Source organism: Protopterus annectens, chromosome 4.part0, assembly GCF_019279795.1.
Source record: "Protopterus annectens isolate FY-2018-M chromosome 4.part0, PAN1.0, whole genome shotgun sequence".
In the NCBI taxonomy this organism is placed as follows: Eukaryota; Metazoa; Chordata; order Ceratodontiformes; family Protopteridae; genus Protopterus; species Protopterus annectens.
Window position 1 is genome coordinate 513,877,603 of NC_056733.1, and position 72,089 is coordinate 513,949,691.

A 72,089-nucleotide genomic window follows, 5' to 3' on the forward strand; every position below is an offset into this window, starting at 1 on the left:
ACTGGAATAATGCTATTAAACCTGTGGCAGTTCCTCCAGTTTTGAGAACTCTACTGGATACATTCATAACCACCTGTAAGAAATTACTCAGTTTCCTACCACTAAGAAGCTACCTTTGCCAGAATGAGAATCAGTGTCATCAGGAAATGTATTCTTCAAGTATTTTGTCCAGAGTTACTCCACAGATTTCAACAGATGCTTCATTCAGTACATATTAGACACACACACACACACACACACACACACACACACACACACACACACACACACACACACAAAACACAACACACCATACACATATACAAACTTATCGAGTGAATTAGACTTCACTCTTCAAAGAATTTACTTCGGATTTATCCTGGTTCCAGAGAAAGGCAGATCTAATATGTACTATCTGTTCAGTATAGTAACATTGAAATTCATTCTTCCAGTTACAGAAAAAGGACTTTTACACAGCAGCAGTGGACATGGAAGACTGGTATTTCAGTTTTCATATTTAAAAAAACTCTCTCAGAAAATATCTGAGATTCCAAGTAACTCATTATTTTTTCCAGTTTGCAACTCTTCTCTTCTGTTTGGTCTGCATTTACCAAATGTTAAGCACCATTATTTGCTCTCCTCATGAAAGAAAGTACCACCATTTTTCCATACCTTGATGATTTTCTGATGATAGCTGCAAATGAAAATCAGATGTAGTAGGGCTTGTTCCATCTTCCTCTATCTATTTTACTTGAGACCAACAGGACTCAAGCATCTTAGCATCTAAAATTTTCCACCACCACCAGCCTCGTCACCTTTACACACAATCCTTTGAGGAAGGACCTCTTGTCAGATTTCTTTTGGCAGGCATCAGTGCAGTTGTAACTACTGGCTCTCTCAGGCTGCCATTCAGGTTTTGTATTATGTTGAGGGTTTTTCTTTTGTGAGTCTCTTGGATTTGTAATTTATAACTTCCATTATCCTCCCAGTTGCTTCAAACGTCTGATGTCTCTACATTTAAGGTCAGTATTTTTCTTGTTTAAATTCCTAACTGAATACACTCACCATTTTGCTTTTTTGGACATGATTCTCCTTGGCATTTCCTCTTCTGCATGGTAGTCTAGCTATGACTTAAGTTCTGCTTGTGCTTTGGCATTTTCATCTGTGTCGGGGAGTTCTTTGCTTATTGTGTATATAGGATCTTCCACTTGCATGTGCTTGGCTTAGATAATATATTGCACAGATATTTTCTCCCTTTAAACTTCATTTGTCAACACAAGTGTTATTTTATTGGGATGCTTGCCTCTTTTCCTAGAATGCTCTGAACCTTATATAGTACTTGTGTGTGTACCTCCTTTACTTTAACTTGATGATTGTATATACTGGATAAATACTCCCTTTCACTTTACATGTCCTAGCAGTGTTAAGGACAGAAGTAGGTCTTTTACCTGCTATTTTGATATCACCTTACTCCCCTTTTTTATACAAACATTCTGTCATTGCTCTGAGATGATTAGAATGGTATCTTTCAGACTATTTACAAACCTGGTTACATATACTAGCAATGTTAAGAGCAGATGATTTTTTACCTGTATTTTGATGTCATCTCAGACTCTGTGTTGTAATTAAATTATGAACTTGGATTTGTGTATGTTCTAAACTAATTAAAACTGTGTCTTTCAGATCCTCTTACAAGTTCAGTCTCGTCTCCACTTGTGGTCTTCCCTCACTTGGGATCATTCCATTCAGAAGTCGTACTTCCTTCTAGGACTCTGGTCATGGGTCTGATGCAGGACTAGCTGGATCCCACCCCGTCACTAGGACCATGTTTAGGTGTCTAATGCAGGGTGGAAACAACATTTTTGCTTACTCCCTACTTCAAGGGCTATTGTATCTGTCCTTGAGACTTTGACCTTCTCTGAGGGATAGAGGTGTCTTCAGTCCTGACCTCCATCGAGTCTGTACTGGTTGATGTGGTCTACATGTTTTATCAGGGGCAGTCAGCAGGCTTTCTTCCTTACACTTCCTCAGGGCTAACCCTTCCGAATTAAAACCTTATGTCATTAACTTCTCTTCCTTTGATGTTGACTCCCACCTTTAGTGCTGAGTAGGGGCCATTTCCCTTTTGGAGTTAACCATCCTGTGCTGTCATGTATTGGTCAAGACTAATGGCTGGTTGTTCCTAATGTATGCCCTGAGCATCTAGTCTCTTGATACTGTAACTAGCCTCCTAGCCCATGCCAAATCTTTTGTCCACAGCACCGACTTTATATTTTGGTTTTAAAATAGATATTTCTGTTGTTATTTATATACCTGCAGGCAGCAGCCTTACATCTCACATTCATCTTGGATTTTATGGATTGATTTAATGACCAGTGTTGAATTGTATCTAGTCTCATTAACAGCATCATTTCTTACCATACATCTTATGTATCATAGGTTGGTTGATCATTGTGGTATCACCTATTGCCTTAGAACCAGCAGGCTCATATTTGGTCTATAGCCTCAGATTTCATGGAAAGTTGTTTTATAAGCATTGAATAGTGCATGGCCTTAGAAACAGTGGGCTTTATCTTATGATACCAGTTGGGGCTGTGGGCTCATAGCTCACTCCAAATTACAGATGTTTGTTTGTTTGTGTCTTTCGGCTTTTCCCGGTTAGGGGTCGCCACAGCGGAACTCCGGTCCGCTAATGATTGGTAGTTGATTTTTACGTGCCAAGTTACCAGCCCTGATGCACAACCTTCAACGAAGGTACGCCCATTCACGCATGTCTCCACGCAGATGACGCTCTAGCTGAGAATCGAACCGGACAACGCCTTACTGTGAGGCGACAACAATGTTATGAGTTGCTTAATCCTTGATGGTGCGGTTGTGTATAACTTTGTTACAACAGGTTCATATCTTGCCATACTTCTCAAATTTGGGGGTAATTTAATTTAAGTGCTAGCACATAGCCCTAGAGTTTGTAGGTTTATTTCTTGCACTATGTCTCAGACAGGATTTGGTAACAGAATTATAAGTCTTGAATTGTGGATGGTCTGAATGAAGGCTGGGCTATATTTTACCATTTCAAGGAAACCATGCTACAAATACTAAATTATGTATAAGCTTAGGCACGATGAGCCAGTATCTTGTCCTGCATCTCAGACTCTGTGTGGTAGATAAATTATGAATTTGGATTTGTGTATGCAGTTGGTAGCAGTGGGCCCAGATACTGCAGAGTACCCCTTTTGTCTGTGTAGCTCTGCTCCCAGCAATGACAGCAGATGGCTGCCAGATCACAGAGAGTGCCAGATATACCTTGTTTAAGGTTTTTCATTAAGGATTTGCTTTAACTTTTCCTGCCTGAATTTCAAAAATAACTGTGACTGGGTGATATTTTGCTTCTCTTGATGGTGTTTTAATTATGCCCCAGTGATGGTTTCACAGAGCTGTGGAAGGAGGAAGGCCTGTTTTGGGTGTTTGCAGCCTGTGGTCCTAGGATGAATGCAGAAATGGAGTGTAAGCAGTTTAGTGAAGACTCTAAAAAGGTTTTTGCTATCTTGTTTTAAAGAATGAAGAATGAAGGTTCATTTGTCGATTCATTTTATAGACTGTTCGCTGAACCATGTTTCACTTTGGGGTATATGATTTTGTGATTTTGTCACTTGCAGTCAGTGCTCCGGAAGAATAAAGCAGTTTGTGAATATTCACAGCTTGGTTTAAACATTTGGGGCGTTATTTTATGCTGCCTTTTGGTCTTTTATCTTTTTGGTTTTGGCAGCTGTAATAATTGTAACAGCTTTCATATTTTTATTGTAGTAATCTTTACATTGTAATTGTAATTTTTTCAGTATTACATTGTCACAGTTTTTGGATAAATCATTGCAGTCTTTATAACATATTTGCTAAGCTTAGCAGGATTATTTAGCAAACTACAGCTTGATTGTATAGTTATTTTCTGCATGTTTATTACTGTAGATTGTGTGAGTACTACGTTAATGTAAAGTGCTTCGGGATAAGCAGTGTAATAAACTTGAACTTGACTAGAGTAATAAGCTTGTAACAACTGCAGTATGCATAGTCTCAGAGAAAGCACACTTATATCCTTTTCTACTATCCAGATGTTATGAGATAGTCTACCCCTTCACAACCTCAATACAGCTCAGGTTATTTGGTCTGGTCAAGCCACTGGAGCTGTCTATGTGGAGTTAATTTTAAAGCTGCAGGTATTGATTCTCATGAATCTTCTGTAACTCTGTCATAATGTTGAGGCAGTTATGGGATTCTTCTTTACCCACTTGACCTTTTAGGGTTTCATTGACCTGCCATGATTCACTCTGTGTTTTATGTCCTCGGTTCCCACATTACCCTGATGTTCGTGGGTACATTTATGAGCCAGGCAGTGCTAGGGTTTTGTTATTCCCTCCAGACAGCCCTCTTCTGGCTTTATCTCAAGGGCAATTGTCCCTCTGTCTGTGTGCAGCCTTCACTTTCTAGATTATCATTCCATCTTTATCTAGTCATTTGTTTACTTTTTGTTTGCCTTTGATGGTCAGGGCACTCAGTCTGATTTCCAGAAGTCATGACTGTTTGATCTTTATAAATATGAATTGCTGCCAGAAGCAAAGAAAGGCTGTATCTGCTATTCAGTTGTATGATGTCAAATCCAAGGGCTATAACTGTTACCCTTTTAAGATCACAAAATATGTTACACTATATGAAAGTGTATACTTTAGTTCTTTTCCTTGCAGATAAGGCTCTGTGTGTTTTTCAGGCGTCCATTATTGTATTATTATGGGATCAGGAATGACATTCTTTTTCTTCTCTGGCTATAAGTTTGAATAGTATCTCAGGTGACATTCCTGTGACCTGCATGTGAGTTTGTCTCTGTTTCCCCCACTCTTCTTCTTCTTCTTTCAGACTGAGATTTGGACTCCTGGGCTTTTAATTTGAGGATGTCTTCCACTTGCACTTTGCAGAGCAGGCTTTCCTTTTATAGTTCTTTAAAAAATATGTTTTAATTAAATGGCACTATATATTGTCTGTATGTGCACACCGTTTACTTATATATCATATATATGCATAGGTATATACATACATACACACACACATATATATATATAGATATATATATATATATATATATATATATATATATATATATATATATATATATACATATATAGATAGATAAATGTAAGTATGTATGGATGAGAGAGTGTGTGTGTGTGTGTGTGTGTGTGTGTGTGTGTGTGTGTGTGTGTGTGTGTGTGTGTGTGTGTGTGTGTGTGTACACCACTTGATTGATCACAAATGCTCAAAACCAAAATAATCAAAAAAAAAGGAAAAATTCTTATACATTTTTAGGGGGCAAGCCCCACTTTTCCTCCCACACCTCCTGCTAATTATGCATAACAACTCTGAGATCACTCTACAGTGGGGGAAAGGGCAAATTCCCTGACCTGACCCCTGTTGTACTGCAGGCTTATGTAGAAAAAAAGCTAGTATGTGTGATCAACTGATTTTTAATAACACATACCAACTTTTTCCCTGTGCGACAAAGTAAACTTTTGACTCCATGAATGTACTCTAAAACACAAATGATTGAATCACATTTAATAAAAAAGTGTGTAAAGCTGTAGAAAATCACTGCTGCTGTAGTTCTGGATCATAGGAATTACAATGCAAATTAGTGCCTTGCTGATGTCCACTGTTATGTTATCCCTTTTCTAGACGTTTGTGTTTGTGCATGTGCAGTGATTCACTGTGTGTGGGGTTTTCTGTTTTCTCTGAGGTTGTGTGACTGTGGAGTTGGGGTGGGAGAGGTAAAGACCCTCACATGGGGTTTGCAAGGGGGGCTTGTACCCCTGCAAAAAAGAAGTGTTGGAGATGTATTTGCTGTATATGATGTTTTAGATGTAATGTGATTCAACTTAATGTGTTTTTGATTAAATGAGTATTACAAGATTTTTTAGATATTTTGTGATTAGATGAAAAGTGTCTTAGATAAAAAGTAATAGACTCAAATAACTATCTGTATGTATGTATATATATATATATATATATATATATAGAGAGAGAGAGAGAGAGAGAGAGATAGCTACAGCTAGATATGTATCCATACGTACAGGCATACATGTGCACGTTCAGACTATTGCACATGTCTACATTCGACCACTTTGTTTCTCTTCCTGTTGGTAGTCCTACCTTTGTCCTTAGTCCCTTTCAGAGGTAAAGTACTTTCTCTGCCAAAGGATTTTCCATTACACTGTTTTCTTGTATCCTTCAGACCTGGACTTCCATTCGTTAGCCCTTGAGAGTTCATTTGGACTTCCCCTTCCTGACCAGAACTGTTTGTAGTGGTGATCCTCTTTGCAGCTCTTTATCTACCCATTTGCTCTCACCTGTTGACACAGAAAGGAATTTGTTTAGAAGACAGTATCCTTTACATAGGGCTGTCATCTGATTTCTTAGTCCAGCTGGATATTTGTGGACTTATAACTGATAACCACAAGGTGAAAAATACTGAGAGCAAAATCCAAAACTCAGAATTCCCTAAGTCAGGCACACTGGTTATGAGGAAAATCAATGACTCAAGATGTACAAGGTATTTTAATAACAGCAAGACTCCAAATTCTCAGTACAAAACTCCAGATTTAGTGCTTTCATTCCACAAGGGAACTTCATCAGAATAACACATTTCAAAATTCAAAGCACTTAAATAGTATCATCAATTAACATACACTTCCAGCAATAGGTTAATTGCATGATTACAAATAATTACATATTAAAATGTGGTCTGAAATATCCTAAAATCAAATACAATGGTAAAATGGATAAACATTATGGACGAAAAATAAAACTAGACATAAAACTTATATCTACATACAACGGGTCTACGTTAAATCATCGAATGTTTAAAAAAGCGAACAATGATTTATTGAACCCATGTAAGCGAAAACTTACAATTCTGAATGCTTAGAACAGAGATTTTTTTTCCAAGGGAAAAAAAAAAATTTATTCCACAAAAAAAAAAAAAATTTTAAACATTACATAAAGTGGGGGAGCTTTGCCCACCCCCTACTTAAATATACCAACTCCGAGATCGCACTACAGTGATGAAAACGGCAAAGTAACGGAAGCGGCCATGTAAATTCTTTCCCTGGGAAAGAATTTGCTTATATGCCATTTTGCTATTTTACCTTTTCGTGCTTTCAGGTTTGATCAAGACGCATTCCAAAGAATGCATCTTCGATCATTTAATAGGAACCCCATACAACAATACATCTTCCAAGAAATGCCCAAGTATTCCAGGAGAAACAAATTATCAGCCAAAGTTTTACTTTAAGGCTGTTCTTCAAGCAGGGATAATGGAACAGTGTTTGTTTAACTCTGGCGGTGAAAAAAGATCCAGCTTAAGCTGCCACATAAGTTCACAGAACTCAAGGCTGTTTTCCCAATCACCACCCCTCTCAAATTGTTTAACGTGTTCCAACACCCAAAATTTGAAACAGTAATGTACACATACCAAAGCATGTTTAAAAACAGCATTGGTGTCTTTCTTTCTAATGATTTCATAAAAATGCTCATAAATCCTCTGATTCAGCTTTCTTTCTGTTTTGCTAACATAATATGCAAAACAGACCAAACAAAATGCCAAATAAACAACTCCCCTTGTCTGGCAGTTAAAATAGCCTTTGGCTTTCAAAATCCCACCAGGGTGGTAAAAATCAAGTTTGTCTGTGTCAGCAATAGAAGAACACTGGGTGCACATATCACACTTATGTGTGCCTCTCCTCCCTGTCCCAATAATGTTGCTATTAACCCTTTCAAAAACATTTTTAGGTTGTAACCCCTTCTCAAACTGAATTTTACATGCCTGGAAAAAATGTTCAAAGTGTTGGGCATACTGGCAAAGATGTCCAAGTAAGTCATGATAATGTTTTTCATAACGTGGGTGCCTCCATGAAAATCCATCACAAAATAGATGTCCCTACCTTGGTGAGACTTGCCAACACCCATGTGCCTGTCATAATCCACATCCTTTGTTGGAAAACCACCATCCATTGTTCGTGAACAACCCACTGGGTTTTCTATAGATAAAATAGGTTTAAATCTAACACCCCATCCTTCCAATATTACATCTGTAATCGAACTCACCATAAATTTGGGGTACCCTCTTCTAACAAAAAGGTCTCCAATATATTCCAACTCAGATATTAAGTCTTCCTTAAGAGTAGTCATACGGTCAGCCCTAACCATCTGCCCTTTAACAATGTTCCTCTTTTGGAAGTAGGGGTGTTCACTTTTAAAATATAGGTATAAATTAGAAAAATGTTTTTTCCTGTATAAACGAGAAACATATCTATTCATACTCAAAGCCTTCCTAATGTCCACGTCCCAAAAAATGGGATTCATTTTCTCCCACATTGGATGTAAATTCCAGAAAATTAGTGGTTTTATTTGTAATCATGCAGTTAACCTATTGCTGGAAGTGTATATTAATTGATGATACTATTTAAGTGCTTTGAATTTTGAAATGTGTTATTCTGATGAAGTTCCCTTGTGGAATGAAAGTGCTTAATCTGGAGTTTTGTACTGAGAATTTGGAGTCTTGCTGTTATTAAAATAACTTGTACATCTTGAGTCATCGTTTTTCCTCGTAACCAGTGTGCCTGACTGAGGGAATTGTTGTTTCTGATATTTGTGGACTTAACCTGCCTGACCACTGCATTCTTATCTTTGGGTCAGATTCATTTTCTTGTTCACTTTTCCTTGCCAAGCTACCCTGTTATTGCTAACTAATTATCCTTTCCCTGGGCTATGATACATCTTTCAGTAGGTCCCAGGGTGGATTTGTTATGGCAGCACCAGTTCTCTGTCTGTCGGCTATAATATTTTGATACTCCATTTGTGTGGCTTCTGGTTCCTGTTACTTTCAAGGAACTCCATCATGGTATCTGGACTTTGCCTATGTTTTTGCAGTTCTAGTTGCCTTAGCCTGTCAAAGCTTTGCACCATTTGTGCTCAACTTTATGACTTTTACTAATACTGATTTCTTAACTGCGGTGGTGGTGCTGCGGTAGCATTGTCGCCTCACAGTAAGACGTTGTCCTGTTCGATTCTCAGCTAGAGCGTCTTCTGTGTGGAGACATGCGTGAATGGGCGTACCTTGGTTGAAGGTTGTGCATCAGGGCCAGCAACTCGGCACATAAAAATTTACTGCCAATCATTAGTGGACCAGAGTTCCACTGTGGCGACCCCTAACCGGGAAAAGCCAAAAGACAAACAACAACTAATACTGATTTCTTGCACCTTTCATGAGCTGATAGAGATCTAGAGAGGGTGTATAGGGAGGAGTTTGTTAATCGGGGAAACTTTTAGGTGCTGAGCTACCCGAGTTCTGCTAGCATTGAGTCTTATAGGTATATGAAGATGGACAATAGTCCTGAACATATATCATTATGATAAGTGCATCATTTTTTCTTCTCTTGGAAAAGTAAGAAAAGTTTTGTTTCAGACATTTTCTGTCACTAAAGAAGTACTGCCCTTGGTGACTCACCAAATACAATGTGTTACTCCCCTAGTCTCTTTTCTTGTTCTTTTTACCAAGGGCTTTGTGTGTCTAGTTTAAAGGATGTGTACCTTAACACTCCCATCCATAGAGACCACATAAAGTATCTGAGATTCTGGGCATGGCAGAACACTTTTAGTTTATGTCCTTGTCCTTTGATCTATCTAGAGCATTCAGTGTGTTCATGAAATGCTTAGCTCCAGTATTTTCCAACTAAGAACACAAGGGATCCACATCTACTCTTATATGAATGATTCAAGCAGCCTGCCTGGAACACATGTAGAGGTCTCTGATGTACAGTATACACTGTTTAACCCCTCTGAGGCTCTTCTTGAATTTGCAAAATTCAAGTCCGACACCAGAAGGATGAGATATTTTCTTGTCAGGTCTTACTGGACCAACATCAGAGTATATCGTTCAAGCAAAAAAAAAAAATGGGGCTCTCAATTGAATGTTTTACAGCCCTGACTCAAAGGATTCACCTATCATCCAGAGTGTTCCTGACAGCTTTGGCCCATATCTCTACCTCCATCCTTACGGTCTTCTAACCAGACTATATGCAAAAAGGGCAGTGGTATCTCAGAAGTCTTTGGCAATTGTGTAACCAAGCTGTACACAATATAATACCCCTGATTCCCACCATTAGATGGGAGATTGAATGATAGTCCCAGAAAGTGATGAACAATCAGAGGATGTTATCTCTGATCCCAGAAAGGACACAAGCTCCAACCATGGATGCCCTGTCTCTAGCCTGGCATTGCATTTAGCCTGTCTAAAGGTACAGGGCACATGATCCAAGTGATATTATGGCCATGATTGTGGGGCAGAGAGCCTTCAAGTTATTGTGTCAACTGCGAGTCTTGAGGGTGATACTGACAATATCCCAGCAATGTGCTAGGCATTTATTTACTTATGTATTTATTTAAAGTTTGTTAACTGGGGTGGTAGGCTGGTACAAGACCCCTTTCAGCTGTTACCTGGGCCATAAGGCTACACAATACAGAAATAGTTATAAGTACAAAAAGAGTATACATTCAACTTTGCACTTTAAGAAAAAAAAACAGATGTACTGAAACAAGCAAGGTGGTATGCATTGTGCAAACTGACTTTATTTATCTGGAAATTATTTTTTCCATCTACACCAGTATCTGCAAACTTCATGTATACTATAAACCCTGCAGATGGTGATAGAAAATTAAGCAGGACTAGATCTGATAACTACGTAGCACATAGCTCACAAAGTCAGTGTGCCACACAGTCACAGCCCTTAAGGTAAACAACACACCTAATACACTTGTAATAGGTGACTCTATTGTCAGACACACTGATGTCCCACTCACCAGACTGAACAAGGAGAAGGTCACTGTAAGCTGCCTGTCAGGTGCCAGGATCCACCACATAACACATGCACTCAGGTCACTCCAAAGCAAGGACAAATATGACTCCGTCATTTTCCATGCTGGTGTGAATGACCTGAGACGTACCTCCCTGGACTACATGAAAAGAGACATAGAGGAGCTCTCTGATCATGTAGCCCAGGCCGGTATGACCCTGACCTTGAGTAGCATCTTGCCCTCACCAAGAATGATGCCACAGTATAAAGACAAAATGATCAATTTTAACAATTGGCTAAAGTATTGGTGTAATTCAAAGGGGATCCAGTGTTGTCAGCCTGGGATGACATGCTCGACAAGCCAAGTTGCTTCGCTAGGGACGGCTTGCACCTGTCACCCTTGGGTTTTCGAATACTGGCAAAGGCTCTTGCCTCCCCCATAGTGCATTTTTAGGCAAGGCTCAAAAGACAAACCCACCTCCATAGACAACACAAAGAAAAAAAAACTAAGGGTAATGCTGCTCAACGCCAGAAGTCTAAACCTCAAGATGCACGCACTCGAGACTCTCCTCAGTATGGAGAATATCGATATCTGTGCAGTAACAGAAACCTGGTTCAAGGCTCCCGAAAGCACCCCAGCACTACTAGGTTATACTTCATACCATGCTTTTCGGCCCCAAAACTCGGACCGAACCACAAAAGGAAGGGGAGTATCCATATTCATCAAAAATACCCACACCTCCAGGTTAGTGGCACTGCACGAAGCATCGGAGACCATCCATGTGCAACTAACAGTGGGCAAAACTGCCTTTCAGTTTGTAGCCTGCTACAGACCACCCTCCCAAACACAGGAACCCCACTCGGCTTTCCTGAGAACACTGGAGAATATGAAGGTCTCTCCAAACACCATTATTTTGGGTGACTTCAACTACCCAAACATAGATTGGGAAAACTACTCAAGCCCCAACACCCTCACCCAACAGTTCCTAGAATTTATAAACTCAAATGCTATGGAACAACTGGTCACCACTCCCACAAGAGGGGAAAACATATTGGACCTGGTCATCACCAACATGGGGTCTCTATGTTCCACACCAGAGGTATACCCCTCATTGGTAAGATCAGACCATAAATTAATCTCACTGGACATCCATATTCTGTCCCCACCCCCAGCCAAGGAAACCATGGTGAAGAACTTCTCAAAAGCAAACTTCACACTTCTCAAAACCGAGGTGGAATCCTTCAAAGCCCCTGGGCCAGTGGAAAATACGGCCCAAAATGCAGAATCCTTTACAAAAGCATTCTATGGACACCTACAGGAATGCATGGAGCATGCTATCCCAAATAAAACCAAGACTCACTCCTCCAAAGGCAGGAGACCTGTCTAGTGGACCCCGGCCATAAATAAGCTATACAACAGAAAGAGGAAGCTACTACATGATAGAGCAAAATCCCAAAAAGGGAAGGCATCTCAGATCAGTACTAGCAAGAAACTACGATCCCTCATAAAATCATCTAAGGTCAGCTTCGAAAGAAAAATTGCACAAGACACTAAAGATAATCACAAGGCCTTCTTTAGTTATGTCAGGAACCTGGGAGGCAACTCCCAGATATGCTCTGAGTTAGTGCAAAATGACAAAAAATACACTGAACCCACAGACATTGCCAACATCCTGGCAGAAAGGTTCAGTACAAACTTCTCCCCCCCCCCCCAAAAGAGCAAATGTCTATCCCAACAGAGTGTAGCCTTCCTGAGATCACAGATGCACAGGTGAGAGCTGCCCTCTCCAAAGCAAAAAACACAGCATCAATGGGACCAGACGGTGTCCCGGGCTGCTTCTTACACGAGCTCCAAGAAGAACTAAACGCTCACATAAAGTCACTGTTCAATCTCAGCCTTACTACAGGATATGTACCCAAGGAATGGCGTACAGCAACAGTGGTCCCGCTCCACAAAGGTGGTGCCACAACGGACCCCGGAAACTATCGCCCTATAAGCCTGACTAGCCTGGTCTGCAAGGCTATGGAGTGTATCATCATGGAAATCATAAACAAAGACATTGGGAACCTCCAGACACTGGATCCTACCCAATTCGGCTTTGTTAAGGGCAGATCTTGCCTCTTGAACCTGGTCGACTTCTTTGAAACAGTTACCAAAGCTATAGATGAAGGGAAGGTAGTCCAGGCTACCTGGACCTCGCAAAAGCCTACGACACAATACCCCACTCAGGCATCATAAATAAGCTCACCAGCTTAAATATCAACCTCTATGTCACAAGATGGGTTGCAAACTGGCACAGGGATAGAACCCACATGGTCAGAATTGTAGGTGCCATGTCAGACTCTAAACCAGTTACAAGTGGCATCCTACAAGGCTCAGTCCTGGGACCTCTCTTGTTCGGTATATATTTCTCCGAGGTACAGGCTAACATTGGTGGACTATGGCTGACCAAGTTCACAGATGACTGCAAACTGGGTGCCATAATCGACTCTTCGGCTGACACAAGCATCCTCCAAAAGGGTCTCACAGAGATGGATAACTGGTGCCAGAGCCATGGCCTAAAGCTAAATGCTAAAAAGTGCATAGTCATCCCCTTTGGGAAAAACAAAGTGCCCACAAATTACCACATAGGTGGTAATCCATTAAGTACGGAAGAAGTAATTAGGGACTTGGGGACCCAAGTAGATAGTAATCTCTCCTTTGACAATCACGTTGTCAAAGTGGTTAGAAAGACCTTCTATATAGCTCACCTTATCACAAAAGGGTTCACATCTAGATCAAGAGAGGTCATTGTGCCCCTCTACTCATCACTTATCAGGTCCATAATTGAATACAGTGCCCCATTTGGGATGTACCTTACCCGACACCTGCAGCAACTGGAAAGACCCCAAAAGTACCTCACCAAGAGGATCAAGGGACTCATACAGATGCCCTATGCAGTTCAGCTAAAGAAACTCCAGCTCTACTCAGTTGTGTACCGTCTACTCAGAGGCGATCTGTGTCTGACATATAAAGCCATGTCCAAGCCAGAATTAATGGACATGCTCCACCTCAGGAAATCCAATTCCCTTAGAGCTACACGCTCCAGGGACTTGAACCTCAGCACAGAAATAAATAGGACATGCTGGCGGGACAGATTCATATCCCAGAGGCTCCCCTCACTCTGGAACAAAATCCCAATCCATGTTTGGCAGAGCCCCTCACTGACCCTCTTCAAGAGAAATCTTGACGAGTGGATGGGAGATCATACGTTTACCCCTGGGATCTCTTCTGTGTCCCTGCTAGACAGAGGTACAGTAAACTGACCTTAATAGGGCTACCTTCTGTGACCTACTATACAGAGGCACAGTCAACTAATCTAAAAGGGTGGCGAAAGCCAAGCACACTCTGGCTAGGCTTATAAATGCCCTAGGGCAGATAGCCTAGTATCAACCTATGAACCTATGAATGGATATTGGATCCCAGGGTCTTCCAGTCTCTGAATAAGAGACAAACTCTTTCATTGACTGATCTTTCTAAATTAGAGAACTGCCAGCCAGAAAGGTTCTGCACCAGGTTCACATGCAAACAGGCATGGGCAGTGATTGCCTTCTCTATCACTTGGGTAGGTAAACTCCTGTATAAATTCCTTCCATCACTCTGATTCCTAAGATGTTTCAGAAAATCAGGACAAACAAAACCAGAGCTCTGATAACCCCTGTTTTACCAATGTAGCCCTCATTTTCCCAGCTGATACAGCTGTACCGTAAGAGTTTTCTATGACTTCTACAGCTATGTACCTACTCACCCTGGATGAATGGACACTGGTACATCTAAATCTGAAGAACCTCAGGTTGGCAGATCAGACATTCTCATTGTAATACACTTTAAGGATCACTTTTCTGAGAAAGTGCTGCACATTTTGAAAGAGACTAGCACACCCAGCATTTGGAAACTATATGTATCCAAATAGAAGAGGCTAACATCATGGTGTGTATCTAAGGGAATGGTATCCCCAGACAGTACAGAATCTGGTGTCCCACACTATCTAACATCATGGTGTGCATCTAAGAGAATGGTATCCCCAGACAGTGCAGAATCTGGTGTCCCACACTATCTAACATCATGGTGTGCATCTAAGAGAATGGTATCCCCAGACAGTACAGAATCTGGTGTCCCACACTATCTAACATCATGGTGTGCATCTAAGGGAATGGTATCCCCAGACACTACAGAATCTGGTGCCCCACACTATCTAACATCATGGTGTGCATCTAAGAGAATGGTATCCCCAGACAGTACAGAATCTGGTGTCCCACACTATCTAACATCATGGTGTGCATCTAAGGGAATGATATTGCCAGACACTACAGAATCTGGTGTCCCACACTATCTAACATCATAGTGTGCATCTAAGGGAATGGTATCCCCAGACACTACAGAATCTGGTGTCCCACACTATCTAACATCATGGTGTGCATCAAACGGAATGGTATCCACAGACACTACAGAATCTGGTGTCCCACACTATCTCAAGACTTTTCTTAAAGGGTCTCTAGTAAGCCTCTGTTAAAATACACCTTTCAGCCATTGCTGCTTGCCTCCTCATGGCCTCTGTTCCTTCCTATACTACTATGATACAATTTCTGAAGGGGTGCATTTAACCTCTTTCAGGAAACTTGTACCTCCACAATGGAACCTTAATTTGTCGACTAAATTACTAACCTTGACCCTTTCAAAACAAACTGCTCAGTGGCTGTCAGGTTCTTGTTCTGAAAAACCTTAGTCAGGGTAGAGTTCAACTTGAAGAATCTCTGAACTACAGGTAGGAGCTTTATATAGTGTTTCATAAGGGCAGGGTGAGCCTTATGGCCAACCATGCCTAAAATGCTCTGTGAACTGATGCTTATCAAACTGGTTTCTTTTTAGACTTAGAGAGCAAGGGAAAGGCAATATTACATCCATTGGTTGTATATAGACATCTTAGGTAATTCATAATAAGAACGGACAATTCTAGGCTGACATATCAACTCTTCATATCCTCCATACCAGGCAGTGGGAGTAAGCAAGTATCCAGATGAATTCTTTTGAAGTAGTTGTTCAAATTTATCACTTTGTGATGTGAAAGTAATGGAAAACACAAGAGGGGTCAATGCAAGTTTATTACATTAAGGCAGCAGCCACCACAGCTGCTTTCTTTAGGCAGTTTTTAGCTTGTGATATTTGTGAACCGCATGGAACAGGGTAGGGTTTGCCAAACAGTCTTGTGGATTACATTGTGACATTCTCCGCTCTTTGGGGGCAAGGTTTGCCATACAATCTTGTGGAATATATTGTGATATTCACCTTTCTTTGGAGGCACCTAACTACTTTAGTACTCTATCCTTGGATAAGTATTCATACTTATTCAACCAAAGCCTGAGCACCGGCTTCATCCCAGCTGAATGGAGGACAGCCACTGTCATCCCTCTACACAAAGGTGGAGCATCCACTGCCCCAGGCAATTATAGGCCCATCAGCCTAACTAGCCTGATCTGCAAGGCCATGGAACGCATTATCATGGACCTTATAAACAAGGACATTGGCAATCTCCAAATACTTGACCCCACACAGTTTGGTTTTTTCACAGGGAGATCATGCCTGGTAAACTTGATTGACTTCTTCAAAACAGTCACCAAAGCCATGGACTAGGGGAAGGCAGCGCATACCACCTACCTTGACCTAGCCAAAGCCTTTAACACTATTCCCTACTCAGGCATAATAGATAAACTCTCCCAGCTAGGTATCAACCCATATGTTACCAGATGGGTAATTAACTGGCTCACTGATAGAACCCACTCTGTCAAAATAGGGGAAGCCACCTCTAGTAGTACATCTGTAATGAGTGGTGTACCCCAAGGATGGGTCTTGGGACCTCTACTGTTTGGGATATACTTTTCTGAGGTGTAAGCCAAAATCAGTGGTCTGTGGCTGACCAAGTTTGCAGATGACTGCAAGCTGGGCACTGTCTTAAATTCCCCTAGTGATGTGAACATCCTCCAAGAGGGCCTTATCCAAACTAATGACTAGTGCCAGAAGCATGGTCTCAAACTGAATGCCAAGAAATGCATCATTATCCCCTTTAGGGAAAATGGTATCCCCACTAATTATCACATCAGTAACAATGTACTAAGCAGGCAATCAGTCGTGAGGGACTTGGGCACCCATGTTGATATCAACCTGACTTTTGACCACTATGTTGCCTCCTTTGTATGGAAGGCTTTCTACATGGCTCACCTCATAAATAAGGGTATTTCATCCAGGAACAAGGAGATAATAACATCCCTGTGCTCCTCCCTTATCAAACCCATTATCGAGTACAGTGCCCCCTTTGGTATGTACCTTGCCAAGCACATGCAGCAACTGGAGCGACCACAGAGGTTCCTGGCCAGGAAAATCCAGGGTCTCAAACTCCTATCCCATACAGATAGGCTAAAAGCCCTGTCCCTCTACTCAGTCTCATACAGACTGCTCAGAGGTGACCTGTGTCTGGCATACAAGGCCATCTCAAATCCAGCCTTGATGGAGTTGCTGCATATATGTAAGTCAAACTCCACTCATGCAACCCACACGCAAAGCCTTAACCTGGTCTGTGACATTAATAGTACTTGTTGGCAGGATAGATTTGTGCCCCAAAGACTCCTCCATCTGTGGAACAGACTCCCTCTCCATGTCAAGCAGAGTACCCCTGTATCCCTCTTTAAGAGAAACCTGGATGACTGGATGGGAAACAGAAAATACACCCCTGTGATTCCACCTGTGTCCCTGCTGGACAGGGGAAACAGGTGCTGACTTTGAAGGAACATGGGCCAAAGTTTTGGCTAGGCTTATAAAGGCTTCCGGGCCAATAGCCTAGTATCATCCTATGAACCTATGAACATATACTGTAGCAGTGGTCCTTATGATGAATGTCGTAGAGATGACTCAGCAAACTCAATATGGAGTAAATATTATCTTAGTAGGATTACTGCTGCAGTATAAGATCACTCCCTGCTGCTCCTGATTAGTTACTTCCATAAGTGATTGGGAGGTGGTGGAAGTTATGACTTCACCTCATTTGCCAGAGGAGGTATGAATATTGAACCAGGGTCTATTCCTTTATGAGTTAGAGACCAGCTGGCATAATGCTCAAGATCTTCACCGCCCATGCACAAGGTACAAAGTTCGATCCTGACATCCAGCCAATGCCTGTTTGCGTGTTCTCCCTGTGTCTTTCTGGGTTCTTCCCACTTCTGAAATACAAGCTGAATGTTTCCATCTCAAACTCACCAATGAATGGAGCTGTGGGCAGTAGCACAGATTCTACATGGTGTCCTATAGGGGGAAGAGTTGTACAGCCCAACTACTTTGGGCATCTACTGTGGTGCACAGTATCCTCAAGATAGGAGAACATGGATCACAGACTTCACTTTGTGACAGGGCTAGCCACGTGATGGTGTAAAATATTCACTCTAGGTGATTCTGTTACATTGACTAAAATGGGCATAGGTAGTTACTGGTGATAGGTGAGTTAAGGACCCATCCTACTCCAACCTACCACAGGGACCCATGCTAATGGTGGGAGGGTTGTATGTGCACCTATTGGCAGCCCTGGGTCAATAAGCTACTGGCTGGCCAGTGTCAAGTTGCCCAGCCTGGGTTATCTGGGATAGTGTAAACTGAAGGTAAAACCAATCAACCTGCCAAACATGAATTAAGAAGTGCTACGCTCAGTGTAGGTTCACTGACAGGATGTAGCTTTGAAGTCGATGACATGATGGTATAGTGAAGGCTGGACATCCTATGTATCCAAGAGACATGATGGAAGGGCAGTGCAGCAAAGCCACTTGGCTTGGGATCCAGAGTCTACTACTCAGTAGGAGGACAGGCTAGAAATGGTGTCAGAATTGTGGTGAGAGAGAGGCTTCAGAAGGCAGTGAGGGATATCATCAGAATTAGTGACAGACCCATGGCAATCAGACTCCAGTGTAATGATAGGGTGGTATTCATAATCTCAGCCTATGCCCCACAGCAGGGTTGTGATAGTGAGGAAAAGAGTGCATTCATAAAGCAGTTGCAGGACATAGTAGATAAAAGCAGAACAACATGAATTGGTGTTGATAATGGGTGACTTGAATGCACATATCAGGACAGACAGAACAGGATATGAGAATTGCCCACATGGGTGGGGCAACAAGAATAAAGAAAGAGAGGCCATTCTAGACTTCTGTCTGCCAAATGGCTTGATAGTAGCCAATACATGGCTCAGAAAAAGAGTCAGTCACAAGATCACGTACAAGAGTGGCCAGCATGCAATGCAGGCGGACTTCCTCCTAGTAAGGAAAAGGCACTAGAGTAGAATCAGTAATTGCAAAGTCATTCCCAGTGAAACAGTTGGCCCACAGCATAAACCACTGGCTGCCACAAGCAGTAGTGAGAGAAGGCTCTAAGGTCAACAGAGACCAGGCTGAAGACCTAGAAGTTGACTGGAGAAAAAGTTCAATAGTTCAAGGAGTTACTCAGGGCTCTGGCACCCCAAGAAGAGGAGGAGATAGGTGGAGTTAAAGAAGAATGGCAGCACCTCAAAACAGCATCTGTGAGGACTACAGAACAGATATGTGGCCAAAACAGGTATGGAAATAAGCTACATAAGGAAAGCTGGTGGTGGAATGCAGAAGTCCAGGAAGTCATCAAAAGAAAGAAGGAGAGCAGGAAAAAGTGGGAGATAGAAAAGAGACCAGGCTAGGAAGGACTACTGGTTGTCTAACAAAAAAGCTAAGAAAGGAGTTGGCAATAGCAAAGAATAGGGCACTCTACCAGCTTCTGGAAAAATGACTCAGTAGGTGGCACAAAGAAACTATATCAGGTTGCAAGGCAAAGACAGAAAAATAAAGACAGTCAGACACCCTTCATAAGGGATTCCAGCACCAACCTGCTCAGCAGCTCACAGGACATCAAAGGCAGATGGAAGGAGTACTACCAGCAGCTTCTAAATGAAGAAAATTCCACAGAAGCTGTACTGCCCCAGACACAGCAAAGTCTAAAGTGAGAGAAGAAGAGGACCCCACCCTAGAAGAAGTAAGAATAACACTAAGGAAAATGAATTCAGGGAAAGCAGCAGGCTCAGATGAAGTCACAGCAGGTATGATAAAGATGCTGGGTGAGATGGGGGAGAAATGTCTCCTGAGGGTACTCATAGCAGTGGGGAGAGAAAGGCATATCCCAGATGACTGAAGAATAAGCTTAATAGTGCCAGTGTACAAGAACAAAGGGGACATTCACAACTGTGGGCAGTACAGAGGCATCAAACTCCTGTCACATTGCATAAAAGTTCTGGAGAGGATGATTGATGAATGGATACACATAGTAGAAAGTAAGATGGGAGATGAGCAGTTCGGATTCAGATCAGGATGCAGCACAACTAACCCGATGTTTGCAGTGAGACAGATAATTGAGAAGAAGCTAGAAATGAGGAGAGTCTAACTGGGCATTCCTAGACTTGGAGAAAGCATACGACAAGGTCTCAAGAAAGCTGATTTTAGCAGTGCTGCAGTGGTTCAAAGTCCCAGAAACATTGTTAGAATTAGTGCAGGCTATGTACAAGGACCCAATGACTCAAGTACGAACAGTGTTCGGTCTGACAGAGGGGTTCCCAGTGGGAGTAGGTGTGCACCAGGGTTCACCTCTGACCCCACTGCTGTTCATACTGGTGATGGACTACATTAGCAAACAGGTCAGAGGGGACAGATGAACAAAGTTGCTCTGTGTAGAAGATGTGAGATTACAAGCAGAATCTGAGTAAGAACTCCAGCAAAGGATAGGGGGAATGGAAAGCAAAACTGAAGGCACATGGAATGAAACTAACTGCAGATAAGACAGTGGTAATGGCAGCAAATTGGGGAAATCAGAAGACGCTCCGAATGAAGATAGAAGGGAAGACAGGTTAACAGCTTCAAGTATCTGGGAGGGGTAGCTGAGGAAAAGGGAAGCCTGAATGATGAGGGCAAAGCTAGAATCAGGGGAGTGGCAGCCAACTGGCATAGAGTGTCAGATGTAGTGTATGACAGAAAAATGCCAAAGAAGCTGAAAAGTAAGGTGCACAAAACAGTGGTGTGATCAGTAGTACTGTATTGTACAGAAACTTTGGTAATAAAGGCAGAGTATATAAGGAAGCTAGAGGTGATGGAAATGAAGTGCCTGAGATGAGTGGTAGGATGCACACTGTGGGACAGATGAAGAAATGAGGATATAAGAGCAGAAGCCAAAGTAGCTCCAATTGCAGAAAAGATCAAAGAGAACAGATTAGGGTAGTTCGGGCACATGTGCAGAAAAGCAGAAGACAATCTGGTGAAGAAGATTTGAGACAGACAGGAAGAAGGTAAGAGGAAATAAGGGGTGTCCAACAAAGAGATGGATGGATTGTGTGAGAGAAGATCTGCAACAGTCAGGTTTGAGTGTTGAAGAAGGCAAGAGTGTAGCACTGAATCAAGAGAGATGGCGAAAGGTAACATGACATCCCAACCCCATGTAGAAAAATGGGTAAGGGGTTCGATGATGATGATGATGTCTATTCCTTTATGAGTCTATCTACCCAGGGGACCCAACAACAACAAACAAAGCCACAAATTGTTAGGCTTAGGTAATCAAGGCAATTAAAAAATGAGGAACATGGGCAGTATGTGCCTCTAGCCACAGCACACTACCCTTTGCCAAAAAAGAAATGAAACGTAGCATGGACTGCTCTTCTTTTTAGTTATACATCAGTCTGACATCCTGGCTAAGGGGAGGGCATCCCTTTTCAGTTCTGATATGGCGACATGCCAAGTTAGGAAGTTAGACCAGAAAAATAGACATCCACCTGTGTTATGTTCCTAAGGCTAAGTAATCATACTGCAGCAGTGATTCTACTACTCAGACTTTCACCGTTTTATGATGTTTGCTCACACAATCATAGCCTCATAGCCCCATCGCAGGCTTTGTGCCTGCTAAATGGCGCACAGCGACGGTTATCCCACTCCACAAGGGGGGAGCCACCACAGACCCCGGGAACTACCGCCCCATTAGCCTGATGAGCCTGGTCTGCAAGGCCATGGAACGTATTATCATGGAACTTATAAGCAAAGACAGTGGTAATCTCCAAACTCTGGACCCCACCCAGTTCGGGTTTGTAAAAGGCAGATCATGTCTCCTAAACCTGATAGACTTCTTTGAAGCAGTCATCAAAGCTGTAGACAAGGGTAAGGTGGTTCACACAGCCTATCTAGATCTTGCCAAGGCTTTCAACACCATCCACCACTCTGGAATTATAGATAAACTCACTAAACTAGGTATAAATCCCTATGTCATAAGATGGGTTGCCAAATGGCTCACTGATAGAACCCACACTGTGAAAGTAGCAGACTCCAAATCCGACTTCAGACCAGTGACAAGTGGAGTACCACAGGGTTCAGTCCTGGGTCCTCTCCTGTTTGGTATCTACTTTTCTGAAGCACAGGCTAACACAGAAGGTCTTTGGCTAATGAAGTTCGCAGATGACTGCAAAGTAGGAGCCATAATCAAAACTCCTAACTATGTGGACATCCTACAAACGGGCCTCACTGAGACAGATGCCGGGTGTGAAAGCCATGGCCTCAAGCTCAATGCCAAAAAGTGCATTGTCATCCCCTTTGGTAAAAACTCTGTACCCATGAACTACAACATAGGCGGTAGTATACTTAACACCGAAAGTGTGATGAGACCTTGGGACACAGGTGGACAGTAGTCTCTCCTTTGATAATCACATTGCCACAGTAGTCAGGAAATCCTTCTATGTGGCACACCTCATCACAAAAGGTTTCTCATCCAGAAAAAAAGAGGTCATTGTTCCCCTCTACTCATCACTCATTAGACCCATTATAGAGTACAACGCCCCTTTTGGTATGTACCTCACAAGACATCTACAACAACTGGAAAGGCCGCAGAAATACCTCACAAAGAGGATTACTGGCCTCAAACAGATGCCCTACGCAGACCGTCTCAAAAAACTCCAGCTTTACTCCATCGCATATCGCCTACTCAGAGGTGATCTCTGCCTAACATACAAAGCTATGTCAAACCCAGAGCTGTTGGACATGCTCCACTTAAAGAAATCCCAATCCCTCTGAGCTACACATTCTAGGGACCTAAACCTTGTCACCACAATAAACAGAACATGCCGGAGGGATAGATTCCTGTCCCAGAGACTTCCCATACTCTGGAATTAACTACCCATCTATATCAAACAAAGCTCCTCATTAGCACTCTTCAAGAAAAATCTTCATGATTGAATGGGAAAAAGGAAATTCACCCCTGGGATCACCTCTGTGGCTGTGCTTGACAGTGGCACAGGAAAATAATTTTCTTAGGTGGCAAAAGCCAGGATACCTTTTTGGCTGGGCTTGTATAGGCCTCAGGGCCAATAGCCTAGTACCTACCTATGAACCTATGAACTGTACAATAGGCATTTTGCAAAGTTCACATCCTTTTGCCTCAGTCAAATGTTATTTGTATAATATGCATAAGAAATTATTATGGCCTCATTTGATTTTCTATAGGCATAATGTGTCTAAAAGTGTTCTTTGCTAGTCTGTCCCTTTTCTCAGAAGAACTGGAGTGTGTAAGCTGATATTATTACAGCATAAGGTAGGTGTCAGGCTTTCAAATTCTTAAAAAATGAAGGCTTGCAAAGAATGATGCAGCTACTGATGGGACATTTTCAGGTGCATAAAAGGCCAGTTAAGGGAAGACAAATGTTTTGAACACCACAGTCTCTGCCCCCACCCCCTTGAGTCTGATTTTAAGATGTACCTTGCTTATTGGCCCATTGCAGTTTGATTAGTGAGCATGATTTACTATGTAATCAGGTGTATTCCCAGTCACATCATATTCACACTTTTATACTGAATTTATCTTACCTTCATACTTTTCCCCTGCTGTTTTCACAACACAGAAATGGAAGGATTTCCAGTGCTTTGTGCATACCAGGTAGCTTTCCCATTCCCAGGCTTTCTCTTTCCCCTGTAAATGCTGTACAGTTTGTGCCTGGAAAAAGTTATTGCAGGACCAATTATGCTTACTGTTTGAAAAAATAGATAAAAGAAATCAGATTATATAAATAGATAAAAGAAATCAGATTATATAATGTGTTCATCTTATTACTTGTAGAAATATGTATGTTTCCCAAAAGTCCTTACTGTCTGACCTTGACAAAAACAAATGAAAGAAAAACCCCCCTCGTCACCAAAGGTGAATCTTAAAATTATTAAAACGAAAAAAAGTAGGTTAAGATCCACCACCAGCGGCTGTTTAAAACGTAACTTTTATTATCAATGACAGCTGCTCAAAGTAAAATTTGTGTAGAGTAAAACTCAAATGGACGTCCCTCTCAAACGGTAAGTACTTTCAAATAATCGTCAACAGATCGTTGTATTGGTGGGAACTAAAAGAACTTTTATAGATGCAATAATCAAGGAAAAAAGTACATCAGTTGTGTTCAGTGTTTCGAATAATCCTATGTCTCTTGACCAATAGGAATCTTTAGAAAGACCTCTTGTTTCAATAAACAGGCTCAACACACTTTCTTTAAGGACCTATCCTAGGTCTCCTTGCCTTTAATATAGGTTTCAACGGAACTACGGCATTTAGCCCTGGTAAGCGATCCGCTCTCATATTCACTATCCATTTGGTTTCTCGTTGTTCAGTGAGGTTACAAATATCTCCTTTTCTCTTGTTTGGGTAAATAACCTCCAACACTTTAAATACAAAGGAGTGCTTAGTATATTGTATAATATGTGCAGCCAGAGCATTATGCTCATCTTTATTTCGAATGTCCCGAACGTGCCTTTGGATTCTTTGCTTGAGCATCTGGTTGGTTTTGCCAATATAAAATGCAGGGCAAAGTTTGCATGTAGCTAAGTAAACTAAATTGGATGTTAAACAGGTGGCTGTACAATTAAATTCATATTTATAACCTGTGGTGGGATGTATGAATTCTTGTTGATTGTCTATAAGATGGCATGTTATACATTTGCCACAAGCTTTAGTTCCCTTGTGTAAGTCGAATATTGGTTTGTCAAAGCCATCTTTATTACAAAGTAGTCTCTTTATTTTTCTTGTTCTTATAAGTGAAATGTGGAGTGTCTCCCACTATTGATAGTAACTTTGGATCCTGTGTTAATATCGGCCAATACTTTCTAATAATGCTACTCACTTCTTGATTGTCTGTTGCATAAGTCATAAGAATCCTGGTCACATTATCTTTCTGTTTCGGTGCATTACTTTGATTGGTAGAGGTGTGTTTACAATAAGGTCGTCCGTTGCTTGTTCTTATTATATTTAGATCTTGATCAGTTAAATGCAAATCTTGATTGGTGTAGCCTCTTTGTTGTAAACATTTCATAAGTTTCTCAACTTCTTCTGTAAAGATCTTGTCCTGTGTACATAATCTGGATATACGAGTCACTTTATTATGCAAGATGTTTCCAGTTATGTGGTGGGGATGCATACTGCTCTTATGGAGGTAATGGTTCCTCCACGTGGATTTTCTATGCATGCTGGTTTCTATGGTATTTTGTTCTGTTAAACTTTTTTTTTTGACAATAAACAAATGGCTGCCAGAAGCAAAGAGTTTGTGCTTGCTATCCTTTTTTTACAATGTCAAATCCAAGGGCTAAAACAATTCCCTTTTAAGATTGCAAACTATGTTACATTATATGGAAGTGCATGCTTTGGTTCTTTTCCTTACAGATAGGGTCTGTGCATTTTTCAAGCATCCATTATTATTGATTGCATTTTCATTATAGGGATGCCATAGATACAATAGGTTTGGAGGATTTATTTATTGCCCTGTACAAAAATGGCACAATTAGAGCCGCACAGGATTTCATGTATAGATATAAAACATTTCATTAGACATTTTAATCCTGTGTCTTGTCTTTATTATTTAAGGACTGTACACATGTAGCACCAAACCTACATGTCTCTGTCCAGAACTAAGCTTGTCTTTGGGTGTATGTGGACATGGGAGAGCCAAAAAAAATGCCTTGATCTTTTGCAGTAAGATACTGTGGGCTGTTATTAGCCAACTGGTGGATGTAGGTGCTTATAAGGGATGATTAACAATTTTTCTTCCATCTTGGAAAGTAACCAGACCTTTTTTTAATAGCGTGCCACTCTGACATTGCCTGCCAAGGAAAGGACAGCTAATCAGCAGTAAAATAATGGAAGGAGATAGCATTTTATTATTCTAACTCTAGACATGATGTTGCAAGTGGATGACGGAGACAAATGATCATAGATCCAATTGCAGCACATCTATTTCCTTTGCAGGGCTCTTTCATGAGCTCCTTTAACACTGGTAATGTGAAACTGAGTTCATCTATTTGTTCAGTGGCTTGGATTTGAAACCAGAGCCCTTCTAATCAGACAGCTGTTTTAACTTGGCATTTTGTTGCAGTTCTTAGTGTGCCACTCAGAAGAGACATATCACATTTCTGCGAAAGGAAGGAAGGACAAAGTGTGCTGTAAGAAGCAGATAATTTTATCAATAAATGTTGAATGGTGTGTGGTTGAATAATACCCTGTCATCGCTGTTATCTCACCCAGACAAATTTATTAGATATTATTGTATTTTCGCAGGTTCTGGGTGGTGGCAGAGCATACAGCTCAGTCTGACCCCACATTTTGAAATTAACTTGTCATTCTACATAGTCTGATATGTATTGCTTCAGGCATTAGCTGTGTTGCACTGTGACACTTCTGTTATGTGACTGAGTTATGCAGAATGAATCACAAAGCATTACAAGTGTCTTCATTTTGAAATTGTCAGCAGTGCTGTGGTGAGGAAGTAAACTATTGCAGATCTCCTCTCTTGCATATAAATTTTTCCCAGCTGCTCAACTTCTGTGATACATACAGTGCAGAGTGGCAGGGCACATAAGCAAATTATAAACATTGACCCACTACTGTTTACAACTTTAATAAATGAAATGAGAAATCATTTTGGAAACTCAAGGACAGTCAGTTTGCTGATGGTTCTGCTATTGTTCTAGCAGATAATACCATTGAAAAAACTATACTATGATTTCCAAGTCAGCAGATTTGGCTTGCTCAATGCTGCATTGTAATTCTAACAATACAAAATCCATGCTTTTTACCCCAAGCACTATTTAAGCAACTCTGTAACTATGTCTGATCTTGAAAACATTAATCCCTCTACATTTCAGATGACTAGACTTATTTCCAGTTGAGGAAATCAGCTCCACAAATCTTAGTTATATCCTTGACAACCAATGGTGGTGCAGCGGTTAGCATTGTCACCTCACAGCAAGAGGTTCTCCAGTTCGATTCTCAGCTGGAGCGCCTTCTGTGTGGACTCTGCATGTCCTCCCCGCAGTTGAGTGATGTTTAAAGACATGCAGATAGGTGAATGGGTGTGCCTTCTTTGAAGGCTGGGTGTCGGGCTGGCACCTTGGCACCATAAAAATCCACTGCCAATCATTAGGGACTGGAGTTCTGCTCTGGCGACCCCTAATTGGGAAAAGCCGAAAGACATTAGTTTTATCCTTGATAACCAATTAAAATGTTTTTTGTTTTTTGCATAATTTTTACTTTTTTTCTCTGTCATGTTTGGCCCTTGTGCCTCCTGACCAAGAAACTTCTCTGTCTCCACTCTCTCCCAGTTCTTCCCCCCCACAATAAATCTTTATGTGGACTGCCCTTGTCTCACCAGCGTTTGGAATACTAGGACAATAGTTAACTGGAGGTCATGAACTGATATTCAGATGTCCTGAAGGGTGTACAGCTACTCCCCTGACCTGCAGAGTCCTCTATCAGCAGCTCAATGCCTCCTTCTCACTATGACAGCCCCGTGGGATCATGCATGGTTCCACACAGGGCCCAGTGCTCCCAGCAGAACAGAGCTATGCTGCCTGGTGGGTGAGTTATGGCCCTGGCCTTGTCCTGATTATATGCTCATAAGCCTCTGCCTGCTGTTGGCATTGCAGCAGATCATGCTGCTATCTCTCTTTCCCATCCAGCATGGCCACACCAGACTCATTCATTGTTTCTCACCCTAGCGCCCGTATCACTGATTAAACCTTGCTCATCTGAGTCACAGTCAGAGTTTTCTTTCTGTACCTCTTAACTGAAATAACCAGCTAAATTTGATCTAGATGTGAATAATGTCATCAGGACCATCCAAAAATTTAGAAGATTTTATAAGACTGGACTATTATTCCATAGGACAGTGCTAGACTTCCTGCCTTTCTATACTCTGCTCACCTCTTTACTGGATTGTTGCCATGTTTTTAGCATAAAATTGAGCGAGCATGCAACACAATTATCTGCTTCCCCCACTAGTCACTATGATAAGATCAATCATTGTTATTTCTTGTATAAGCTACACTGGTTAGAGTCTGATTACCATCTGTTACTAACATGACTTCATTTGACCATAAACATCTCTGTAGTCCAAACTGTCCCTCACACTGCTTGGCAGCAGAAGATGAAAGTAAGCTGTACTTGTGCTCAAAGGATGAGTGGGGAAGAAGACATTTATACCTGAAACCAAGAGCATATTTGATGATGCTAGATATTGTGTTGCTACAAGGAAACATTCAAATGAACTTCCTTATAACTTCCAGTATACCACTTAGGAGTGTACATTAATGGTGGCATTAAAACTTAGCACAATTAGTTTGCTGTGCTTTATATTATTAGGTTTATGTTTTGTAAAATTGTACCTTTACATTACTAAATGACTGCTGTTATGTTTTATTTATGCCAGTGCCATTTTGCTTTATTTTTGTCTGTAACAGCAGTAGGCAACTCTGGCAGCACTCAGTCATATTTTGCTTAGTAAATTACTGGGATCAGATGAGGGCAGAATCTTGATCAGTGGCACTATAATCTTAATTTGTTTTCACATTCTGACAATTTTTTTGCAGACGTGACCAGATTTATTGACCATACTAATAATAATCACAGCTTTAGTTAAATCGGTTAGCTCCCTATTGACAAAAGTTGAGGATCAAACACAAAAAAGTTCTCCAAAACTGATGACCAAAACCAAACACTTTTCAGAAACTGTAGCAAAGAGCTGCTATCTCCTTGCTGCAGTTACTAACACTTGTTCAGTCAGAGCCATAGCTAGGTATGCCCCTTGAAGTTCCCCAGTCTGGTAACCACCTCAACTCTATGTCATGGATCAGAAAAATGTCCTTTACAAGTTTAATTCTTCTCCTTTAAACTTCTCCTCTGAAAAAAACTGTAGCAAACCATTTGCTACAAATGTAACAGGCAACTTGCTGCAGCTATGTATCACATACACAGTGCTGAAGAACTTCAGCCCTGACCGCAAATGTAGTGCCATCATTCATTTGTGTGTGCCAGTACTGCACTACCACCCAGCTGGCATCTGCTTATTGCACCCACTAACACCGTGCACCCAGGATGACAACCCTTTCACCCCTCCCTAGCTATACTTCTGTATAGGTTCATAGCTTTATAGATGTTTACTATGCTAATGACCACAAGGGCCTTTTTAAGCCTAGCTGTGCATCCCAAATCTCTGACAAGTTCTGGTACCTTTCATAAGTGTAAGCAGGGGCTTCGGACATGAAACTTTTACAAGCAGGGGCCTGGGAGATGAGCCATTTACTGAGACATAGGTGCCAAACCAGGGATGAATCTCTGGTTCCCCATCCAATTGTACAAGTTGCACTAGAACTGGGTTAAGGAGAAACTCCGCTTCATATGGATGGGGAGTCTGTTCCAGAGAATGGATAGTCTCTAAGATACATACCTGTCTCTCCTACAGGTCCTATTTATATCACATACAGAATTTAAGTCTTTAGAATAGGTAATTCTGGTGCTGTTTTTTTTGCAGATATGCATGAGGTCTATCAGGGTGGGGGTCTGACAATGCCTTGTACTCAAGGCATAGATATTTCCTCAACAGCCTGTAGGAGACAGAAAACAGGGATAGGGCCTTGAAGTGGTCTGCATAGGACATGTTATTTAAACCCTGTATTCTTTTAGTGAACAACCTCTGTGGATGTTCCAGTTGTTGGATATGCCTGGTTAGGTACATACCAAAGGGGGCATCGTACAGAATGATATGTCTGGTGAATGCTGAATACAGTGGAACAATGACCTCCTTGGATCTGGATGCCATACATTTGTTTATAAGTTGCACAACATAGAATTATTTTCTCACTACTGTAGACACATGATGTTCAAAGGCTAGATTACTGTCTATGTGTGTCCTTAAGTCCCTGACTACTGGGTTGACTCTAAGGGGTGTGTTGTCAATATGATAGTTAGCAGGAGTGGATGTCTTCCCAAAGGACACTATTATGAATTTCTTTGCATTTACTTTTAATCCATGCCTCTGACACCAGTTATTTGTCTGTCTGTGTCAGTCCTTCGTGGAGAAAATTTGTATTGGAGGGGGATTCTATAACCCCTCCTAATTTGCAATAATCTGCAAATTTAATCAGCCAGAGGCCATTGACATTGGCCTTGACTTCAGAGAAGTAAATGCCAAAAAGGAACAGTCCGAGGACCGATACTTGAAGGACTTCGCTTGTGACTGGCCTCTTTATAGAGTTGGACTCCATAATTCTAACTTTCTGGGTCCTGTCTGTGAGACAGCTGGCTATCCACTGGGTGACATAAGGGTTTATACTTAATCTATTGAATTTGTCAACAATGCCAGAGTGAGGTATTATGTCAAATGCCTTGGCCAGGTCAAGGTAGGCAGTGTGAACCATTTTGTCTTCATCCATTGCTTTGGTGACCTTCTCAAAGAAGTCCAACCAGTTCAGAAGGCATGACCTGCCCTTGATGATACCAAACTGGGTTGAGTCCAGTGTCTGGAGGTTTCCTATGTCATTATTGATCATTTACATGATAATTTTTTCCATGGCTTTCCATATGAGACTAGTGAGACTTATGGGTCTGTAGATGGCCCACCTTTTTGTAGAGGAATGACTGTTACTGTTCTCTATTCATGGGACATGAAGCCTGTTTGGAGGCTACAGTTAAATAGCAATTCCAGAGGGCGTGATAGGTCATGTTTCATGCTATTTAGACGATATCCTAGGTTATTGTCTGGGCTCATTGATGCAGTGTTCTTGGCCTTAGTGAGAGCATTAAGGACCTGTTCTCTAGTGATAGCAATGGGGGTTAAATTTGATGGTATTTCCTGAGAGAAGGTTGAGGGGAAGAGAGAGGTAAAGTTGGAGCTGAATTTGTCAGCCAGTACGTTTGCTATATCTTATAGCTCAGTATCGGTGGCTCCATTAACAATGAGCTCCGCACACAATCGTATATTGCCCTTGAGGTTGCATACATAGCTAAAGAATGCACTTTGGTTGTCCTTGGCCTAGGAGACTTTATTTGTCCTCTAAGATGTTTGTATAGTTTGATGGGACTGCTTTTATCCGGCTGGGTGCTGCATCTCTTAATTTTTGCCATGATTTTCTTCCTTCTGTTATACAGCCTACTGATGCTGTGATTTCACTAGAGTGGCTTATTTTTTTTTAATTAGTTCTGTACTTCTTCATGGTGGGTACAGCTTGCCTCTATGCAGCTATTAACATGCTTGTATGGGGTTTCTGTGAACAGTTCTGCATAGGCAGCAGTGGTCTCAGGGTATATAGGGGCTTGAAATTTTGCCAGGTTATCACTTACTATTAGGAAGTTATACACTGAACACAGTTCATTTAATCAGCTGTTAACTCAAATGCAGTTGCTTACATGACTTCAGATACTGCTAATCCTTCACTTACTCACTGCACCTCCATTAAACAATTCTGTTGCAGGCAATGCTCAACACCTCTTCCAAGGTGATGATTGTGCCTCCATGACAGCTTGTGCCCAGGTCATCCTCCCCCTTTGCTCACCCTAGCTACAGTCCTGCTAAAGATACCTCTCAACTGTACAGATTTTTGCAGAACGTCCAGATTTTTGTCTCATATTTTTGGTCTGTTTCTCATAAGACTGAAGTCACTAAATAATGACAGACACTTGAGTTTCAGACTTTATATCCTTCAGAAAATATATAATAATGCAAAACCTGCTATTCTAGCAACTTTCCAACTTTATAGGAGCAATATTTAAATTCTGTCCCTATTTTTGGGCCTTTGTACCCCCTTTCTTTCTGGCATTGTCCAGATTTCTTGCACTGAGAGGTTGAGAGGTATGTAAAAATATATGTGCACATCCAGTGTCAAGAATATTGCTTCCTCCACACATCCACACTTTGTCTCCTGACATTTGAGCATCCTGCAAGAGTAGAAGTCATGATGTTTTGTACTCAAATTAAAAAAGGTTGCTTGTTCTTGATGTATGGTATTTATTTAGTGCTTGGTTTATGAAAGTCCTCAGTAAAGATTTTTTTGTTTATTACTACTTTTGTTTTTTTTTTTTTTGCATACAGTTATGTCTAATTCAACTGTCCCAAATCATTTGAAATGTACTGTGCTGCTACAGGTTTTTAATTTAGCACAATTAGTTTCTTGTTTTGTTCCCTCTGGTCACATCTATATATGGTATGTTATTTGTATGGTGATGCTTCATTTTCAGCTTGTCTACGACAGAGTGTAATTTTGACTATTTCTAGTAAGCTGTATTAACTTGCAGTGTCTTGGAGTGCTTCTTCTTGATGTACTTGTGACAATGGCCTCGATTACAAAAGAATTGTTCTCATTGTAAATGAGCACTTGTACTGAGAGCAGGCCAGCACTTATACTGAGAGCGCCAATGGGAGGGTGGCCTAATGGTTAAGGTGTTTGCCTTACAAACACAAGGTGCAGGGTTTGAGTCTAACAATGGATAATTGGCTAGGCTTAAAATGGTTTGCAAGGGCAGTTAGCTTAGTACTAACCTATGAACCAAGAGTAGGTGTTTTGGAATCTGGTCCCCATAGTAAGCCTATTTATAGTTAGGCCTATAACCAAACCGAGTCACTTACATTGAGAGAACGTCTTTCAGAATCAGAACGGACTTGCACTGAAAGCAAGTCTTTTGGGTTCTGGCCCTATATCTAGTAAGTAGCATTGTCTTGCACTGCGTTCAAGCTTTTCTTCTGACACTCCAGCTAAAATGTTGCTCCCAAATGGACATTCCCTGTTATCAAATAAAGAAAACAAATCATGTATGTATATTGCATTATGTATTTATGTAGTAGAATATTTAAAAAAATAGCCACCTAAGGTGGAGTTAGGTAAGTGCTTATGAAAATAGTGAAACATTTAAAAATAACTAAGTAAATACGTAAGCAAAATAGATGACCTTTAGACCAGGTTCTTACTGACAACATTGAGAGTATCTGTTACTGAAAGGCAGTTTCTGACCAAGATCAGAGTGATAGCACCAAAAGCTGATTACCTGAGGGCAGTATCTGATCACTAGATATAATGTCTACATTTTAGGACCTGATAACCATCACTGGTTTGCTTGGCAGCTAGCGTGATATTATTGAATAAACGGGCATATGTCATATGTCAAGGTACAAGCCAGAAGGCTAAGGCCTACAGAAGAAACTCACATTCTTGTTGTGATGATAGACTTTTCATCACCCATTAATAAATCAGGCTCTGCTTTGAAACTAATGCTGATTTATACATTTGTGATATCTTTTAAGAAAAATGTTCCATTCTTCAGTTATTCTTTTTGTAATAAACTGTCGCCTTTTCTATGTGTGCATTTGTAAGTAGTAAAGTAAAAGCATGGAAACTTAATTTTATATGATTTTTCTTTCAGTTCTAAACACAAACGTAGTAAAGCAGAAGCATGAGAACCTAATTTTGTACAGTTTTTCTTCCAACTCTAAGCATAGTGTATGTTGAAGTTAGTGATCAATATACATTCTTTTCATATTAATTACAGCTCAGAGCACTATTATCTGTATATTGTCAAATAAAGACCTGGCTGTCCTTATCTGTCCTTATATGATTTGTGGTGGATTCTTTGTCACAGCACAAGCTCCATCGTTATTTACAGCCTAAATGTGTGGACTTTGGTAAAAGCTGCTCCAGGTAAAATCAGCACTGTAATCCTAACACAGGGACTAATACAAATGATACCCTAAATTCTTATGTCTGCTTTCAAAGTGATTAAAATCTGATTCATGATGTAGTAACTTTATAACAATTCTACTCAAATCAAAAAAAAGATGAACCCCTTCTCAGCAGAAGCCTGTTTATCTTGATGCCTGATACTGTTGTGTCTCCCTTTGTACTCCTTTAATTAAATAAAAACCTGTATAAAGTATTTTGCTAGTATAAGTAATGAACTGGTAAAGTAATTACTTTTAACTAAGCCAGAAATTGAGACTACATGTTGATATTCATCATATAGGTCCATTTTCCCACCACATAGTAACTTGCCCGGGCTAGAGTACATAGAAGAAGCACTAACAGCATGTATTTACAGCCTTTCTCTCATTCTAGACATGAATGCTCAGGAAGCCAGATGTACTTTATGCACCATGGAAATTAAATAATTTTGTAGATTGAGATCTCTAATTTGTGAGCAGTTTTGATGAATTTCACTGCTCAAAGCAATAACAAATAAATAAATACTTTATTTTTGTTTGGAATGGAGTCTAAAGCCTAAGCAGGAGTTGTAATCAAATTTATTTTGAATGCCATGTACAGTTTCTGCTTACATTTCATATTTGTAATGAATTGTGCAAATTTTGTTGTAGAAGGATTTTTGAGGCAGTATTCTACCAAAATTCCCACTGAGTTACATAAAGCAGTATAGTATATCATTTCTGTAAATGCCATATGTGTATATACACTTAGCATATAGTTACAGTATGGAGATTTCTGCCAATTAATGGATGTACCACATGCTTATATCCCAAAACTTTCAATGTATCTATTTTTACAGTTCTTTTTAGTGTGAAATGCCAACCATGCTCATCTCCATGTCTGGTGTAGATGCCTTCTTGGAGATGGTTTCAGAAGAGAGAGAGAGAGAGCACATGGCTAATTAGAATCTGCCTCTCCCTAGACTGCCACATTAGCATTTAGCATGGCTGCAGGGCCAGCCCTATATGGTGCTGCACATCTCTGTGTTAGAACACCATGATGCACCATGTTTAGGTGTGTTTCTGAATTTAAAAAGGTTACCGCGGTGTGTATACAAGATGTACAAGTCACAGTAACCTTTATGAATCCCCCCTAAGTCACTACAATGTGACAAACGGAAACAATTTTAACAGAATAGTCAGCTATACACATTTTTTACCATCACCAAAGTTTAAGAAAAAAAATAGTTGAACTACTTAGGAAACACACTATAAAAAATATAGGAACTTCTGAGAAACTTTCAGAACTCCAATAGAAATATGCCTAAGCTATTTGATAAATGAGTTATGCTAAATCTGTCAAGTCAAATAAGAGTTTTGCATAAAAGGTGCAAAAGTGTAACCAACTAACCTCTGAGAGGAGGAGGTGAGACTTCTGGAAGTCTGCAATATATATATATATAATATATATTACACCAATACAAGTTAGGGATTTTGCATTTGTCAGTGGTCACCAGGATATATATATATATATATATATATATATATATATATATATATATATATATATATATATATATATATCCTGGTGACCACTGACAAATGCAAAATCCCTAACTTGTAGTCAGTCGAGAGATGTAGGAAGTTAGTGGATGAAAAACATATCCAGCATTATGCTGAGAGAGGATGATAATGGTTGAGCACATCACATGCCGCTGTAGCTGCTGCATTCTGCTGAGACAGAGGAATGATGGTCGAGCACACCAATGCTGCAGTAGCTAAAGCAGACAACACTTTTTGTACATAGGGACAATGCCAACATTCATGATACAAGTCTTGATTTTTAAAGCTGCGTTTACACATAATTCTATAAGTTTTAAATCCATTGAAATACTTGAACATGGTGTCTAATAACCATTATGTATACATTTCAATTGGTGTTCAAATAGCTGTGGCCAATAATTTAATTGCTTAAAAGCCCAAAGCTGAAGAGAGGAGTTGTAGTCTAAATTATTATCTGACAAAACTTGTCTTACCTCTTTAAAACCCTTTTTAGCCTTATCTGTTAGAGGCAATAATAAAATGATCAGGATATAAGATGGACTGAGAAAGGTCCATTTACTCACTTCACTGGATTTTTTTTTTAACTAACTGAAAAATATTAGTGGGGTCATTGCCTATAATGTGAGAGAGGTCTGAGGCAAACTAGTTGAAAATATTTATATCTCGCCTTCATTGGTAGCACAAATTTTTCCCTCAAAAAAAAAAAAAGAACTGAAAACTAACTGCCCTGCCAAATCTTGCACAATATTACCAATCCACCTAATTCTCATACTTTGCCAGTCTGACCAGACATGAAGTATTCCTCCCATTGTCATTTGGGGAAGACCCCAAATGGATGCTTTCTATGGGTACCCAAATAAGGACATGCTGTAGCTTTTCTCAATGCTCTTGCAGGCAAAATGGTGACTGCTAAATAATGCCACTCCCTGAGCTGTCTTGGTAAGCAAGATTTATACCATAAAATGCCTAATGGTGAGTTACTATGAAATATTTTACAATTCCAAAGTTACCCATAGTGGTAGGGATTCCCTGTCATATGACAAAAATGTCTGTAAAGTAAAAGGTAACACATAATTTATATATTGGGACAGTCTGATCCCCTGTTGTGGATAGAAATACTGACAGTTCTAAATGGAATTTTTGCAGTTTTCACTCCCATACATAATTTAAGAAGAGCCTATTAAACTTAAAAGTCAAGGACTAGTCGGGTTGAGGTAGGTACATGGTGTAGTAAATAATATAGTTTGGGGCATAGCACCATTTTAAGAGCATTTATTCTCCCTAGAAGGTGAAGATACAATTTCTTCCAGATATGCAGAGTTACAAAAAAAAATCCTCCCATAGCTTTTTTAAATCAAGGGATCTTAAGGATTATAGTATAGCTATATCCCTAGATACGTCACAGAGTTAGATGTCCAGTTTATCCCCAATAGAGGGCCTGACCTCATTAAATATTTGCTGCTAGATTAGCAGACAATATTTCTGTCTTTCCTTTTTTAGCTTTCAACCCAGATAAAATCTCAAATTTCTTTTGTAACTGCAACAGAATGTGAGAGTCTTCCTGCAAATTTTCTGAAAATAATAAACAGTCACCCGGAAATATCATGATTCTAACTGTAGATGTGAAGGCAAAGTCAGGATTTGTTGAATAAGGGGTTCTACTGCAAAAAGAAAAAACGTTGAGAAGAGGGGACACCCATGTCTCATGCCCCTTTGCAAAAGCATGGGAGGAGAGTGTATATTGCCAACTAGGACTCTTGTCCAAGGTAGTGAATGAAGATTTTGCACTGATCTTACAAACTCATCTTTAAAGCACATTCTACTTTTAACAGACCATGAGTAACCTCAACTAACACAGTTAAAGGCTTTTTCAAAGTCTACTAATATACACACAGCTGGATTAGGATTTTTGCTTTGACTTTGTAGTAAGGTGATTAAAGAATGTGTATGATCAGGACTGGATCTATGTTTATCAAAGCTAGCTTGAGTGGGGTAGGTTAATTTGGGTGCAGGAGGCCAAGAGCTTAGCATATAACTTAACTTCCTAGTTAATCAAAAAAAATCGGCCTGTAGTGACATACATCATGAGGGTCCTTCCCAGGCTTAGGTAATATAATTCTACATTCCTTCACACAATCCTGCATTTCACCAGTATTAAACATGTAGTTGAATAGCACTGTAAAAGGAGTGTATAGTTCTGGTTCTAAGATTTTATAAACTTGTAATGACATCCCATCTGGTTCTGGAGCTTTACCCAAATGTGTTGTTTCAATAAATGTCTTATTTTGTTGAAATATGTCTTCACAATTTAATGCTATCCTTAAGGAAGGGAGAGTTTTATATGTTAAAAATCAACATCAAGAAGGGCTTCTGTTTCTGTGCTAAAGCTCAAAGTATTCACTAAGTATCACTGCAGTCATAACCAAATCCATAATGTCTCTGTTTTCATACCATATAAGAGGAATATGGGCTTTCTTTTACTTCTGCCTAAGCTTATGAACCAAAATTTTATTTGGAAAACTTTCTACTGCCCACGATTGCACAGCTGCCCTCTTTAAATAGAGAGAAGCCTTTTCCTTTTGAAGTTGGGCTGAGTTTTGGAGACTTAACTTGCAGTCCAGTATTAAATGTTTATCTTTAAACCTACTCTTCTGACATGTACTCCTTGATTTTACTGAAATCTCAGCCTCTCTTAAGCCCTTGTCCAGTCTTTTTTAAATAATTCACACTGGCTGTTGACAAAGTGTCCTTGAACCCAGATTTAAAAGAATAAAACCAAACAAATGGGGGCATACTGTTTATAGGATTGGCACTAAGGTACATTTTCTCTGCATTTCTAGTGAAAGTGGCTGACTCTTAATCTTGCAAAATTAGGGGTTCAACCCGCCACTACTTATCCTGATCTGTAGGGTGGGTGCTGAAAGAACTCTATTTTAATTAACATAGCATAATGGTCTGAGAAGGAACAAGCTAAGGTGCTGACCATTTCAACACACTTAACTAAAGTGAAGAAACCAATTAATAATCTAAGTAACTCACTGTAAGGTGAGAGCTATCAAGAAAAGTGAAATTGCACGTCACCATTAAGTATTCTCCCTAGGTCCCATAGGCCCAAATTGGCCATTCCATATTTTAATTGTATTATTAGCTTTCCAGTGTGTCTCACTTTGTGACTTCCTACTCTCTAAAGTGGGATCAATCACTACATTAAAATAGCCTCCTAACAATATCCTCCTGTAATTTCCACTAATTTCACATAACTTAGAAAAGACTCAGTAGAGAAGAGTGGGGCATCAAAATTAGGACCATATATATTATCCAGTAAAATGGGTCCTGTTTCTGTTTGCATTTCTACTATGACACACGTATCTTCATGACTTTTTGAGAATTTTGCTTGGCCTCCACTGCAAGGAGATGCACAAGTAGATAGCATTTCTCATAGATACTTGTAAAATAATTGTATTCGTTTACTTCTAATTTGCATTTATTTGCTACACATTTTCACATATTTTATTTATTTTTTTCACTATTTACTCACTAGTTAAGCTTATACATATTTGAATAAATTAAATTAAATGCTTTCTAATTTAAAAACAGGAAAAGAAGAAGTACTTCCTGAAGGCACTACATTCAAACAAGAAACTGAGCATGTGACTGGATAACAGAGAAGGCTTGTCAAACACATGACCATTACATTCTTATTTAAAGAATTGTTTGTGAATTGTGCTTTATCTGAAGACGTTAATACTTCATTAACGAAAGTGCTCATCCAAAATTTAAAATTAAGGATGTTTGCCTGGAGATAAATGACCCATAGTGCTAAGCTCATTAAGAAAAGAAGCGTAGTCTAAACAGTTCTAGGTGGCCCTCTGTTATGTCAAAACGGATGGGTAGTCAGAAACAGGATTGTCAGTTGAAGGTACTTTAAAGACAGAAACTACTGAGGCAAAGGAAATGCAAAAAAAAAAACTAAACCAGAAGACTGTCAGTGGCATGAGTTAGTTTTTGTACAGGAATGAGTAGGAGATGAAGAAACACATATTCCTACCTTTATAGGTAAAAAGGTTATACTCTTTACTTCATCTATTTACTGATGAAGTGTTCTTGATTTAGCAAAGATAAGCAATGAAAGTTCTACTCATGTTACAGATTAAACTGTGATGATTTCATTAAGATGTTAAAAAAGTATGAACATTTTTTGTCAAAAATCTTTAATGTGAAGTTGTCCTATCTCGCCTTCATTCTTTACTGATGGGTTCAAAACTGATCCTCGGTTCCGACTTGGCTGTTTACAAAAGCTTGAGGTCTTCAACTAGCTCGTGGCTTATTCCCTATCCCATGATGCTCTAGTGCCTTCCCCAGATCTCATTTGCTGCTGAAACAGATTGGGTGATTCTTCTAGCTCTGGCTAAGTGGAAAACGTCTTTTTTCTGTATTTTCTCTAGCTTTACAGTAATAAGATTAGATTTACAAGTATGTTGTGTGAATTCTTTGATGTGCTTAGTTAGCTTTTGACTTGTTGATTAGTGTGCATTGTTCACTTTTTCTGGCCGTTTTTTTTTTTTTTTATTTAGGCCTAAATACTTTCCTATCCTGTTTTCTATATTAGTTTAGCCTATATTCATTCTCCTGTTTGCTTTTAGAGAGCTTTACATTAGCAAAATAGTTCAAAGTAGTTTAAAATAGTTTTAAAGATATATATATAGATATTTTTTCTGTCCGTCCATAATAAGTTTTTTCAGTATGTGTGTGACTGCATAGTTTGGTTAGTTAAGCAGTCATAAATGCATTATATCTTAGCGGTGTCGCTTTTTTCTATAGTTACCTGTTCTGTCTAAACTAGCTTGTTTTTTATTAGAGAGCAGCTGAGCCTGTTTTACTTAGAGGGCTCTTCCTTCCTGGTGTGATTGTTGTTAGTTAAACATATTTTTACCTATCACTTAAATAAAGGTGTGTTGTTGTTGCTACAGTTGTCATTAACATTATATATTTTTATAGTAAAGCTAGTTTATTTAAATTAGAGAGCTGCAAAGCCTGTTGTTAATTAGAGGGCTCTTCTTCCTTTGATTTTTTCTGTGACTGATTGTTGTAATTGTTGACTATTGTAGCTTGTACAATGTCTAAGCAAGGTAAAGAGGTTAAACCGTCTGGATTTAAGAAGTGCCCTAAGTGCAATCAAAAGATGTCAATCACTGATGGCCACACTGAATGTGTTTACTGCCTGGGGGCAGTTCACTTACAGGAGTCATGTGCTATTTACCATTCCTTTAGCTCCAGTGTACTTCATGAGAGCAAGAACAAATTAATTTTAAGAGGACTGGTGAAATCTTCCTTTGCAGATGCCTTGGAACAGGGTCAAAGTCCTCCAAAGAAGTCCATTTCTCCTACACAAGGATCTGACAAGACTAAAAAAGTTCAAAAAGGTCATCCTCTACTGCTTCAGAGGGGTCAGATCCATTAAAAAAGTCAGCAAAGATGTCTCTGGCAATTTCCAAACCTGTTGGGTCCAAAAGACCATCCACCTCAGCTCCACTGGCATCGGAGCCATTGGTTTTCCAAGTAAGGAGCTGGTCCCCTGATCTGGAGCTGTATCTCCTACATTAGGGTTCCCCGTTTTACAGACCACAGCATCCCCAGCCCCTCCTCTTGATCCTCTAAAAGCCTCTCTGACCTTGACGTGGATCGTGTGGTGCAGAGACTATTGAGGATGCCAGTGCTGGCAAAACATTTGTTGGAACCAACTCAGAGGGCATCGGAACCGACCAGACCTGTCCCTTCCACATTGATTCCTCTTCCGACCCGAGCTACGGGCTCGGAGCCGGAATGCATAGAGCTGAAAGTGGTAGAAACATCAGAGCCGAGACCTGCTCCAGGATCTTCAGCTCTGACTCCTCCGACTACCTCGGTGCCATTCGAGGGGTCTAGGATCTGACATTCTCAGGTTGGGTCCAGGGAGGAAAGTCAAACCAAGTTTTTTTCAGATCCAGTCTTGCCTCTCGGGGCCTCAGTGCATGTGAGTTTAGCTCCTACCTCAGCTTTGGAGCTGACTCTTGTGGTGCCAGGGGACCTTCTGGTTCTTTGGAGCCAGGGGGTTTCTTGGATCATGGGTGGGGGCTTTTGAGGCTATGAAGAGAGCACTGTCCCCATGGGCAACCCCACTTTTAGGTCTGGCCATTCCTCCCCCAAAGGCACCGGTGTCCATCTCAGCACAACTGATTCCACACAGACGTAGAGACCCAGAGCCTCAGGATGCCCCAGCAGGTGAACCCTTGTCTTCCGAGACTTCTCTAGAATGCCCTCCTGAAGAGGTCCCTCAAAAGACATTATGCAAAAGGAAGCATTTGGACTCCCCACAGAAGCCAATCAAGTCAGACACAGACCTCGATGACTCAGAAGGGTCCCCATGGTTACCCTCTGAGGATGTCTCCTTTGTGGACATCCTAGAGATCCTTAAACAGAGAGGCAGCTGGAAGCCCATCACCCCTTCTGACGAGGAATCTGTTTACCTGAAGAGTTTCGGTTCTCGCCCTTCCGCCACTTGGGTGTCTCCACCTTTCGATGAGCTTATGGAACTAGTTTGTTGGAAGGCATGGGAGTCTCCAGACACAATGGAGCCTATTCCTAGGAGGCCAAATAAATTTATCACTTTGCTAGAAGATAAAACTTTTCTGACAAAAGGTGTCCCGGTAGATGCTACGGTGGTGGCGGCAGCCACCAAGAAGGAGTTGTCAGAAACGTCCATATCTGTTCATCCCCCAAACAAAGACTCACGTACAATGGACAGATATGGAAAGTGCATGTTTTCTTCAGCAACCTTTACACTCAGGTCCCTGAATTACCTTACCCATTTCACTAGATTACAGAGAGATCTCCTGAAGGAGCTTGGAGACACTCTCCAGGGTTCAGTAGCTGTGGGGGTAACAGATAAGGTATCATCCCAGCTCTCCACCCTTAATTCAGTAGTGAACTCATCCATGAGGTTCATTTCTTCCGATGGAGTGAGTAGGTCATCAGGTTCAGAAATTCCCCTTAGGAGACATTTCTGGATGCACTTGTGTAACTTCACGGAACCCTTCAAGTCATCCTTTATTAACACCCCTTTTGATGGCTCATCTCTGTTCATGCCTAAAGTCAAAGAAACACTAACCAGGTGTGAACAGGAAGGAAAAGCTCTCTCTGCTGTTGGAGTCCATTTTTCCACTCCTTCTAAACCCTACCCCAAGGGTTAAAAGGGGGAAAGATGTGGTTTTGAAAATCCAAGAGGACTTTTCAAGACACATGTGGTAAACCTTCCTCCAGGGGCAGAGGAGGAGTTAATAATGGAAGATTCTGTCCACACAGCAGAGGGGGTCCGCAGAACCAGAGCAACAGAGAATCCTTCTTTGGTAACCCCTTTCAGTGCTCCTAAAAGGAGGCCCACCTATCCCCATCTGGAGGCAGTCAAGGGACACTTATTTTTTTACCTAGACACCTGGCTAAAAAAACAAAAGACAAGTGGGTACAAAGCATCAGATTCAGAGGTTACTCCATACCCTTTCCATGACCCCACATATCAAAAACATTCTGTATGTTCCACCCAGGCACAGGAAACAAGCAACCCTAGAGATACAAAAGTTGGTAGAAAAAAAGAGTCATCCAACTGGTCCCTGCAGACCAAATAGGATCTGGGACTTACTCAAGGTTCTTTTTAGTTCCAAAGAAAACAGGGGACTGGAGACCCATACTGGATCTCAGCAGACTGAACAAATCTGTAAAATAGACAAAGTTCCGGATGGTAACACTGCACTCGATACTTCCCTTTCTGGGAAAAGACAATTGGATGTGCTCTATAGACCTCCAGGATGCGTTTTACCATATAAAGATGGACAGGCCATCTAGGAGTCATCTGCACTTTTGGCTGGGAGCCAGTCACTACCAGTTTCGAGTTCTACCCTTTGGTTTCACCACAGCCCCCAGAGTGTTCACCAAATGCATGGCAGTGGTTACAGCTCACCTGAGATGTTCAGTGTTCCGAGTGTTTCCATACGTAGACGACTGGCTCCTAACCACCACCACCAAGCATGTACTAACACAAGCAAGAGACATCACCTTGCAGCTCTGTGCTCATTTAGGGATTACTATAAACTATGAAAATTCTGCCTTATTGCCATCTCAACATATCATTTTTATAGGCGCAGATTTAGACACTACTACAATGATGGTAAAGCTTCCACCAGAAGGGATACGGGCCCTTCAAGCACACGTGTTAGACCTCCTCATCAACATCAAAGACTCAAGCATGGAAAATACTTAAATTGCCGGGCACGATAGCAGCAGCAATCAACGTAATGCCCCTAGCTCAGATGCATATGAGAATTCTACAGTGACTTCTTTTCACACAGTGGTCCATGCAGGAACTTGCAATGTCTCACCAGATAATAGTAACAGAATCTTGCAGAATAGATCTATGTTGGTGGGTTCATTCAGACTAAGTGTCATTAGGTCGACCTTTTGTTCTCCCATCACCACTAGCCATGGTGACCATGGATGCTTCCCAGATAGAGTGGGGGGGGAGCATTATCAGGGAAGAACAGCCCAAAGCACATGGCAGGATCACGAGGCCCATTTGCATATCAGTGTCCTAGAGATGAGACCAGCGCTTCTGGCATTGCAAGCATTCCAAGACTCTCTTCCATTAGGAACAATTGCAATCCAGACAGACAATATGTCAGTTGTATGGTATATAAACAAACAAGTAGGAACCAAATCTTACCTCCTTTGCTGAGAGGCCCTGAGAGTATGGCAGTGGGCATTGTCCTCCCAACACTTTCTGGTAGCAACGCACATCCCAGGGAAATCCAACGTGATATCAGACAAACTCAGCAGAGCAATACTGATGCCCCACAAGTGTTCCCTGAAGCAAGAAGTAGTGGAAATGAGTTTCCCGAAAATGGGGCAAGCCTTGCTGCAATCTCTTTGCCATGTCCATGAATGCAAAATGCAGCAGCTACTTTGCCCTGATCCCCCCTCCAGGGGAACCCCCAGGGATGCACTTGTGCATGATTGGCCCCTGGGTCTCCTCTACACATTTCCTCCCTTTTCATTGATACCCAAAGTTCTTCAGAAAGCCAGAACATTGGGAAGGACCTTAATACTTATAGCCCCTTACTGGCCTCACCAAATTTGGTTTCCCTTCCTGCGGCCTCATCTTCAGGAGGAGCCTTGGATTCTGGACCCAGACCCAGATCTTCTGATCAATTCATAGGAGGCTCCCCTTCCATCCCTTCAGACTCTCAAGTTGACAGCTTGGCTGCTCCAATTCCAAATATAGCCAGGCTACAAAACCTTTCATCTGCAGCACAACACATTCTGATCTCTTCTCACAAGACATCAGTGAGAAGATTATATCTCAGCAAATGGAAAAGAGTTTGAGTTTGGGCCTTAGAGAATCATATTGACCCTTATTTGGCACCTATATCTTCCATTCTGGAGTTCCTGACAAAGCTTTTTAATGAAGGAGCAGTTGCAGCTGCTCCTGACAAAGCTTTTTAATGAAGGAGCAAGCTGCAGCTACTATTCGAGTCCAATTGGCAGCAATTTAAAATTTTCATTTTGGGAATGAGGGACCAAATATTATGTTCTACATACTTTCTAAAGCTTTTCTGAGAGGCACTAATCTTTTGAGACCACCCATTAAGCCCCCACTACCATCATGGAACCTGAATTTTGTACTATCCTGGATAATTCTTCCCCCCTTTGAACCTGCATCATCATGTGACTTAAAGTTCTTAACGTGGAAGACTATTTTCTTAGTGGCCATCACCTCGGCTTGGAGGGTTTCGGAACTACAGGCATTATCTATCAAACCCCCATATTTATTGTTCGACAATGACAGAGTATCACTGCATACAAACCCATCCTTCCTACCAAAGGTATGTTCAGAATCCAACCTAAATCAGTCCCTAGACCTACCATTTTTCCCCAAGTATGGCAATAAGGCAAAATATATGTTACACCAACTTGATGTTCATAGACAATTACATTTCTATTTACACAGAACAAAAGAGTTTAGAAAGTCTGAACAACTGTTTGTATCATTTTCAGACTGCAAAAATGTGTGCCAGTAGCAAAAACTACTCTATCTAGGTGGATGTCAGGCTGCATTTCGTTCACTTATGAGTCAGTGAATAAACAGCTGACAGACAAAATAAACGCTCACTCTACTAGGGCCATTTCCACCTCTTCTGCTTTTCGTGCAAAATTACCAATAGATACCATTTGTGCTGCAGCAACTTGGGCAAGGCCTCATACCTTTATCACTCATTACAAAGTAGATTTGGCCTCCAGGGACAGGGCTTCCTTTGGGTCCACTGTTCTGAAGAATGTACTCCTATGAGCCACCCAAGAAAGATGGTGCTAGGGACGCTGTCCCACCAGTAAAGAATGAAGGCAAGATAGGACAACTTCACATAAAGAAGTTATGTACCTACCATAATGTTCCATGTGAGTTTTCCATCTCGCCTTCATTCTTACGTCCCTCCCTCCCTCACACCCCCAGCCTGTGGCTTTTAGTGGATCAACAGATTACTGATTAGTGCCTGTTGTGCTTTGACCCTATTCTGCTCTTATAAATAGTAGGCAGTTACATATGAGCATTAGTACACAGGTAAACAAGTATTTAGGCCTAAATAAAAAAAGCGGCCAGAAAAAGTGAACAATGCACACTAATCAACAAGTCAAAATTTGTCTAACTAAGCGCATCAAAGAATTCACACAATATACTTGTAAATATACTCTTATTATTGTTAAGCTAGGGAAAATACAGAAAAAAGATGTTTTCCACTTAGCCAGAGCTAGAAGAATCACCCGATCTGTTTCAGCGGCAAATGAGATCTGGGGAAGGCACAAGAGCATCATGGGATAGGGAATAAGCCACCAGCTAGTTGAAGATGTCAAGCTTTTGTAAATGGCTGAGTTGGAACCAAGGATCGGTTCTGAACCCATCAGTAAAGAATGAAGGCGAGATGGAAAACTCACATGGAACATTATGGTAGGTACATAACTTCTTTTTATGTTTTATGAATACAGCATAGAGAAAATCTGAGATTTTCTGCTTTACCAGAGAAACTGGAATGAATAGACTGTATTGATTTTATGAAAGCAAAAATAAGTAACTGGACTGGCATTCTACAGCAGGATTTGTTAATTGAAAGGGCACATTGTGTGTATGCTCCAAACCTGGCCACGAGAAAGCAGTCAAGACTTGTATTACTAAATGTGGAATCATACCAGCAGAAAGAGTTGATCCTGACAAAACTGTGGCAGAAGGGCAAAATATTACAAATTGGAGACCATAGAGTATTTGGAGAAAATAATTATTCACTGTACGTCAGGCAGAAGAGAAGCAAATTTATTCCAGCAATCAGGGAATGCCAAGAAACAGGTATGAGAATCAAGCTGCTGTAGCCATCTGTCTTCAGAATATTTTTCCTGGAGGATCAAAGTCATTTTTTGATGCAGAACAGGTTAAGGAGGACATACAAAGTTTTGTCCAACAAAAAATGAGCCATCAGACAGAAGAGGACTCTACTTCTCATTCTTCTGATAATAAAGCTAAGAAACAGACCTTGCCTGTGAAATGTTTTCTAGCGTTCCAAAGGTAAATGCTTGTGAGACAGAAAAAAATATAGGAGTTGACTGGAAGAATCAGGAATACCTTGGCCTTGATCCAGAGCCTGGGGTTGGGAGATAGGGATGAACAGAAATAAGACTAGCAACACTGAAATCAGTGAATACATTTGAGATTATAAAGCAACAATCATGTTTGTGAAATATGGCTTTACAAGAAAAGATTTTGGTTGACTTTGTTAAACTTGTAAGAGGACTGACAGGCATGTGAACCAGTTCATGTCACTGACATTTGGAAGGACAATAAAAGGCAAAAAAAAAGAGAAAAAGGGAAAGTAACTGTAAGTAAAACGTTTTGTTCTTAACATTATTTGTATAAAGCATATCATGATATAAATTACATGTTATATAGGAAAGCATTTTTATTGTTTGTTGTATGTGATGAAGATACTAAAGTAAACAAGTACTTTTTTTTCTTTTTTTTAAGCAATGTAGGCATTATGATGTAAAAAGAGAAGAAAGCCCGGCCTAAAGCAGATTTGAGTTAATGGGTTGTAATCTTGAGCTGCCGGGGTGGTGGATGGGGTATAAAAGCACACATAATATAATATATTATACAATGACTGGCCATTAATATTTCAAAATGAGCAGCTGCTTGGTCAGCCCAACCAGTATGCCCTTTGTAAATCGAGCATATACCGATGGAAAAAAAGTCCGGTCGCCTGAACTTTCTTCCATTAATATATGCTATTAAAATTTTACTTTTCTTTCATTTTTATAAATAAACTTACAAAAAATGGAGACTTAAAATGAACAAGAAAGATGGTACAGAGACAGATATAAGGATAATCAGGTACGTTATACAAAACTAGAAAAACGTAACAGATTATCCATATATTTTCTCTCTTCCATCTCTCCAATTCATTTGAAGTATCCAGATTTCATTGTTTTAATTAAAAAAAAAAAAAAAAAAGCAGTGAAGATCTTCCTTTCTTCATTGCTTCCTTTACACAGCACTGATGTGCTATGCAAGTGTGGGAACGTAAGTCCCATATACATGTGCAGTTCATCAGGAAAGCCCCAGGATACCGGGGGGGATAGGGGGATACAGGAGAAAATGCGGAAGAGCACCACAGTGTCGCTATACAAGGACATTATTTTAAAAAGCTTCTTATCATAATGACTACACTAAGCACATATTATTTTGGAATGTGAATGGCCTCACAGGTATAGACAAAAAGGTAAGAGTATTGAATTATGCTAAGAAATGCAGAGTGCAAATAGTAATGCTACTGGAGACACATTTGGAAACAAGTGAGCCAGTGAATTTGATGAAGGATTTCAGGGTCAATATTCAGCAGAATATCAGGGACAAAGGAAAAGGGAAGTACTTATACTAATTGCTAGATGAGCTCCAATAGTGATAGAAGAGGGGAAAACAAGATAGCAATGGTAGATTTTTGATAGTAAGGGGCTACTGTCAAGGGAGGGGGATTACACTGATATGTATTAATATTCCACCTAAAATTACTATTATGGAGTTTAAGAAAATTTTAAGAGAAATAATCAGCTTTCAGTGGGGAATGTTACTTATAGGTCAGGACTGGAATTTGATTTGCAACATTAAGGATATATCTGGGGGACCTACAAGGGAAAATGTAACAAAAGAGGGTAGATTTCTGAAGAATTCTATGAAAATACTTGGTACAGAAGATGTGAATTCAGTAGCAGGAACTCAGAGAGAATTTACATATTATTCCCCAAGGTACAATAGCTGGGCATCTAATTGAAATCTTTGACACACATCTAGTAATTATTTCAGATCATGCACCAATAATAACTAGGATAAAAATGCAGGGTAATGAAGTACAAATTAGATAGTGGCACTTCCCCACCAAGCTGTGAAGAAGAGAGGAATTTAAGGAATGGGTAGTAGAAATTCGAGAGTTATTAGGAAAGATAGAAATTTCTCCTGAAGTTATAGCTAGTGAGTCTGATTAAAATGAAAGCAGAGTTTTAAAACAAGGTAGAAGAAAAGAGACATGGATAAAAAATAACAAGAATTATTTAGAGGGGCTGACAAAGGTTAAAATATTGCAGAATAAGTGGGATCTCACAGAATAAGAAAAGGTGCAATTCCAGAGTGCTTAAGAGAAAATAGGAGTATCTGGATAATATGCATGAGTTGAGAAAGATTGTTGTTTTTTGATAATAACTCCAGAGCACAAACACTTTTAACAATGATTTAGGCAACAGAAAGTAGAAAGAGTTGTTGCCAAACTTAAGGAGCCTATAACAAGAAAAATAATCAGGGCTCCTGTAAAGGTGTTGAGATATTTCAGAAATTTTATGAAAATTTGTATATAGCAGAGGAATGTAGAAATCAGGAAAAAGTACAAATGGAAGTATTTATGCAAAACTTAAGTATGCCAAGGTTAGAGGTAGTTGAGGCTCAACAATTAACAGTTAAGATAGGATGTGAAATATGAATGGTGATGTATAATCAATCTGCAGGAAAATCACCAGGAATCAATGGTATTTCTGTGGAAGTTTGGAAGCTAGGAGAGAAGTAAATGATAAAGATCTGGAAGGTTTTATTTAACAGTATTTTAAAAGGAGAGGAAAGCACCAACATCCTGGAAGAAAGCTGTGGTGACTGTAATACCTAAAGATGGTAAAGACCCATCATACCCAACTTCATACAGGCCCATTTCAATTTTAAATCATGAGTATAAAGTGTTTATGTCTATAATAGCTAAAAGAAGAGCAAAGGTGTTGTCAAAACTAATAGATATGGATCAATGTGTTTTTTGGAGGGGAGGTAAACATATGACAAAATTAATAGAACAATGATGATCTGTGTTTTTTGTGGGTCTTGAAGGATTTTATGAGAAGGGTAATTGAAGTGTTTGCATTCCCTGACTAAATAATATGGTTAATTAGGAGGATATATGAGGGATCAATAGCAAAAAGTAAAGTTGCAAGGCTCCTCAATGATAAGTTGTGTCTAATCAGAGGAACGAGGCAGGGGTGCCCTCTTTCCCCCTCTGTTATTTGCATTATATTTAGAGCCGCTAGTAAAGAAAGTAAGAGACTCAGAAATTCAATGATATAATTGGTACGATAATCAAGAAACGTTGGCTTTATTTGCAGACAATATTATTTTGTTCCTGATAAAACCAGAAAAGGACATCTCAGTGTTATGGAACTTTCTGAAACAGTTTCAGGTCTTTTTTGGATATAAAATTAATGAAGACAAAACAAAGACTATATCTGTAAAATATGTACCCACACATGAACTGGTTCAGCAATATCCATATTTATGGGGGCATGATAAAATGAAGTATTTAGAAGTATGGATTAAAAGGGAGTCTGTTACGGCAGGTAAGGACATGTGGGAAGAAACTAAACAGAAGATAATACAAAAACTGAGAAATTGGAAGCTCTTCTTTTGGATATGGATAGCAAGATACAAGTGGAGAAAATGCTTTTAGTCCCTTTAGTTTTACATACAAGTCAGGCAAATTTTTATCAACCAGACAAGAAATTGTGGACAATATTTAATAAAGAGGTGAAGGATTTTATCTGGGAGGGGAAGAGAGGAAGAGGGCAAAGGTCAAGTAGAATAAGCCGATTATTCCAAGTTAGTTTAGGATTACCTGCTTTGAAGGGATACTTTAGAGCTACACAGTTAAGACTCATATACACAACACAAGCAATAAGCTATAATTCAAAGTGGAAAGGGATTGTGATGAAGCTGAGGGAAATTCAAGAAATGAGAAAGTGGGATTTTGGATGCAGATCTTTTAGGAAAATAAAAACAGCCATACAGGCTATTATATTCATAAAGCAGCTGAAAGTATTCTAAGAACTAAGCGAACACGAGAATGGAGAAAGGAAATTCTGCGGATAAGGACAACTACAATTAAGGGTACAGAAAATAGGCAAGAGGAGGCTGGAATTTACTGGAGAAAACTGCCAAGAGAACCAAGGTATTGGGAGCAAATAACTAAATGGAAAGGTAACAGAATAGGAATAGGACAAATACACTTTGGACTGCAGGCTAGAGACTGCCTTCCCTATCAAGGATCGATATCAGAGTATAGACAAAGAGAAAGAGATAAGGGAATCCTATGAAAAAGACCTGATGTGGTAGAGTTTTCATGTGAATTGAGAACAGAATCTGCAGTAAAAAAAAGGGCAATTAGTACAGCATATAAAATATTACATGATAACTATAGGAATCAATCAGAGGAAGCTAGAAAAGATTGGGAAGAGAGACTGGGTAAGCAATTCACAAGGAAACAATGTGCGGACATTTGTACAGCCACCAAATGGGCAACAAAGTCTGCAAGACTTATGATTTTTGCTTGGAAGTGTTTGCATAGGTATTTTTATACCCCAAGCAGAGTCAAAAGAGTCAGGTAGATGGCAAATGTTGTAGGTGTGATGGGGAACTCTTGCCCATAGGGGTCATATATTGGCTAGGCTTGTAAGTGCCCTTAAGCCATTAGCCTAGTAATCTCTAATGAACCTATGAACCTTTGGAAGAAAGAGGTAACTGGGAGAATATATTTGTGGAATGTAATGAGCTGGCAGACTTTAAAAATTCCCAAATGAGTATTCTGTCAGAACTATTGGATGAGCAAATGGACGTAATTAAGGAAATGATTTTTTGAGCTGGGATACAGGATCTGAATTGCTAGACATAGTAATGCCCTATTAAGTTTAATTGTAGTGGCTGCCAAAAAGTATTTACTAGGAAATGGAAATCAAAGCCGAAACCAATTGTACTTGAAGTATTGAACATAGTAACAAAGATAAAAGAACGGGAAATGGGATCTTTAGAAAATAACATAGAAAAAAGTGGAAACTGTGGGAACAATACATGCAGAATAATATTTTGGAGGAGTGAGGTGTAAGGGAAGACAAGAACTGATCAAGTTTTGTAATGCTGGATTGATAATTGTATGAAATACTATATGTGATGTATAATATCTGTAACTGTGAACATGTTTTTTTTCTTTTATATAAATGCATGCTTTCCTATTAAGTAAAAATTTAATAAATGTGTTAAAAAATAAGATTTTAGTCAGCAAGTTTGCAGACAATACTAAAACTGGGGCGATCATTAACCCTGTTAATGATTAGGCTAATTTACACTAGGACTTCCTGGATATCATTCACTTCTAGTCTTTAAATAAGAGCATGGCTTTTAAAACCAGTATGTTGTTGTACTATGGGTCAAATAATAGGTTCATAGGTTGGTACTAGGCTATCGGCCCTATGGGGCCTATACAAGCCTAGCCATAACAATTCCCTGGCTATTTCTTCCCACACTATTTACTTCCCTGGACCCCTGTCTAGCAGGGCGACTGATGTGATCCCCGGGGTGAATTTCCTTTCTCCCATCCAATCATCAAGGTTCCTTTTGAAGAGGGCCAAAGAGGCACTCTGCTTGACATGTATGGGCAGTCTGTTCCAGAGTCTGGGGAGTCTTTGGGTCAGGAACCTATCCCTCCAGCATGTTTTGTTTATTGTGATGACAAGGTTTAGATCCCTGGAGCGTGTGGCTCTGAGAGATTGGGATTTCTTTAAGTGTAGCATGTCCAACAGCTCTGGGTTTGACATGGCCTTGTATGTTAAGCAGAGATCACCTCAGAGTAGATGATATGTGACAGAGTATAGCTGGAGTTTTTTAAGGTGGTCAGCATAGGGCATCTGCTTTAGGCCTGTGATTCTTTTAGTGAGGTATTTCTGCAGCCTTTCTAGTTGTTACAGATGTCTAGAGAGGTACATACCAAATGGGGCATTGTATTCTATAATGGGTCTAATGAGAGATGAGTATAGTGGGACAACGACCTCCTTTTTTCTGGATGAAAAGCCCTTAGTGATGAGGTGTGCCACATAGAAGGATTTCTTGACTGTTGTGGCAATATGGTTATTGAAGGTGAGACCACTGTCCACCTGTATCCCTAAGTCTCTTATCACACTTTCAGTGTTTAGTGTACTGCCACCTATGTGGTAATTCATGGGTACATGTTTTTTTCCCAAAGGGAATAACTATACATTTCCTGGCATTGAGCTTGAGCCCATGGCTCTGGCACCAAGCATCTGTTTCTGTAAGGCCCTTTTGTAGAGTATCGACATCCTTTGGGGATTCAATAATGGCTCCCAGTTTGCAGTCATCTGCGAACTTTGTTTGCCAGAGTCCCTTAGTTTTGGCCTGTACTTCAGAGAAGTAGATGCCAAACAAGAGAGGTCCCAGGACTTAACCCTGAAGTACTCCACTTGTCTGGAGCTGGATTTGGAGTCAGCTACTTTTACAGTGTGGGTTCTGTCAGTAAGCCAGTTGGCAACCCATTGAGTGATGTAGGGATTAATGCCCAGCTTAGTAAGTTTATCTATGATTCCAGAGTGGGGGACGGTGTCAAAGGCCTTGGCAAGGTCCAGATTGGCTGTGTGGACTGTTTTACCCTAGTCCACGGCTCTGGAGACTGATTTGAAGAAGTCAATCAGGTCGAGGAAACAAGATCGGCCCTTCACGAACCCAAACTGGGTGGAGTCCAGTGTTTTAAAGTTGCCAATGTCTTTCTTTATAAGTTCCATGATAATACATTCCATGGCCTTGCAGATCAGGCTCATCAGACTGATGGGGCGTCAGTTCCTGGGATCCAAGGTGGATCCCCTCTTGTGGAGTGGAATAACTGTAGCTGTGCACCACTCAGTGGGCATGAAGCCTGAGGTGAGGGTATGATTAAACATGACACTTAGGTGAGGTGCCAGTTCATTTTGTAGTTCATGTAGTACACAGCCCAGGATGTCATCTGGTCCCATGGATGCTGTATTCTTAGCGTTTTTTACCCTTGTGGCCGCTATTACCGGAATATGGCAATCTTCTGGTATTGAGATGAGCCATTTAGGGGGTGAGAGGGGGGTGAAGTTGGCACTGAATCAATCTGCCAGGATATTGGCAATATCCTTGGGATCAGTATATTTAATGCCATTCTGTTGTAGCTCAGAGCAGATCTGAGCATTGCCATTTAGATTCTTGACATAGTTATAGAATGCCTTGTGGTTGTCTTTGGAATCTTTGGCAATTTTATTTTCGTAACTAGCTTTGGAGGATTTTATGAGGGATCTCAGCTTCTTATTGAAACTGGTAAGGGAGTTTTTTGCATCCTGGGATTTTCCTCTTTTCTGCAACAGTTTCTTCCTTTTGTTGTAAAGTTTGTTTATGGCAGGGGACCACCAGATTGGCTTCCTTCTTTTGGAGGAGAACATCTTGGTTCTATTTGGGATGTCACAATTCATGCATGAGTGGATGTGCTCGTACAGTGCCTTAGTGTAGGACTCAGCAGTCGAACTTTCAGTTCCTGTCTTCATGTGTGTCATGAAGTTTGTAACTTCTGACTTGAGTAGCATGAAGTTGGCTTTGGAGAATTTTTTTATGGAGGTTTCCTTACTGGGGTGGGGGGGGTGGGATGTGGATGTTAACGGCAATTAGCTTATGGTCTGACCTGACCAACGAGGGGGTGACCGTAGGTGTGGAGCATCGATTTCCCATGTTGGTAATGACCAGGTCTAGGATATTGGATCCTCATTTTCCCTATGTCTTAGATAATATTTTTCTAAGTAGGGAGAACAAAATCAGGGATATGGGTCTAGTGGTGGACTGGAGACTGAAATATTATGACAATTCAATATTTGTAGTTAAAAAAAGTACTTTTCTGTTATAAGAGACATTCCACATAGTATCTGTAGTTGTAATGGAAATGTATTAATACTCCTTTACAAGGCTATAGTTAGAGCACAGATAAATTATTGTGGTGCTGCCTGTGTTTACAACTGTGCCTAAATATCCCGGCTGGAAAGAATTCAGAAGTATTTTATGATACAGGTTGATGGTGTTAAGAATTATAGTTATAGGAATAGATTTGAAAGGCTGTCTATGTATTCCTTGCACTATACTTTGGTTAGAGGGGACCTGATTCTTGTATATGAATGCTTAAATAATGCTGTATTATCAACCTGTTTGGTTGTCAAATTAATTCAGTATTGTCAGGGTACCTGAAATAATTGTTCTTTTTTAAATATGTCAGTGTGACACTCTACTTTTGGAAAAAGCTCTTTTCCTCACAGGGCTAGGAAATTATGCAGTGTTCTCCCTACAGAGATTAAGAAGGTCTTTAGTTTCAGTATATTGAAAATGCTTATTGGTTTGATAGCAGGGTTTTTAGTCCTAAGTAACAGTCGGTAAACACATTTAATGTCTGCACTGAGGCTTTGGGGTCAATACTCACCAAACATCATTGCTTATTGCTCAAGTTTCACCTGAGGCTAATGAACAAGCTATAAGGCTGTCATCCCAAAAGGAAACAAACTTGTTAGCAAGGTGGTAGAGATGAGGTTTGATGGTCAAATGGGGGACTCAGGATAAATAAAAATAAAATAAGGTGTGAGTGGCTCATGTTATAAATAGTACAAAGTGTTGAAATTCATGATCATATAAAGACAGGTTAAATTAGCACTGCTACCTGGTCATAGGATCATAGGAGGTTACTAAGCTATTGGCCCTGAGGCCCTTATAAGCCTAGCCAAGAGTTTAACCCATGCTTAGACAAGTCAGCACCCAGATCCCCTGTCCAGCAGGGACACAGGTGGAATCCCAGGAGGGTATTTTCTGTTTCCCATCCAGTTATCCAGACTGCGCTTAAAAAGGGATAATGAGGTACTCTGCTTGACGTGGAGAGGGAGTCTATTCCACAGATGGGGGAGTCTCTGGGACACAAATCTGTCCCGCCAACACGTCCTATTGATATCACAGACCAGGTTAAGGTTGCACGTACGGGTTGCTCGAGTGGAGCTTGACTTGCAAATATGCAGCAGTCCCATCAAGGTGGGATTTGAGATTGCTCTGTATGCCAGACAGAGGTCAGCTCTAAGGAGTCTGTATAAAAGTGAGTAGGGACGGGGCTTTTAGCCTATCTGTGTAGGGTAGGTGTTTGAGGCCCTGGATTCTCCTAGTGAGGAACCTCTGTGGTCTCCCCAGCTGCTGCATGTGCTTTGTGAGGTACATGCCAAAGGGGGCATTGTGCTCAATAATTGGCCCTATAAGGGAAGAATACAGGGATCTTATGACCGCTTTGTTCCTGGATGAGACTTACTTATGAGGTGGGCCATGTAGAAAACTTTCCGTACAATGGAAGCAACATGATAGTAAAATGTCAGGTTGCTATCAACCTGAGTGCCCAAATCCCTCACTACTGACTGTGTACTTAGGAGAGTGTTATTAATGTGATAATATGTGGGGATATCACTTTCCCCATAGGAGATGATGATGCATTTTTTGGCATTCAGCTTGAGGCCATGTTTCTGGTACCAGTCATTTGTTTGGGTGAGAACTTCTTGGAGGATGTCCACATCACTTGGTAAATTGATGACAGTGCCCAGCTTGCAGTCATCTGCATACTTGGTCAGCCATAGCCCACTGGTTTTGGCCTGCACCTCAGAGAAGTATATCCCGAATAACAGAGACCCCAAGACTGATCCCTGTGGTACACCGCTCATTACAGGTCTACTGATTGAGGTGGCTTCCCCAATATTGATTAGGTGGGTTCTATCAGTGAGCCAGTTTGCTACCCATCTGGTAACATATGGATTGATGCCTAGTTGAGAGAGTTTATCTACTATGCACGAGTAGGGAATAGTGTCAAAGGCTTTAGCCAAGTCAAGGTAGATGGTGTGCACCATCTTCCCCTCGTCCATGGCTTTGGTGACCGTCTTAAAGAAGTTGACCAGATTTAACAGACATGATCTCCCCTTGACAAAGCCAAACTGTGTGGGATCGAGTGTTTGGAGGTTGCCAGTGTCCCTGTTAATGAGGTCCATGATAATCCATTCCATGGCCTTGCAAATCAGGCTAGTTAGGCTGATGGGTCTATAATTTCCTGGCTCAGTGGACGGTCCACCTTTGTGTAAAAGGATGACAGTGGCTGTCCTCCACTCGGCTGGGACAAAGCCAGTACTCAGGCTTTAGTTGAATAGGATGCTTAATGGTGCTGCAAGTTCATGCCTGAGTTCATGTAGGATGCAACCTGGGATGTTATCGGGTCCCATGGTGGCTGTAATTTTTACCTTTGAGAGAGCAGTGATGACCTGTTCTCTGGAGATAAGGGGTGGGGTAGGTACTGGAAATGTCCTGATTTGCTGTGGGGGGACAGAGGGGAGAGGTTTTCACTGAATCTGTCAGCCAGTAGATTGGCTATATCTATAGCATTTGTGTATGTGGTGTCCTTGACCACCAGTTCTGAACACATCTGGGTGCTTCCTTTGAGATTGTGGACATATGTGAAGAAGGACTTATGATTGTCTGTGGTAGATGTGGCCAATTTGGATTTGAAGTTTGCTTTAGAGGATTTCACTAGTGCTCTTATTTGCTTGTTCAGGCTAAGGAGAAATTGCTTCCAATTGGTCACCTGCTCGTTCTTGGTCCTGGACAGCAATTTTTTTCCTTTTGTTATATAGTTTATTTATTGCAGATGTCCACCAGACAGGTTTACTCTTCCTTGTGGAGGATGATTTTGTCCTGTCAGGTATTCCTTACTCCATGCATCTATATAAATGCTTGTATAGTACTTTGGTGTAGATTTGGACATTGGTGCCAGTTCCTACAGTGGGGGAGGGGGTTGTGAAGCTGTTTATACCAGCCCTCAGGAGGTTATAATCAGCTTTGGAGAAGTTTTTTTGTTTGACCCTAGCTAGAGGGGGGTCAGGGGAGAGGGTGACTTTGAAAGTAACCACTTTATGGTCAGATCTTACCAGGGAGGATGATACCATAGGGGTGCTGCAGTGATTACTCATGTTGGTTAATACCAAGTTGAAGATATTATCACCTCTTGTGGGGGTATCAACTAGCTGTTCCAAGGCATTTACATTGATAAAATTAAGGCATCTCTGGGCATTTGTGTTCTGGCATGAGCAGTTTTTCCAGTCTATGGTTGGGTAATTAAAGTCACCCAGGATCAGGGTAAAGGATTGAATCTTGATAGATTTGAAGAGGTCCAGATAGGTGGAGTAGGCATCTTGAGTCAAATCTGAGGGCCTGTAGCTAGCTATAATTGGAATAGGGGTCTTGTAAATGGTTAACTGCACCTGGAGTTGCTCCTGTGCATCAGACTGTTTGACCAGCCTGGAGGTGTGTGTGTCTTTAATATATATTGAAACTCTACCTCCTTTGGCTTTGCTGCCTACATTTTGGGGTCTGAATGTATGATAGGATGAATAACCAGGGTGTTCTCCACAGCTTTGAACCAGGTTTCTGTGACTGCACAAATGTCAGCATCCTCCAGGCGTAAGAATGCTTGCAATGAGTGCAGTTTCATGTTTAGACTCCTAGCGTTTAGCAGCATGACCTTTAATTTGTGTTTTGCATTTTGTTGAGATTTTAATGATGGTAGTATTGACCTCGTGACTTTAACTAAAAAAGGCACTATGGGGGAGGCAAGGGCCTTTGCCAGAAGCCTGAAGTCCAAGTGAGACAGATGCAGGCCATCTCTAGCAAAGCATCATGGTCTGTCGATCATATCTTCCTAGACTGTCAGGCACTGGACCCCCTGGAATGACACCAGAAACTAAGCCAATTGTTAAAGTCAGTCATTTTCTGTTTGTACTGAGGCATCACTCTGGGTGATGGTAAAATGCTGCTTAAGGCTAGGGACACACCTGCCTGGGACACATATTCAGTGAGCTCAATCATGTCTGTCTTCATATAGTTCAGGGAGATACGTCTCAAGTTGTTCATGCTGACATGGACTATAAAGTACCTGTTATTGAGAGACTTGAGTGCATGTGTGATATGGTGGATTCTGGCACCTGACAAACAACTAACCATGACTTTCTACTTAGCAAACCTGGTGAGAGGCACATCTGTGTGTCTCACAATGGAGTCTCCTATGACTAATATGTTGGGTTCATGGTTAGGCCTTAGTGGTTGCGAGACAGTGGTGTGTGGACTATGCATGGTATGTGGTGTGGAGGGTTGTGGAGTTCTCTTGTGTTTTTGCCTCGGAGGTCTCCTTTGTTTGGGTTTGTTTTTGTTGAGAACCTCTGCATATGTGGGTGTGTGTTGTGTAGTTGCGGGTGGTGTTTGAGGTGTAGTGATTGTGCTGACAGCCTTCTCAGTCCCAGATATACTGGCTTGTGAGAGACAGAGCATAGACTGTAACTTCTTTATGTAATTGCATCTCTCACAAATTGTGTTCCTAGGTGGTAGTAGTAGATGGTTGTCCATGTACATGAGGCAGTTGCTACACTGCTCAGGGTGCCCATATCAACCAGGCTGGCAAAAGTGGTATTGGACGTTTGCAGCTGCAGAGATAATGACATGTAGATGCCCTGGTTAAATATGCAAGTATGCATGTAGCATATTAGCATACGTTAATAGCTGTGTGTATTTACCCATATTAAGTACTGCCTGAGTGAGATATTTATATTTGCTCTCCAAAGACCTTAATAGTCATTATTATACATGGATTAAAAAGGGGTATGTCATTGTCCATTTGGAAGCATTGTTGAGTTGAATGTCAAACTGCCAGTTATTAGCTTAGGAATGTGACATAATCCATATAGATAGAGGGGAACAATTTTTTTTCCTAGTTATGGAAATCTGCCGTAAATTAATACTTGCAGTATATCAGATATAGTCTGAAGTCTTGACTGGAGACACCTCTTATCGCTGAATACAACTAATAAAAAAAGATATCAAGGTTTACTCCAGCTCTAACTTTCTTGTGTTTGTATTTCTGTTAACTGTAGTTTTCTTGAGCATCATAGCAATACCGTGATTACTTTTTTCACAAATATCTTCATCTTATTTATTCCACTTCTTAACTTAGACATATTATTTTTATAGTTAGCTTCCCAGGACTGCAGTGAAAATGGGATGTCCCAGCTTATAGGTTCATAGGTTGGTACTGGGTTATCTGCCCGAAGGCATATATTAGCCCAGCTACGTTGTGCGGTATTCACCGCCCCTTTAGTAGTTCCCTAGACCCTTGCACTAGCAGCTAGTACCCTTGGTCCCTATCTAGTAGTGCTGTTGGTGTGATCCCCGGTGTGAACTTTCTGTTACCCATCCACTCATCAAGGTTCCTCTTGAAGAGTGATAGTGAGGGGCTCTGTCTTATGTAGATCGGGACCCTGTTCCATAGTAAGGGAAGTCTCTGCGAAGGGAATCTATCCCTCCAGCATGTTCTATTCATTGTTGTGTTGAGGTTTATATCCCTAGAGCATGTAGCTCGAGTAGATTTGGTTTTGCTAAGATGAAGCATGTTCAGCAATACTGGGTTGGACATGGCTCTGTACGTTAGACAGAGATCGCCTCTGAGAAAGCGGTATGCAACAGAGAACAGTCTTAGCTTTTTCAATCGTGCTGCATAGGGCAACTGTTTGAGGCCAGTAATCCTCTTGGTTAGGTACCTCTGTGATCTCTCCAGCTGCTGGAGATGTCTAGCCAGGTACATTCCAATTGGTGCATTGTACTCAATAATGGGTCTGATGAGGGAAGAGTAGAGGGGCACCATTACATCCTTAGATCTTGATGCGAACCCTTTCATGATGAGATGGGTCACATAGAAGGATTTTCTAACCACTTTGGCAAAATGGTTATCAAAGGAATGCTGACTATCTACTTGGGTCCCTAGATCCCTTATTTCTTCTTCAGATTTCAGGAGATTACCTCCTATGTTGTAGTTTGTGGGTACTCTGTTTTTTCCAAAGGGGATTACTACGCATTTTTTGCATTAACTTGAGACCATGGCTTTTATCATTACTGGTTAACAAGTATAAATAAATAAATAGTAAACAGTATGATACAAGTGGTGACCTTAAATGGGGTTTCTGGGATATGTTGGGGTTTGTGGGATACGTTCTCTAAGTCCACATGTAGGAGCACAGCATAGATGCCTGCCTAGGTTCACTGTATCTAAATGTAAGATGCATGTTAGCTGTGAAGTCTTGAGCTGATTTATGGAAAGTTTAATGGTGTTATGCCTAGCCTAGACTCCCTTCCCGCACCGCATTCCAAATTTCCCATTTATTTTCCTCCCTTTTATTTCTTGCATTTAAAAATAAAAATAAGATTTATGAAAACTGTTTGCTGCTTAATTTGTGCACTGATTTCTTTTTACTGTTTTGAACAAATCAGTGTTTGCAGCTTCATGTGTGCACTTCTAAATATTTATAACAAAAACAAAATGAAGGATAAATATGCCCAGAAATGGAAGTAAAAATGAGTGGCTGTGGATATTCATGTCTGGCCAGCAATAGCTCCCCATCCATCTGTTCTGTTTGATACTTTTACCCTGAGCCACACACAAAACATCTGCAGTACTGTCAAGCTGACCGATATACTCCTTCACCCCGCAGTGCCTATCATCTTCTTAGATGCTGCTGTCCCTATAACTACTGATTGCTTGTTGCTTATGTCCTGATGTTATTTTTGGAAAGTGCTTGGCAAATGCGTTGTGGAGGATATAGAGCCTCTGTGACTCAATATCTGTGTCTTTGTACATAATTAAAAGTAGATTTTATGTTCAAGTATGTCAATATCCTGCTGTTTACAACTGATCTGCTTGTTGATCCAAAAAGGTATAAATGTATACTTTGTTGTCTGTGTGACACTGAAAATTATGTTAACCTGATTATTGCTTGATCTGTATGTGCATGTAATACTGTGCAGTAAAATATAATATACTCTTTAACAAGAGTATACATTCTGCTTAGAGCATTTCTTCCTGTCTTATCACTCAGTCAGCAAAATAAAATAAAAGGTAATGGGAGTCAGCATAATTTCTCTTCCCATCTGAAATTTTATGGCTTCTTATGACATTTCTCAAAGAATTCTGGAACATCCTAGCTACAGCATTTTTTTCACTGATTACACAAACGCGAGTTTTGTCACGTCTATCCTAGTGCTATAGTCATGTATCTTACTAAGGCTTTGAATTTTGTCTTTTTAACATTCTTTCTGCAGATGAGGCCCCAGGAATTTGTCTTTAAAAGCAGTACATTTACCTGATTTTTTTAACTGAATAAGTATGTATAGAAAGTAAAAATGTGTACCACCCTTTCTCCAATCGGCACAATCAGGGTTGTCATTCCTTAGAGTTCAATCATAAGCCCGCTCTTCCTTTACATTTTTTTCCATTTTGATTATGTCGACTCAACCTTAAATGAATGCTGCTTTATATTCCACTCTACAAGTACCTTAGCATGACTATGAATTCTCAACATCCACACAGTAAGAGCTGAGGCTTACACAGAGATCTTTTTTTTTTTCCACAAGTTTTCTTTATTTTCTTTTTTCAAGCTTATATTCTTATTGTCATAATGTATTCTCAGCAATGTAGTTACAATATGGATATTGTTTGAGCGTGTTTGTTACATTACATGAGATCTTACTCTTCATTTAGCTGGATACACGCAGAACTTTCCACATTACAAACTCTAAAACAAGTGTCTGGCTGTTTATCACCTGCACCGTGCTATGCAAAATTGACATCATTGGTAGATCCCTGACTGTTCTGGAATGTAAGATGCAATTTAGACATTCTTGTAGCTTCATTCTGGATAAATTCATCACTGTAATTCTTTTCATAGGTGAATACATGTTATTGTAGCAAAACTTGCCATCAAAGTGTCTTATAGCATGAGCAGACTCTTGTTTCCGATGTTTTTTTGTGCCCTTCAGGAAAGGATGTGTATGCATTCCTCAATAGTCAACATGTTAAAATGCAGCATTTTGATAGTAGTTTACCAAAATGATCAGAATAAGTGCAGGTAATTTATTCTGTTCTGGTCATTTGCATGTACATCATTTTATGGAACACTGCAAGTTAAAAAGCCCCTCCCCCATTTTATATATTATGCATGCCAGGGCTTCCATGAAATTAAGTTTAAGTACTTACTGCCAAAATGGGTTCGGCATTTTGGAACTGTGACTCAGTTTCATTAACTACACAGTCAAAGGAATGTTATTCAGCTGACTGCATACCCTGGGAAAGGAGTCCTGATTCTACTACTAGAATGTGGATTATTGCATATTATACAACGACGCCCCATTAATATTCCAAAACGTGCACGCTGATTGGTCATCGTGCACGTTGTAAATTAGACTTATACTAATGGAAAAAGGTCTGGTCGCCCAGACTTTTTCCATTAGTATAAGTCTTTTTTTACAGCAATGGAGAACGCAAGATCTCCATTGCTTTTTAGACAGTGTCTCGCTATGTTAAAGGAGTTTAATATAGTGAGACAGCTTTAAAAAAAGTAATGGAGATCTTCCTTTCTCAGTTGCTTTTTATAAAGCTGTCTCGCTATGTTTAATGGGTTTAAAATAGCGAGACAGCTTTAAAAAAAGCAACGGAGATTCTCAGTTGCTTTTCTTAAAGCTGTCTCGCTATGTTAAACTCACTTTAACATACCAAGACACTCTGTAAAAAGCAACAGAGATCTTGCTTTCTCCGTTGCTTCCACCCACAGCTCTGATGTACTGCGTAAGCATACGCATGCGCAGTACATCAGAACTGCAGCAGAATACCAGACAGCTGCAGAAGGGCAGCAAGGAGGCATTATACAATGTCATTATTTAAGAAAAGTAAGTATTTTTTTCTTAAATAATGTCATTGTATAATAGCAATAACCCACTTCTGAGTGTGGGTAATGCTAGATTTACCCACGGTTGTCTTTGTTTGGCCACTCGGGCTTCGCCCTCATAACCAAACCACACCAACCATGGGTAAATCCAGCATTACCCACACCCAGATGTGGGTTATTGCTATATTATACAATGACTGGCCATTAATATTCAAAAACTAGCACGCTGGTTGGTCAGCCCAACCAGCATGCTCATTGTAAATCCAAGCATATACCAATGGAAAAAGCTCAGGTCGCCCAAACTTTTTTCCGTTAATATATGCCATAAAAATTTCATTTTGCCTTCAGTTAAACAAAAAAAATAATAATAATAATAAACTTGCAAAACCGGACACTTGAAACCAATGAGAGAGATGGGAAAGACAAAAAATAAAAGAATAATCAGGAACGTTATGAAAAACTAGAGAAAAGTACCTGATTAGCCTTTTATTTTCTATGTCCCGTCTCTCCCGTACCTTCAAAGTGTCCTGGTATATTTTTATAGTTAAAAAAAAATGGAAATCTTCCTTTCTCCATTGCTTCCTATATGCATCACCCATCACACAGCACTGATGTACTGTACAAGCTTGGGAATGAAAGTCCCATGCACATGCGCAGTACATCAAAAAAAAGCAGCAGGATATCCAAGGAAAGCAGAAGATCATACAATGACATTATTTAAGAAAAGTAAGTCATTTTTTTCTTTACTAATGTCATTGTATGATAGCAATAACTGACTCCGTGGTGTGGTATATTATAGCAATAACCCACGCCTGGGTGTGGGTAATGCTAGATTTACCCACGGTTGGTGTGGTTTGGTCACGAGGCGGCCAGTGGCCAAACAAAGCCAACGTGGGTAAATCCAGCATTACCCACACCTAGAAGTGGTTATTGCTATTATACAATGACATTATTTAAGAAAAAAAATTACTTTTCTTAAATAATGGCATTGTATAATGCCACCTTGCTGCCCTTCCACAGCTGTCTGGTATTCTGCGGCAGTTCTGATGTACTGCGCATGCATATGCCTACGCAGTACATCAGAGCTGTGGGCAAAAGCAACGGAGAAAGCAAGATCTCCATTGCTTTTTACAAACTGTTTCGCTATGTCAAATGGGTTTAACATAGCGAGACAGTGTGAAGCAACGGAGATCTTGCATTCTCCGTTGCTGTAAAAAAAGAGTTATAGTAATGGAAAAAGTCCGGGTGACCGGACCTTTTTCCATTACTATAACTCTGATTTACAACCTGCACGCTGACCAATCAGCATGCACGTTTTTGAATATTAATGGGGGGTCGTTGTATAATGAAGATTTACCCACAGTTTTCTTTGTTTAATCACTAGGGCTTTGCCCTTGTGATTAAACTCCACCAACCATGGGTAAATCTACAATATACTACACCCACGTCACTGGTTATTGCTACTGTATATTACTCTAGCATTTTCAGTCAGTATGGTGAGATTATACACTGTTTCTATTAGAATCCCCACATGAACATTACTTTGACTCACTTAATGGGGTAAGTTGACTCTGGCATTTGTGACTGAAAACACATTTCTGTTTTTGTTTCCTTTTTTCCCCTTACTTTTAAATCCATATTTATTTATTATTTTATTTTATTTTTTTTATTTTGCTTTTGTTTACCAAGTTTGCCTGACTGGGTTTAGTCAAATAAACCCTTTCAAGTGGATGCCCAGGAAGAAAAGCTCCAACATATTATAAATATGGTTAAGCAAATAGTCAGTAATACACATGAACAGACATTAAGTAATATACATTAACAATTACACATAAATGTATCAATTAGATGACATTCATATGAAAAAGGTACAACTATTACAGTATGAAAGATACTTATGGGTTAATAGATGTTGAACATTGGACATTTGAAGAGATGTATTACTGGGTTAGTGGCCCTGTCAGATAGATACTAGATCATGTGCTTAGTGCTTAGAAATTCAAAGAAGCAATAGCTATGGAAGAAAATATTAATATTGTAGTTAAGAAGTGGAGTGTAAAGCAAGTTAAGAGACAATTATATATTTATATATAGCTATCATAAGGTTTATATTAGTGTATATAGGTGGAGGGTGACCAGTTTCACATAGCAAAGTATATAGCTGGGAGATGCTAGTAAAACTATTCAGGTATTGGTGAAGAGTGGCTATGAGGCGTAGGATTCTGAATGAAGTGAAATGGTTTGACAGTATGGCAAGCTGAAGACAATAGTGACTCTTATCCTGGAGAGATACAGGGGCATATTCCTAACCCCCTCCTCCTCATTAGATCGTACTGTCCTTTGTCCCTTGCTCAGTGACTTCACCTATTGCCTCATGCCAAAATACTCAAAACACAAACTTCACTGTGGAAATAAGGTCTTCAGCTTTGGTCCTAAAGTTTGGAATCATTTTCCCTGTTATCTAAGACTCACTGCTAGCCTAAATATAGTGACCAAACATTGTTTAAATCTCACTGCAAGTGTTTCCACTACTCGTCTGCTTCCACTGACCCCAACTGATCAACTGTTCCACCCATCCATTTCTTGAATCCATTTTCTTCATGACTGTCCTGTCCTAATGCCCCTGAACTTTTGCTGCTTTCCTTTTACAGTATTAATCCTACTTTTCCTTCCATCCTTCCCCTCCCCACCAGGAAGCTTACATGCTTTAACTGCTGTTCCATTAAATGCGAATAGTTGTACAGGTGCATAGTCTCTGCTGCACTTTATGTGCCTCTAGCTATGTATACCATGTCCACCATTTCTCATTGCCACTAATGTCTGCCTTGGCAACATCTATCTCCCTTACACCTTGCTTTTCTGTAGGTATTCAACATATGATCACTGCTGCAGTAGCCTTAAGCCATAAGGGATGTCCTGCCATGGATCATGCCATCCAGATGGGTTTCCAAACCTTTAGGGCTCCTTTTACACACTCTAGCTGCTCGTAAGCATGAGGCTGTGGATAACACAAGTAACTAGGGCATCAAGTACCTTAGAACTTTATTCCCAGCAGAAAGTGTGCTCTCCAGAGCACTTTGGAAAATCAACAGTTGGCTAGAGTTTCCATTTGCTGGGAAGATAAGTTCCACATTGGGAATTACCTTACACACACACACACACACACATATATATATATATATATATATATATATATATTAGAAATTTGTGTGTGTATACATATATATATATATATATATATATATATATATATATATATATATATATGCACACACACACACATACACACATATGTATGTATATCTATATATATATATATATATATATATATATATATATATATATATATATATTAGAGAGAGAGAGAAATTTGTGTGTGTGTGTGTGTGTGTGTGTGTGTGTGTTTATATATATATATATATATATATATATATATATATATATATATATATATAGTTCCACTTCATAATCTCGAAATACTGAAATCTCGAATTTCAGTATTTTGAAACTATGAAGCCGAACCATTCACAATCCCGAAACCCACAATCACAAACATACATACACCATACACCATATAACACACCCACCATTCTACCCAATGCACACAAACCACACAACCCTACACTACATGTAAGCAGGGGGGCAAGCCACCCTGCACCCCCCTTGTGGGGGGGCTGCACACACCACACTCACCCTACTTATATATATATATATATATATATATATATATATATATATATATATATATATACCTACTCCGAGATCGCACATAACGAAAAAAAAATAAAAAATCACACCATGGCATTCTACACTCGCTCATACACACACACACACACACACACACACACACACACACACACAAATACACATCACACATAAATACACATCACACATACACAAACACCAACACATCCAACACACACACTCATACTTAGACCTCCCTACCCTTAGTCACACATACAACGTACAACAACACCTGCATACACTCACTCACCTTCAATTCCAGACACCATCCCAGCCAAACACTTCAAGTACCATACCAGAATTTGTGCTTATGCACTTTCGGTATTCTGAATTTTCGCCTTCATAGTCTCGGAATACTGAAATTCGAGATTTCAGTATTTCGAGATTATGAAGGGGAACTATATATATATATATATATATATATATATATATATATATATATATATATATGTGTGTGTATATGTATGTATATTTATTTATTTACATTTGTTAACCGAGTAGTGTCCAACTGGGTGCCCGTTTTTAGCGGAAACCAGGGGAGAAAAGCTCCAGACAAATTATATTACAAATTACATTACACCAAATGCAAGCAAAAAACAATTATTAAGAATGCAGTCATTAATAAAGCACAATACAATACTACAGTAGTTAATAAGTCACAGAACAGTAGTACAATAATCAAGGATGCTGTACAAAACAGATTTCTAGGAGCATAATACAAATTTAGCCCACAAGTTTATCTGATATTCTAATCAGAGCTTTACTAGCAAAAGGTGAAAAGGTGTATGTATGTATGTATGTATATATATGTATATATATATATATATATATATATATATATATATATATATATATGTGTGTGTGTGTGTATGTGTATGTGTATGTGTGTGTGTGTGTGAGAGACATCGAACCTCATATAACCAAACTTTATTTTTGCAAGACTGAAATAGCGAAAGCTGAAATACCCAAATGGTGAATTTTTCCCTGGGTAAGTAAATACTTGCCCAACATACCCTTTTATCTACTGTATTGTGATCCAGGAGTTGGTATATATAGTTGGGGGAGTGTGGGAGGCATAGCCCCCACCTAGGTGGATTTTACTTTGGTGTGTGCTTCATGTAAGTTTGGGAAAGTGTTTACTTACCCTGGAAAAAAATTCACTGTTCAGGTATTTTAGCTTTTTGCTATTTTCATCTTACAGAAACGAAGTTTAATTATATGAGGTTCGATATTTGGAAGTAGATCCATATATACGTACACACACACACACACACACACATATATATATATATATATATATATATATATATATATATATATATATATATACGTGTGTAGATAAAAAGCATTTGTTCTAATTTTAATACTTTATTTTAGAGTATTTCTGCCCTTTCACTGGTGGTGTTGAATAGCTTTTCCTCAGAGCTAAAATTGTTTGCTGGTGTTCTCTGAGAGAAATTTTGTGCAAAAAGGAAAAAACTTGTACGGGAGGATTTGATCTTCAAGCCAGTTTCTATCTTGCCTAAGTAATTGATGGGTGACTTTGCTTTGGCCATTAGTTGTTCCTCAGGCCGCATATCTTTTTCTCCTGGTCCCTCTGATTTTATTCCTTGAGATGCCGCTATGGACCAGGTGTCAGGCATGTTCCCTGCCACTGTCCAGTAGCTTTTGCTAGAGAAGTGGGAGTCACCCTTGCAGGCTTCAGGGAAGATACAGTGGGATTCCACTTCATTTAACTGCATGGAGGAGCTTCTTCACCAGGACCCTCCATCTAGCTGCTGCTTTGCTGGGGGGGGGGGGGGCTCTTAAAATTATAAGTCTAGGCAGTATTCCTCATCTGGAACAGATAACTAGCTAGGTTTGACAAAATGGCTTTTGACAGCATTTCAGTTATTCAGTGATGATTATCCACCTCAGAAGAGGAAAAAGTTGTTCAATTAGAATCTAATTCTCAGACTGAGGATCATGATTTGGACTGGGACTTTTTCTTCTTCTTTCGGCTTTTCCCAGTATTTGGACTGGGACTGTATTTCTTATATTCCTTTTCTTCAGCAGGATGATTCTATTTTTCAAAAGAGCTCCTCCTCAGATCCTCCTCCTGAAGAATGGTTGTTTTCAATTACTATTGCCAATATGAGGGACTTTTATCAATAGAAACAAAAAGACCTATTCCATCTGGAAAATCCCTGGAGAGCCACTGTTGTCTGGACAGGTCCTCACAAATGGAAGATGGACTTGGGGGTCTTCCAGGAATTAGTCTGTCTGTGGAGAACTCTAAGTAGATCTGTTTGTCTCCAGTCAAAACAAACAGTTAAAGAAAGTTTGCTGAAGGAGCCCATGCAAGCAGACCTGGAAGACGGATACTTTTTCATTCCTATGGAAGGGAATGTTCCAGCATGCTTTTCCACCCTTTCATCTGGTAGCCAGTGTTCTTCTCAATATCAGAAAGACCCTCCAAAGACAGTTGTGATGATCTTCTTTTCCCAGGCAATAATGGTTTTCTGTTCTGTTGAAACTGGTTAAAGGCAATCACCACAAGCTTCCTCACAGAATGGACTTAGTCGGAAAGGACAGGGGAAGTTTGATAAACCCCAATGTTCAACTTCAATTGACTGCCAAAATGATAGAATTTTAAAACCTTTTAGATACTTTTTGTGGACATACAGCAGGTATTATAGGAGGCAAAGAAACCTTCTACTAGAAAATCATACTTGAGTAAGTGGAAAAGATTTTCATGGTGGTGCCAGTCCAAGAACCAGGATCCTTTTAAGATTCAGACTCCTGTGATTTTTCCAGTATTTGTGTGAGTTATTATCCACTGGCCTTTCTTATTCTTCTATAAAGATTCATCGGTCTTCCATTTCTTCTTGTCTGCCTCTGGATCCTTACCTTTGGTGAAGCAGTATTTGAAAGGGGTGTTACATATCTGTCCACCTAGCAGTCAGGTGGCACTCACTTGGGATCTTAATTATGTCTTAGAAAATAATATACAGTCTCCTTTTGAACCAGCTGTCGAGGCTGATTTTAGGTTCTAATCTTGGAAAGCAATGCTACTTATTGTTCTGACTTCTGCATGACGAGTCTCTAAGTTACAAGCTCTTATGATAAGTCAGCCCTGTGTCATTGTCCATAAGGACAGGGTAACTTTGAGAACAAATCCTTCCTTTATGCCTGAGGTCATTTCAAAGTTTATGCAAAGCCATGTTATACAGCTTCATGTTTTCTTTCCAAAAATTAGGGAGAAATAATTCTTTACACTCTGGATGTTCATAGGCAGTTGAGATATTATATTGACAGAATAAAATCCTTTAGTACTTTGATCAACTGTTTGTCTCTTATGAGAGTAAGAAAAAAGAAAATCAGTGTCTAAACAGATGATTTCTAGATAGCTGTCGCATGATATTACGTTTTGTTATTCTCACCATAACAGGTCACTTCCATGCAAGTCAAGGCCCACTCTATTAGAGCCCTGGCTACTTCTGAGGCTTTTTTTGGAAAGGGATGGACTGTAAAAGTACTCTAGATGTAGTGGTCTAGTTGTCTGTGCACACCTTTGCCAAGCACTATAAAGTGAATTCCTTTTCTAGGTATAAAGCAGGCTTTGTTACTTAGTTTCCAAGGAATCTTGAAATCTGATCCAGCTTTCTCCTCTCTTACTCAGTAAGCTCCAGTATTTGCCCCATATAGTTTTAGGCTACTACAGCAGTGATCTTATGCTGAACATAATACAATCATAGGTTGGTACTAGGCTATCAGCACTAGGGCCTATACAAGCCTAGTCATAACAATTCCCTGGCTATTTCTTCCCAGAATATTTACTTCCCTTGTCCCCTGTCTAGCAGTGTGACTGACGTGATCCCCGGGGTGAATTTCCTATCTCCCATCCAGTCATCAAGGTTCCTTTTGAAGATGGCCAAAGAGGCACTCAGCTTAACATGTATGGTCAGTCTATTCCAGAGTATGGGGAGTCTCTGGGTCAGGAACCTATCCCTCCAGCATGTTTTGTTCATTGTGATGACCAGGTTTAGATCCCTGGAGCGTGTGGCTCTGAGGGATTGAGATTTCTTTAAGTGTAGTATGTCCAACAGCACTGGGTTTGACATGGCCTTGTATGTTAAGCAGAAATCACCTCTGAGTAGGCGATATGCAACAGAGTATAGCAGGAGTTTTTTTTAGATGGTCAGCATAGGGCATCTGCTTTAGGCCTGTGATTAATTTAATGAGGTATTTCTATGGCCTTTCCAGTTGTTGCAGATGCCTTGTGAGGTACATACCAAACGGGGCACTGTACATTATAATGGGTCTAATGAGGGATGAGTGCAGTGGGACAATGACCTCCTTTTTTCTGGATGAAAAGCCCTTAGTGATGAGGTGTGCCATATAGAAGGATTTCCTGACTGTTGTGGCTATGTGGTTATTGAAGGTGAGACCACTGTCCACCTGTGTCCCTAAGTCCCTTATCACAATTTCAGTGTTTAGTGTACTGACACATATGTGGTAATTCATGGGTACATGTTTTTTTCCCAAAGGGGATAACTATACATTTCTTGGCATTGAGCTTGAGCCCATGGCTCTGGCACTAAGCATCTGT